The sequence below is a fragment of the Heptranchias perlo genome, unplaced genomic scaffold (assembly GCF_035084215.1).
Source record: "Heptranchias perlo isolate sHepPer1 unplaced genomic scaffold, sHepPer1.hap1 HAP1_SCAFFOLD_44, whole genome shotgun sequence".
NCBI lineage: Eukaryota > Metazoa > Chordata > Chondrichthyes > Hexanchiformes > Hexanchidae > Heptranchias > Heptranchias perlo.
In genome coordinates, this window is record NW_027139453.1 from 3,231,386 (window position 1) to 3,285,107 (window position 53,722).

General features: G+C 44.3%; 1 non-coding gene across 1 annotated transcript; it reads left to right on the forward strand.

The window, feature by feature from the left end:
- Positions 1-17,262: 17,262 nt before the first annotated feature.
- On the forward strand, positions 17,263-17,345 carry trnal-cag (transfer RNA leucine (anticodon CAG)). The gene has a single exon. It is a non-coding gene; the product is annotated as a tRNA-Leu (tRNA).
- Positions 17,346-53,722: the final 36,377 nt, after the last annotated feature.

The window sequence follows — 53,722 nt, forward strand, 5'->3', positions numbered from 1 at the left end:
GTTTACAGGAAGTTCGTGCGTGCGTGTCAGTATTTACAAGATGCTCCTGAGTGAGTGCCAGTATTAACAGAATGCTCCTGAGTGAGTGTCAATATTTACAGGACGATCCTGATTGAGTGTCAGTATTTACAGGATGATCCTGAGTGCTTGTCGTTATTTATCAGATGTTCCTGTTTGATTGTCGGTAATTGCAGGATGTTCCTCGGTGAGTGTCAGTATTTAGAGGATGTTCCTCGGTGAGTGTCAGTATTTACAGGATGTTCCTCGGTGAGTGTCAGTATTTACAGGATGTTCCTCGGTGAGTGTCAGTATTGAGAGGATGTTCCTCGGTGAGTGTCAGTATTTACAGGATGTTCCTCGGTGAGTGTCAGTATTTAGAGGATGTTCCTCGGTGAGTGTCAGTATTTAGAGGATGTTCCTCGGTGAGTGTCAGTATTTCGAGGATGTTCCCCGGTGAGTGTCAGTATTTACAGGATGTTCCTCGGTGAGTGTCAGTATTAACAGGATGTTCCTCGGTGAGTGTCAGTATTTAGAGGATGTTCCTCGGTGAGTGTCAGTATTTAGAGGATGTTCCTCGGTGAGTGTCAGTATTAACAGGATGTTCCTCGGTGAGTGTCAGTATTTAGAGGATGTTCCTCGGTGAGTGTCAGTATTTAGAGGATGTTCCTCGGTGAGTGTCAGTATTAACAGGATGTTCCTCGGTGAGTGTCAGTATTTAGAGGATGTTCCTCGGTGAGTGTCAGTATTTACAGGATGTTCCTCGGTGAGTGTCAGTATTTAGAGGATGTTCCCCGGTGAGTGTCAGTATTTAGAGGATGTTCCTCGGTGAGTGTCAGTATTTAGAGGATGTTCCTCGGTGAGTGTCAGTATTTACAGGATGTTCCCCGGTGAGTGTCAGTATTAACAGGATGTTCCTCGGTGAGTGTCAGTATTTAGAGGATGTTCCTCGGTGAGTGTCAGTATTTCGAGGATGTTCCTCGGTGAGTGTCAGTATTAACAGGATGTTCCTCGGTGAGTGTCAGTATTTACAGGATGTTCCCCGGTGAGTGTCAGTATTTACAGGATGTTCCTCGGTGAGTGTCAGTATTTAGAGGATGTTCCTCGGTGAGTGTCAGTATTTACAGGATGTTCCCCGGTGAGTGTCAGTATTTAGAGGATGTTCCTCGGTGAGTGTCAGTATTAACAGGATGTTCCTCGGTGAGTGTCAGTATTTAGAGGATGTTCCTCGGTGAGTGTCAGTATTTAGAGGATGTTCCTCGGTGAGTGTCAGTATTTAGAGGATGTTCCTCGGTGAGTGTCAGTATTTACAGGATGTTCCTCGGTGAGTGTCAGTATTTAGAGGATGTTCCTCGGTGAGTGTCAGTATTTAGAGGATGTTCCTCGGTGAGTGTCAGTATTTAGAGGATGTTCCTCGGTGAGTGTCAGTATTTAGAGGATGTTCCTCGGTGAGTGTCAGTATTTAGAGGATGTTCCTCGGTGAGTGTCAGTATTAACAGGATGTTCCTCGGTGAGTGTCAGTATTTAGAGGATGTTCCTCGGTGAGTGTCAGTATTTAGAGGATGTTCCTCGGTGAGTGTCAGTATTTACAGGATGTTCCTCGGTGAGTGTCAGTATTTAGAGGATGTTCCTCGGTGAGTGTCAGTATTTAGAGGATGTTCCTCGGTGAGTGTCAGTATTTAGAGGATGTTCCTCGGTGAGTGTCAGTATTTACAGGATGTTCCTCGGTGAGTGTCAGTATTTAGAGGATGTTCCTCGGTGAGTGTCAGTATTTAGAGGATGTTCCTCGGTGAGTGTCAGTATTTAGAGGATGTTCCTCGGTGAGTGTCAGTATTTACAGGATGTTCCCCGGTGAGTGTCAGTATTTAGAGGATGTTCCTCGGTGAGTGTCAGTATTAACAGGATGTTCCTCGGTGAGTGTCAGTATTTAGAGGATGTTCCTCGGTGAGTGTCAGTATTTAGAGGATGTTCCTCGGTGAGTGTCAGTATTTAGAGGATGTTCCTCGGTGAGTGTCAGTATTTACAGGATGTTCCTCGGTGAGTGTCAGTATTTAGAGGATGTTCCTCGGTGAGTGTCAGTATTTAGAGGATGTTCCTCGGTGAGTGTCAGTATTTAGAGGATGTTCCTCGGTGAGTGTCAGTATTTAGAGGATGTTCCTCGGTGAGTGTCAGTATTTAGAGGATGTTCCCCGGTGAGTGTCAGTATTTAGAGGATGTTCCTCGGTGAGTGTCAGTATTTAGAGGATGTTCCTCGGTGAGTGTCAGTATTTACAGGATGTTCCCCGGTGAGTGTCAGTATTAACAGGATGTTCCTCGGTGAGTGTCAGTATTTAGAGGATGTTCCTCGGTGAGTGTCAGTATTTCGAGGATGTTCCTCGGTGAGTGTCAGTATTAACAGGATGTTCCTCGGTGAGTGTCAGTATTTACAGGATGTTCCCCGGTGAGTGTCAGTATTTACAGGATGTTCCTCGGTGAGTGTCAGTATTTAGAGGATGTTCCTCGGTGAGTGTCAGTATTTACAGGATGTTCCCCGGTGAGTGTCAGTATTTAGAGGATGTTCCTCGGTGAGTGTCAGTATTAACAGGATGTTCCTCGGTGAGTGTCAGTATTTAGAGGATGTTCCTCGGTGAGTGTCAGTATTTAGAGGATGTTCCTCGGTGAGTGTCAGTATTTAGAGGATGTTCCTCGGTGAGTGTCAGTATTTACAGGATGTTCCTCGGTGAGTGTCAGTATTTAGAGGATGTTCCTCGGTGAGTGTCAGTATTTAGAGGATGTTCCTCGGTGAGTGTCAGTATTTAGAGGATGTTCCTCGGTGAGTGTCAGTATTTAGAGGATGTTCCTCGGTGAGTGTCAGTATTTAGAGGATGTTCCTCGGTGAGTGTCAGTATTAACAGGATGTTCCTCGGTGAGTGTCAGTATTTCAAGAATGTTCCTGAGTGAGTGTCAGTATTTACAGGATGTTCCTGGGTGAGTGTCGGAATTTACATGATGTAGCAGGTGAGTGTCAATAATTACAGGATGTTCCTGCGTGATGTTTTATTTACACGATCTACATGGTGAGTGTTATTTTTTACAGGATGTTCCTGGGTGAGTGTCAGTATTTACAGAATGTTCCTGGGTGAGTGTCAGTATTTACAGAATGTTCCTGGGTGGGTGACAGTATTTGCATGGTCTTCCTGCGTGATGTTTTATTTACAGGATGTACCAGGTGAGTGTCAGTATTTAGAGAATGTTCCTGGGCGATTGTCAGTATTTACAGGATATTCTTGAGTGAGTGTCATTATTTACGGGATATTCCTGAGTGAATGTCACTATTTGCAGGATGTGCCTGAGTGAGTATCAGTATTTGCAGGATGTGCCTGAGTGAGTGTCAGTATTTACAGGATATTCCTGAGTGAGTGTCAGTATTTACAGGATATTCCTGAGTGAATGTCACTATTTGCAGGATATTCCTTAGTGAGTGTCAGTATTTACAGGGTATTCCTGAATTAGTGTCAGTATTTACGGAATATTCTTGTGTGAGTGACAGTATTGATTGGATGTTGCTGAGTGAATGTCACTATTTACAGGATATTCCTGAGTGAGTGTCAGTTTTTACAGGATTTTTCTGAGTGAGTGTCAGTCAGTATTTACAGGATGTTCCTGACTGAGTGTCTTTATTTACACGATGTCCCTGAGTTAGTGACAATATTTACAGGAAGGTCCTGAGTGTGTGTCCGTAATTACAGGATGTTCCTGAGTGTGTGTCAGTATTTTCAGGAAGATCCCGCTTGAGTGTCAGTATTTACAGGATGATCCGAAATGAGTGTCAGTATTGACAGGTTGTTGCTGAATTCGTGTCAGTATTTACATGATGTTCATCGGCGAGATTCCTTCTTTACACGATGTTCCCGAGTGAGTGTCATTATGTACGGAACGATCCTGAGTGAGTGTCAGTATTTACAGTTCGTTCCTGGGTGAGTGTCAATATTTACAGGATGTTCTTGAGTGAACTTCAGTATTTACAGATTATTCTTGAATGAATGTCTTTATTGATAGGATGTTCCTGAGTGAGTTTCATTATTTACACGATGTTCCAGAGTGATTGTCAGTATTTACAGGATGTTCCTGAGTGAGTGTCAGTATTTGCAGGTTGTTCTTCCATGAGTGTCAGTATTGATAGAATGTTCCTCAGTGATTTTCAGTATTTACAGGATGTTGCTGAGTGAATGTCAGTATTTACAGGATGTTCCTGTTTCATTGTCATTATTTACAGGATGTTCCTGGGTGAGTGTCAGTATTTTCATGATGTCCCTGAGTGTGTGTCACTGTTGACAGAATGTTCCTGGTTGAATGTTTGTATTCACAGCATAGCCCTGGGTGAGTGTCAGTATTTACAGGATGTTCCTTGGTGAGTGTCAGTATTTACAGAATGCTGCTGGTTGAATGTCAGTTTATACAGTATATTCCGAGGTGACTCACATTATTTACAGAATGTGCCTCGTTGACTGTCTGTATTTACAGCAGGGTCCCGGGTGAGTGTCAGTGCTTAAAGAATGTTCCTGGGTGAGTGTCAGTATTTTGGCGATGATCCTGGGTGAGTGTCATTATTTGCAGGATGTTCCTGTTTTAGTGTCAGTATTTGCAGGAATTTCCTGTTCGACTGTCAGTATTTACAGTATGTTCCTAGCTGAGTGTCAGTATTTACAGAATGTTACTGTGTGAGCGCCAGTCTTGATAGATTCTTCCAAGGTGAATGTCAATATTTAGAACATCTTCCTGGGTGAGTTTCAGTTTTTTTCAGGATTTTCCTGGATGAGTGTAATAATTTTCAGGCTGATCTTGGTGAGTGTCAATATTTACAGAATGTTCCTCGGTGAATGTCAGTATTGACACGATGTTACTCGGTGAGTGTCAGTAATGATAGATTGTTCCGAGGTGAGTGTCAGTAATTGGACGAAGTTCCTGGGTCAGTTTCAGGATTTACAGGATGTTCCAAGCTGAGTGTCAGTAATTATAGATTGCTCATAGGTGGGTGTCAGTATTTAGACGATGATCCTGGGTCAGTGTCAGTATTTACAGGATGTTACTCGGTGAGTGTCAGTATTTACATGATGTTACCAGGTGAGTGTCAGTATTTATAGATTGTTCCTAGTTGAGTGTCAGTATTTATAGATTGTAACTAGGTGAGCGTCAGTATTTGGACGATGTTCCTGGGTGAGTTACAGTTTTTTCAGGATGTTCTCGGTGAGTGTAAGTATTTGCTGCCTGTTCCGAGGTGAGTGTCAGTATTTACAGGATGGTCCTCGCTTAGTGTCAGTATTTCAAGAATGTTCCTGTTTGAGTGTCAGTATTTAGAGGATGTTCCTTTGTGAGTGTCAGTATTTCCAGGATGTTCCTGAGTGAGTGTCATTATTTATAGGATATTCCTAGCTGAGTATCATTATTTTCACAATTTTCCTCAGTGAGTGTCAGTATTTACAGGATGTTCCTGGTGAAGTAACAGTATTTATGGAATGTTCCGAGGTGAGTGTCAGTATTAAAGGATGTTCCTGGTTGAGTATCTGTATTTATAGGATGTTCCTAGGTAAGTGTCAGTATTTCCAGAATGTTCCTGGTTGCGTGTCGGTATTTACTGGATGTTCCTGCTTGAGTGTCAGTATGTACAGGATGTTCCTTGTTGAGTGTCAGTATTTACAGGTTGTTTCTAAATTTGTGTCAGTATTTGCTGGATCTTTCTATTTGTGTGTCAGCAATTATACGTTATTCTCAAGTGATTCTCACTCTTTACTTGATGTTCCTTTGTGCGTGTCAGTACTTGTGGGATGCATATTTTTTTTTTGTATTCCCGTTAGTTTAAAATCTGAGAAGTTATCTAATCGACGTGTTTAAAGTCACAAATGGATTGAATCGGGTAGATACCTAAAAATGTTTCCATTCTGGTGGAATTCAAAAGTAGAGGGCAAATTATTCCATTTCGGAGCGAAATCAGGAGGCACTTTTTGACCCAAGTGGAAACCTTGAACACTCTTCGCCAAATGGATGTGTGTATTGGGTAAATTCACATTTTCGAGACTGAAATCGATAGTTTTGTGTTTATTAACAAATTATATGGATCAAAAGGGCGGTAAAAGGAGTTGAGATGTAGAGCAGCCATGATCTTATTGGATGGTGAACAGATTCCAGCGGCTCAATGGCCCACTCCTGGTCCTTTGTTCTAGATTCGCATTGACTTATTGTTATAGAACCTGTACTTACCAACGCACTCGGGCTTTGCCTGAATGGGCACGCACCCTGGTAACCCTGTAAATATTGACTCACCCACCCATGAAACACTGACGCATTCTGGCGTCTGCCTGAATATGGACACGCTCTGGTACTGTTTCGTTCGGCCTCAGCTGGAGTATTGTGCCCAATTCTGGGAACCATACTTTAGAAAGTTCGTCAAAGAAAGAGTGCAGAGGCCATTGGCTAAAATGACAGCAGGGATAAAGGGTTTCATTATGCGGAGAGACGAGGGAAGCTGGGATTTTTCACTTAGAGCAGAAAAACCATGCGGAGATTTAATAAAGATGTTCAAAATAATGAGGGGTTTTGAGAGAGTAAACAAGTAGAAACTGTATCCACTGGCAGGAGGGTCGGTAACTAAAGGAACGGATTTATGAAAATTGGCAAAGGAAGCAGGGGGAGATGGGGAGAATTTTTTTTCATGCAGCGAGTTGTTATGATCTGGAATGTATTGTCTGAAAGGTGGTGGAAGAATATTTAACAGTAGCTTTCAAAAGGTAATTGGATATATACTTGAAAAGGCAACATTTTCAGGGCTATAGGGAAAGGGCAGGGGAGTGGGACTAACTGGGTAACTCTTTCAAAGAGCCGGCACGGGTACGGTGGACCGAGTTTCCTCCTTGTCTTTTCGATGATTCTTTTACTGTTTGAAATATTGACACTATCCACCGACCCTTTTCTAGACTGACACGGTCTGGAGACTGAATGAAAAGATCAACATTATTGGGGATTTAGTGACTGTACCAATTGTTCAGAGGGCTTCAGGGACTATACCACATTAACACGGGATCCAGAGACTGTAGGAATATTGAAAGTTGGATTAATGGATGTCCTGAATGTTTATAGGGCCGCTTAGAATCTGTGGCCGTATCTACAAGTGTTAAAGGGACGGTACGATGTTAACAAGTGGGTCCACAGATTATGACAATATTTACTTTGGAATCACGGATTGTGTTAATATTTACACTTGAGTCAAAGGCTCCACCAATATTTACAGGGGGATCTGTTTCATTGGAAACCTATTGTCTTTCATGTGTAATTTAATCCCGTTCTTTTATTTACTTCTCAATCCACTCCTGATTCGAGCAGAAATCTCTGTTTGTTTCTCTATTCCCCAGTCCAATCACTATTATTATATTTAAACTCTGTCTCCAGTGGAAAGCCGTATCACAAGTATAATAATCAGGTCCATCACTGGATGCAATAATAAAGGAGCAAATTTCACCCCGAACTCCATCAAACTGCTGCTTTTGCTCCCAGCCTGATGTATCATTTCCCTGTTTATTTCCCTTCCTTACAGTTAACTTAGTGACGATTGTGATCCTGTCCCGAGGAAAGTGCGGCCTCTCCAAATGTGTCACTCGCTACCTGGTGGCCATGGCAGCGGCGGATCTATTGGTCGTTATCATCGATCTGATTTTGAGGCAGATTCCCATTACTTATTACGAACAATTACTTTTACTCTATAACATCCCGGTGTGTAATATCCACGCTGTCCTGCTTTATGCAGCCACAGACTGTTCTGTCTGGTTCACCGTCACTTTCACCTTTGATCGATTTGTCGCCATTTGTTGCCAGAAACTGAAAACTAAATATTGCACCGAGAAAACGGCGGCTGTGGTTCTGGGAACAGTGACTGCGCTGAGCTGTTTAAAGGACATCACCTGGTACTTTATGTTATCGCGTTGGTATACTCTTGGCAACGTCCCCTGGTTTTGTACTGTCGAGGGCAGTGTTAACGATTGGCGGGTATGGGGAGCAATCGAAATTCTTCATTATATTCTAACCCCGGGGTTCCCATATCTACTGATTCTGCTGCTCAATGTTTTAACCGTGAAACACATTGTAGTGGCCAACAGAACCCGCAGGAGACTCCGGGACCACAGCAGTGAAGAGAGTCCCGGTGACCCAGAAATTAGGAGTCGACGGAAGTCCATTATTTTACTGTTCCTCATCTCGGGGAATTTCATTCTGTTATGGGCGATGTTTACGTTGTATTCTGTATGGATGCGGGTGTTGGGTTTCACAGATCGGAATGTAATTCCGCCTATCTTTTTCATGGAACTGGGATTCATGCTCCAGCTCCTGAGTTGCTGCACAAACACTTGTATTTATGCTGTGATCCAGACTAAATTCAGAGAGCAGTTGAAAAATATGTTGAAATATCCATTTTCCCTAATTGTTAAAACCATTAAATGATGAGAAGAACGGAAGAATTCCCAGCATCAGAACTCAATCCTCTTTCATATTCTGTCCGACCCGCTCCGCCCCCGGGGTCTGTGCTATAGAGATATTGGGGTCAATCGGCTATGACACTGAACCAGTCCAAAATGCGATCATCGGTTCCCAATTTGAATGGAGGTTTGGGGACGATCACAACCTCTGAGCTCCCTGCAGTGCTTCTTGAATGGGGCCGGGAATTTCACTACTGCTTCCTGTCGAGACATTGTGGGACTGGCCAATCGTTGGAAGATGCTTTAAATTATTGAAATAAATTGTCAATTAAACGTTCAGTAACACGACGGAAGACTCCTTTGAATATTTGCAAACTTAATTGGACAACAAGTGAACATTTACACAGTCAAGAAACACCCGGTAATCATCAACAGTCGCACAGAATGGCTCTTTAGGTATTTACCTTCTCACAGGAACACCCTGTAAACATTAACATTCACAGAAACCACCTGTCAACATGAACAGTCTCACAGAAACACCCTGTGAACATTAACCGATTCACAGAAACAGGTTGTAAATAATAACATACGCACAGAAAGACACTGTAAATATTAATAGAATCATAGAAACACTTTAAACTTTAACAGACTCACCAAAATACACTGTAAACATTAACAGACTGTCAGAAACATTGTAAACATTAACAGATTCAAGGAAACACCCTGTAAACATTGAAAAGTCTCACAAATACACGCAGCAAGCCCTGAAATACTGAAATCTTTCCATACTAACATATTTCCAGTCACTTCCTGTCAGCAAGGAATCACTCCCTGAGACCGCCAGGATGAGTTAATAAAATAACATAAGCATCCTATAAATATTACAGTTGATGAACAAACACCCTGTACCAACCAAAACACTGCCAGAGAATTCCAGTAAACAATAACATACTGCCAATGATTCATGAATATTAACACACCGATAGATTACAGACCTTAATATTAACACTCTCACTGAGACACTCTGTACTTCATAACCCCCGCCAGAGACACCATGTGACCTGTAAAAGACTCCCACTGATCTCAGGAATATTAACACCCTGACAGAGATATAGGTGAATATTAACAACAATAATTAGCATTTATACAACGCCTTTAACGTAGTGAAACATCCCAGGGCGTTTCACAGGACCGATTATCAAACAAAATTTGAGTCCGAGCCGCCTAAGGAAATATGAGGACAAGTGACCAAAAGCATCGGTAAAGAGGTAGGTTTTAAGGAGCGTCTTAAATGGGGAACGGACGGGTGAGAGGCACAGAGGTTTAGCGAGGGCATTTCAGAGGTCAGGCAGCTGAAGGCATGGCCGCCAATGGTGGGGCGATGAAAAGCGTGGGAAGGCAAGTGGCCAGAATTGGAGGGGCGCAGAGATTTCGAAGCGTTGTAGGTCAGCGAGCACATCGGGTTGATGTGAGAACGGGACTTGATTCGAGTGAGAATTTGCGCAGCAGAGTTTTGGATAAGCTCAAGTTTGAAGAGGGTTCAAGGTTGGAGACCGGCCGGGAGAGCATTGAAGTAGTTGAGTCTGGAGGTAACAAAGGCATGGATGAGGGTTTCAGCAGCAGATGAGCTGAGGCAAAGGGTAGAGACGGGCGATGTTGCAGAGTTGCAAGTAGGCGGTCTTGGTGACGGAGAGGATATGGGGTCAGAAGTTCATCTCAGAGTCAAATAAGGCGCTAAGGTTGTGAACGATGTAGTTCAGCCTCACACATTGGCCAGGGAGATGGATGGAGTCGGTGTCTAGGGAATGGAGTTATTGGCAGGGTCCGAAGACAATGGCTTCGGTATTTGCAACGTTTAATCGGAGGAAATTTCTGTTCATCTAATACTGGATGATGGAGAAGCGGCCTGACAAATCAGAGGCAGTGGAGGGGTCGGGAGAGATGGTGGGGATGTGGAGATGGGTCTCGTCAGCAGCCTGAACTGGTTCCTCCCGTACTGAGCAGTATTACTATTGCAACAACACATCATCAGTGGTGTGAAACTAACCTGTCTCACGACCGTCTGATCGGAGCTAACGTTTAATATTAGTGTGTGAACAATCCAGCGCTGGGTGAAGTCAACATCACAATGATAGGAACAGCCGACATCGAAGAATCAAAAAGCGACATCCCCACGAGCGCTGGATCGCCACAGGCCGTCTGGAACCTGACGTTGTGTTTTCGGATGATGTCGGCGAGGGGCAGCATGTCGAGGACAAATAGGCGGGGGCCAAGTGGAGATCATTGAGGGATTTCAGAGGTAAAGGTGTGGGAGCGGGAAGAGAAGCCATTGCAGTTGATTCTCTGACTACAACTGGAGAGATGGGAATGGACCAGGCGAGGGCAGTCCCACCTCGACAAAGAGTCAGCGGAAAGAGCGAACCAAAGTCAGAGGGGGAGAGGGAGACACACAGGATCGCCCGTCTGCTCCTTCCAGCCACCTGAACACATTCCCGACCTCATAACCCCCATCCCACTCTCTCAAGAGTACACGGTAGCACGGTACACGGTAGCAGAAAATTACAAAGAAACATTTGTAGATCAAGTGAGTGGGCAAAACTGTGGCAGATGGACTTCAAAGCAATTAAGTGTGAGGTCATCCATTTTGGACCAAAAAAGGGTCGTTCCGAGGATTTGTTTAAATGGCTATCGTTCCCTTGAGAATAGAAGATTCTAATTGTAATCGAAGATCTGATAAAAGTGTTTAAGATTATCGAGAGGAAGTGTTTCCTCTGGTGGGGGAGTGCACAACAACGGGAATAATATTAAAATTAGAGCCGGGCCGTTCAGGGGTGAAGTCAGATAAAACTTCTTCACACAAAGGGCAGTGTAAATGTGAAACTCTGGACCCCAAAAGCTGTTGAGGCTGGGGATCCATTGAAAACTCCAGAACTGAGATTTATAGACTTTTGTTAGGCACGGGTGTTATGAGTTATGGAACCAATGCGGGTAGATGGAGTTAAGATTCAGATCAGTCATGATCTAATTGATCGAAACAGACTCGAGGGGTTGAATGGTCTACTCTTGTTCCTATGTTCCCTATGTTCCTACGTTCACATGTAACTATGTTCCAATGGAGGAGCGGTGGAAATGATTATCCTCGGGGTCGGTGCTGGGCCCACATCTCCACTCCGTATATGTAGACTATTTGGATTTGGGAATCGGGAGCACAATCCGAACATTTGCTGATGAAACAAAATTCGGAGTTTTGACAACCAGTAACGAAAATTTAAATGAGTTCAAGAAGACAGTGATGGTTTGGACTGAAATGGATTGACAGGTGGCAGATGCCGTTTAATGTGGAGAAGTATGAAACGCATTGAATAATGGTGCGGCAACATCTCGAATTATAAATTTCCATCTTCGTGTTAAAATCCTTCCAGGGCCTCGTCGCTCCCTATCTCTGTATCCTCCTTCAGCCCTATATCACCCACCCTCCTCCGGCCCCCGCCCGAGAACTCTGCACTCCTCCAATTCTTGCCCCTTGTGCATTCCCGATTTTCATCGCTCCACCATTGGCGGCCGTGCCTTCATTTGCCTGGGCCGAGGTTTAGGGAATTCCCTCCCTAAACCTCTCCGCCTCTCTACCTCTGTCTGCTCCTTCAAGACGTTCCTTAAAATCTACCTCTTTGACCAAGCTTTTAGTTAACTGTCCTAATGCCTCCTTATGTGGCTCAGTGTCTAATTGTGTTTGATAATGTTCCTGTGATGCGACTTGGGAAGTTGTGCTATTTTAAATGCGGTCGATAAATGCAAGCTGTGGTCGATTACAGATAAAAATCATAGACTTACAGAATGGTTACAGCACCGAAGGAGGCCATTCGGCCCATCGTGCCTGTGCCTGCTCTTTGTAAGAGCAATCCCTTTAGTCCCATTCCCCTTCTCTTTCCTAGTAACCCGGCTATTTTTTACCGTTCAAGTATTTATCCAATTCCTTTTTGAAAGCCACGATTGAATTTGCTTCCACCGCCCTTTCAGACAGGACGTTCCAGATCATAACTACTCGCTGTGTAAAAAAGTTTTTCCTCATGTCGCCTTTGGTTCTTTTGCCAATCACCTTAAACCTGTTCCCTCTGGTTCTCGACCCTTCCGCTAATGGGAACAATTTATCTTTATTTATTTCATCTAAACCCTTCATGATTTTGAACACTTACCATCTCCTTTCAACCTTCTCTGCTCTAAGGAGAACAACCCCAGCTTCTCCAGTCTATCCACGTAACTGAAGTCCCTCATCTCTGGAACCATTCCAGTAAATCGTTTCTGCACCCTTTCGAAAGCCTTCGCATCGTTCAAAAAACGTGGTGCCCAGGATTGGAATGTGACCGAACCAGTGTTTTATAAAGGTTGAAAATCACTTCCTTGCTGTTGTACTCTCTGCCTCTATTTATAAAGCCCAGGATCCTGTATGCTTTTTTAACCGCGTTCTCAACCTATTCTGCCACCTTCAAAGATTTGTGCGCATATACCTTTGTATATGCTGAAATGTGCTGAAGATTTCCCTGGATTCGTTAACAGTGCACATTCTCACATACATTAGATAATAGACTTTCATACAGACTTTCAAGCCTTTTCATTTGTTGATCACACCCTGCCGGAGGGAGGAGCACGTTGGTACATCCGGGTTTGTTTGAAAGACTGTGCTTGCGCGGGGAGCAAAGGGCCAAATGGCCGAGGGGACCTGTTTGTTCCCCGAGTCCATCACAGCCTCAGACTGACGAAAGCAAGGGGAGGTTAGTGATGAAATGGGCGAAGAAGTAGTTACTGAGTCGATTTTGAAGGTAGGAGGGTCAGTTAGCAAGGTCACTTTTCCCAGTTCTGCCACTTCCTTTGCTATTTACAAACCGTTTGTTTATTTAATGTTTAAATCAGTAGAGCCTAAATTAAACTTGTCTCTTCTCTCCGCTTATACTGAATGGCCCGCCGTGTGTTCTTGTATTGTATATTTTTGTTTAAAGCTCGGTTTTACGATAAATCGATGGATGTCAAAACCTGCCCTGGATGGAGGTCGGGTTGATTTTCTGGAAGGGGCAAATCTCACAGTGCAGGAAAATGGACCTCCAGCCGAATGCACAGAAATAACTCCGTAAGTGAATAAAAGTGACAAAGTCTCGAGTGTGTTTTGAACGGCCCTCTACAGAAGTAATCGTGACCTAAACACTGCGCTTTCGGCCGCTCGACCACCGTAATCACAGGATTACTGAAGACTGCCTTCCTGACTGAAATCTGTGCGTGAGAGTTCGTCCTGAATCGGTCCTCTTCCGTGTGTAAAGGCCCGGCAGGCGGTTGGCAGACACGGTTCGGAATGGGACTCGCTTCACTCCGGCATCAGCGGTTGGTTTAGAAACTGCTCTGTCTGCTGCTGTTATCGGCCTCCCACACTCTGGGTGCTCCGCGGAGGTCGGTCCTGATTTATTTCTTCTGGATCCGGCTCCAACTCTTTACTGTTGACGGGAGCGCGTCTGGTACCAAATGAGTCAGAACCGTGTGCAAATCACGACCCGAGTACATCGACTCGGGGACTGGCGATTAGTTTTATATTGGGTCATTGTTTAAGGTTTGGGCTGTTCAAATTTTGTGTAATAGTAATTATCATAATTATTTCCAGCTCCTCCTGCTCACTGGTGCTCGGTGCTTCACCCTGTGAGATACCCTCAGTCTCACTATATACATCCTCTCGAGAGGGTGCATCTGGGCTGGTGATGGAAACAGTGAATCGGGTGCAGCAATAGAGGCTTCGGAGTTACCAAGCTTAATGACGTATCCTTACTTCTTTAAATGGTGGGAGACCTTACAATTAACAACAGCATATATTTATATAGCGCCTTTAACATAATAAAATGTCCCAAGGAGCTTCACAGGAGAGTAATCAGGTAAAAATTGACACAGATCCCCAAAAGGAGATATTCGGACAGGTGAACTAAAAAATAGTCAAAAAAGTTCGGTTTGAAGGAGCGTCATAAAGGAGGAGAGAGAGGCGGAGGGGTTTAAGTCGGGTATTCCAGAGATATGGGCCCAGGCAGTTGAAGGCAAGACCGCCAATGGTGGAGCGTTTAAAATCAGGGGTTCACAGGAGGCCATAATATGAGGAACGCAGTGATCTCGGAGGGTTGGAAGGCTGAGGGTGGTTACAGCGATAGGGAAAGGCGAGGCCACGGAGGGACCTGAACACAAGGATGAGAATTTTAAAATCGAGCTTTGACCGACCGGGAGCCAAAGTAGGTCAGCGAGCACATGGGTGATGGACAGTTTAAAAGCTAAGCACCGTGTGCAGGATTGGAGGGACACGGCGACTCGGGATAATTGGCCTGGGGCAGTGAGAATATCTCTTGAGCATTCAGATATTCAGTAGCTGAAAGTGGCAGGGAGATGAGATCTGTGTGTCAATTTATCCTGGCATCTGCAAAATCCATCGTCTCTCAATGACCAATATCTTTCTTCACCTCTCCCTGCTTTCCTGGTAAGCGTTTTATTTTCCGTCGTTGTATTTGCTTCGAACATCTATTTCCCCCGGCATCTGGAGGAGCAGAGGAAGATGGAGGAAAATAACAGACAGAAGCAGAAGGAGATGGCAGGTGAACCTGGCAGAAAATGTGAGTGTCACTTGCTTCAAATGAGGCCTGAGAGGCCGGCGTTGCCTTGTACCTTTCCAAGGAGATGCGTTGATCAGGTAGCTGGGTTTTGTAAATGGAAACAGTTACACCAGCAGCTTGTGATACTATTTCCCCTCACTGTCCATTTCATGTTCATGCCTCCCGGCACTTGGAGCTTTCATTCTCTGAACACGTATTTCGTGTTCTGACAGTAAAAGCCAGCTTGTCTGGCGCGAAAGTGACCTAAATTTCAAAGGAACAATTCGGAAAATCAGCGTTGGTCGGCTTGAAAGCAGTAAAATTGCAGCAGGTTCCCTGGTGGCGAGGATTCGGATGCAGGTCGGGTCGGTTTTCTGGAAGGAACATATTAACAAGACTGAAAAATGACCTCCAGCCGAATGCACCAACAATTGATCCGTCTTTGTAAAGGTCTGAACGTCAGGATTGGGATTCAACCCCACGACTCCACGCGACCTGATACGCAGACGCCTGAGACTCCTGACTACTGGGTGCAGTGGTCAGATTCTCTCATTTCCACATTAAAACCGCTCCGCCGCCCTATCCCTGTAGCCCTGCATTTTTTTTCCTTTCACGTACTTTCCAGTTCCCTTTTGATGACCATGATTGAATCTGCCTCCAACACTCCCTCGGGCAGCGCATTCCAGGTCCTCACCACTGGCCGGTGAAAAACGTTTTTTCTCATGTCACCTTTTGTTCTTTTGCCAATCACCTTAAATCTATGTCCTCTGGTTATTGATCCTTCTGCCAATGGGAACAGTTTATCTCTATCTACTCTGTCTAGCCCTTTCATGATTTTGAACACCTCTATCAAATCTCCTCGCATCTGTCACTGTTCCAAGGAGAACAACCCCAGCTTCTCCAGTCTATCCACATAACTAACGTCCCTCATCCCTGGAATCATTCTAGTAAATCACTTCTGCACCCTCTCTAACGCCTTCACATCCTTCCGAAAGTGCGATGCCCAGAACTTGACACAATACTCCAGATGTGGCCGAAAAAGCGTTTAATAAAGTTTCTTCATGATTTCCTTATTTTTGTAATTTATGCCTATATTTATACAGCCCAGGAACACGTGTGCTGTTTAAACCGCTTTCTTATCCTCCCTGCCACCTTCAATGATTTGTGCACATAAATCCCCAGATCTCTCTGTTCCTGTGCCGCTTTTAGAATTGTGCCCCGTAATTTATATTACCTCTCCTCGTTCTTCATACCGAAAAGCATGACTTCGCATTTTTTTGCGTTAAATTTCACCTGCCACGTGTCCTCCTATTCCACCAGCCTGTCTATATCCTCTTGAAGTTGATCACTTTCCTCCTCACTGTTTAATACACTTCCAAGTTTCACTGTTTATCTGACAGTACAACACTAACCGATGAATTAAATACTTATTGATTAACTCTCTGCACTCTTCCTTTATAAGGAAAAGTTCAGGAAGTGAGTTGGCATCTTTGGAGAAAGAAACTGAGTTAACGTTTCAGATCGAAGACCTTTCGTCAAAAGTCTTGACGAATTTTCAATTTAATTTTAGATTTGCAGCAACCGCAGTATTTTGCTATCAAGAACCGAGATTGGCTTCACGGAAATCAGAATTCTTCATGACAGACAAGGTCCGAAGGGAGGATTCACTGGTTGCAGGAGAGCTGGCTCGCTGTGACATGGATATTTCTGCAGTGAGCGACACCAGACTCTTTCCTTTCTTCCACAATGAATGTCGCTCCCTTAATTTTATTCACATTCCAACAGGTTTCTGTGGATTTCTGAGCGATCATTGAAGGATCCCGCAGCGCTGCCTCCGTTAATAACAACAGTTCCAAGCCGCATTTCGAATGCAGCAACAAACCCATCAGTTTCTCGCTGCTCCACAGCTCCCGGAGTGAGTGAGGCCGCGATAGGTGCAATATTCAGACCGCCTGTCCGGCCTCGCTTATGTAATCACCCGCTGCCGAAGGAAAGCACCGAATCCAGTCTCAGTCCGCGCGTTACTGCCCCTCCCCAGGAAAAAAATATATCACGGCGCGACCAAACCTCCCCATACACCGAGATCAGTCACAGGAAAATCCAGGAAGCTTGCACCCTGGTCACTCGGTCTCCCACCAAGATTTACCGAGAAACAGAGTGAAAATGTCATTGGCCCACTGCGCGAAAACCAGTATCAGCAACACAGATCTTTCGGAGTCAGAATGGCCGAGCGGTCTAAGGCGCTGCGTTCAGGTCGCAGTCTCTCCTCGAGGCGTGGGTTCAAATCCCACTTCTGACATTTAGTCCTTCACAAGCATGAAACTGTTGTTTGGGCTGGAGTTGATTTTTACGAGGGGTTTTGATAGAGTTGTGAAGAAGAAATTGTTTCCACTGGCAGGAAGGTCGGTAACCAGAGGAAACAGATTAAAGATAATTGGCGAAAGAACCAGAGAGGGGAGGTGAGGAGAAATTCCGTTTCCGCAGCGAGCTGTTCTGATCTGGAATGCACTGCACGAAAGGGTGGAGGAAGCAGATTCAATTGTGACTTTCAAAAAGGGAATTGGATAAATACTGGAAGGGCAAAAACTTGCAGGGCTATTGTGAATGAGCAGGGGAGTGGGGCCAATTGGAGAGCCGACATCGCCATGATGAGCTGAATGGCCTTCACCTGTGCTGAAAGATTCAACGAACGGTGAGGTGTAAAACTCCCTGCTACCAGAAGATGGCACCCTTGCCTAAAACATTCCCGCTCACCCCCGAGGACTGTTGGAATCATAGATTCAGAGAATGGTTACAGCGCGGAAGGAAACTCGTCGGCCCGTCGAGTCCGTGCCGGCTCTCTGCAAGAACAATTCAGCTCGTCCCACTCCCCCGCTCTATACCCATAGCCCTGTTCTTTATTTTCCCTTCAAGTACTTATCTCATTCCCTTTTGAAGGCCACGGTTGAATCTGCCTCCACCACCCCCTCAGGAGGGTGATCATTCCTGTTCACAACCACTCACTGTGTAAAAAAGTTTTTTCTCATGTCGTCTTTGTTTTTTTTGACAATCACCTTCAATCTATGTCACCTGGTTCATGACCCCCCCCCCCCCCCCCACGCTAGTGGGAAGTTAACCTCTACCTACTCTGTTCAGACTCTTCATGATTTTGAACCCCTTTATCAAATCTCCTCTCAACATTCTCTGCTCTAAGGAGAACAACCCCAGTTTCTCCAGTCGATGCACGCATCCGAATCCCTCTTCCCTGGAATCACTCTAGCAAATCTCTTCTGTACCCTCTCTAAGGCCGTCACATCTTTCCTAAAGTGCGATGCCCAGAACTGAAGACAATCCTCCTGTTGTGGCCGAACCAGTGTTTTATAAAGTTTCATCATATTCTCCTTGCTTTTGAACTCTATGCTTCTATTTATAAAGCGCAGGATCCTGTTTGCTTTCTTAACCGATTTCTCAACCTGCCCTGCCATCTTCAACGATCTGTGCACATACACCTCCAGATCTCACTGTTCGGTGAAATGCAGCCAAGTTTGACCGTCCACATTTAATAATAACTTTGGTAACATCAGTGATTCACTTAATATTGAACTTTCCTGTCTCCCTCCACCCACCCGCTGCAGGTACTGACTGTCGCTGAGGGACGGCCTCCACAAAGATAGGACGCCTTCTTGGCCATTCACCCCAAGGTCCTTATCTTGTGTGTCAGAAAGGAGACTCGGTGTTAGCACCGACCGCACCTTCCACCAGGGGGCATTGCTGACCTGGAGTGATCGAGTGAGAGGGGGCGAGAGAGGGGGAGAGAGAAAGACAGATGGAGGGAGAGAGACAGAGACAGAGCGAAAGAGAGAGAGAGAGAGACGGAGAGAGAGACAGAGAGGGAGAGAAAGAGAGAGACGGAAAGAGAAAACCCGACAGAGAGACAGAGAGGGGGATAGAGACTGAGAGAGAAATAATGAGAGAGCCAGATCGAGGGTGAGGAAGACACAGAAAGGGAAAGACAAACACACACGCACACATGGAGACAGAGAGACAGAGATAGAGACAGAGAGTCAGAGATAGAGATAGATTGGGAGACAGATACAGAGAGGGAGAGATACAGATAGAGTGACAGATAGACACAGTGAGACAGAGGCCGTAGATGGAGAGAACGAGAGAGGAAAGACAGAGAGAGAGAGACAGAGAGAGAGAAGGGCACACACGCAGAGAGTGACAGAGACATAGAGTGAGAAAAAGAATGAGAGAGAGGGGGAGACAGAGAGAGAGAGAGAGAGAGATCGATAGAGACAGAGTCTTATAGAGGGACAGAGACATCGAGAGAGACAGAGTTAGAGGACACAGAGAGAGACGGGGTGAGAGAGACAGAGAGGGAGACAAGGAGTTGTACAAAGAGATTGAGAAAGGGTGAGGCAGAGAGATAGAGAGAGACAGAGAGAGGTAGAAAGGGACAGAGAGAGAGGAATCAAATCTATAATGATGAACAAAAACAAAGAGAGAGAGTGAGAGAAAGGCAGATAGAGAGACAGCGAGCGAGATATATATATATATAGAGAAATAGATAGCGAGAGATAACGAGAAAGGGAGCGTGAGACAGAGTAGAGAGTGGGAAGAGGGGGAGTCAGTGAGAGAGAGAATGACAAGTGGGGAGACAGAGAGAGAGAGAGAACCACATCGGGAACGATATGGAGAGACAGAGGAAGAGCGTGTGGGAAAGAAAAATAGAGACAAAGATAGACAATGAGCGAATAACATAGAAACATAGAAAATAGGATCAAGGGTAGGCCATTCGGACCTGCGGGCTTGCGCCACCATTCAAAATGATCATGGCTGATCAATTAACTCAGTACCCTTTTCCCGCTTTTTCCCCAAATCCCTTGATCCTTTTAGCTTTAAGACATATATCTATCTCCTTCTTGAATATATTTAATGAATTGGCTTCCACTACCTCCTGTGGTAGAGAATTCCACAGGTTAACCACGGACTGAGTGAAGAAATTTCTCCTCATCTCGGTTCTAAATGGAAAACTCCATATCTTGAGGCTGTGACCCATGGTTCTGGACTCCCCAGCCATCGGGATTATTCTCCCTGCATCTAGTCTGTCGAGTCCTGTTAGAATTTTATATGTTTCGATGAGATCACCTCTCATTCTTCTAAAATCTCGTGAATTCAGGCTTAGTCGACGCAATCTCTCACGCGTCAATCCTGCCATCCCAGGAATCAGTCGTTGCACTTCCTCCATGGCAAGGACATCCTTCCTCAGATAAGGAGACCAAAACTGCACACAATGCTCCAGATGTGGCCTCAGCAAGGCCCTGTATAACTGCAGTAAGACATCCCTGGTCCTGTATTCAAATCCTCTTGCAATGAAGGCCGACATACTATTTGACTTCCTAACTGCTTGCTGCACCTGAATGCTCGCTTTCAGCAAATGGTGTAGAAGGTCACCCAGGTCTCGTTGCACCTCCACTTTTCCCAATCTATCACCATTCAGGTAATAATCTGCTTTTCTGTTTTTATAAGGAGCTATGAACCTGTACTCCGAGATCTCTTTGTTCTATAACTCTCCCCAACCCCCTACCATTAACGGAGCAGGTTTTGGCCCGATTCGATCTACCAAAATGCATCACCTCACATTTATCTAAATTAAACTCCATCTGCCATTCATCGGCCCACTGGCCCAATTTATCAAGATCCCGTTGCAATCCTAGATAACCTTCTTCACTGTCCACAATGCCACCAATCTTGGTGTCATCTGCAAACTTACTAACCATACCTCCTAAATTCTCATCAAAATCACTAATATAAATAACAAATAAAAGCGGACCCAGAACCGATCCCTGAGGCACACCGCTGGTCACAGGCCTCCAGTCCGAAAAACAACCCTCCACAACCACCCTCTGTCTCCTGTCGTCAATCCAATTTTGTATTAAATTGGCTACCTCACCTTGGATCCCGTGAGATATAACCTTATGTAACAACCTACCATGCGGTACCTTGTCAAAGGCTTTGCTAAAGTCCATGTAGACCACGTCTACTGAACAGCCCTCATCTATCTTCTTGGTTATCCCTTCAAAAAACTCAATCAAATTCGTGAGACATGATTTTCCACTCACAAAACCATGCTGACTGTTCCTAATCAGTCCCTGCCTCTCCAAATGCCTGCAGATCCTGTCTCTCAGAATACCCTCTAACAACTTACCCACTACAGATGTCAGGCTCACCGGTCTGTAGTTCCCAGGCTTTTCACTGCCGCCCTTCTTAAACAAAGGCACAACATTTGCTACCCTCCAATCTTCAGGCACCTCACCTGTAGCTGTCGATGATTCAAATATCTCTGCTAGGAGACTCGCAATTTCCTCCCTAACCTCCCATAACGTCCTGGGATACATTTCATCTGGTCCCGGAGATTTATCTACCGTGATGCGCGTTAAGACTTCCAGCACCTCCCTCTCTGTAATATGTGCACTCCTCAAGACATCACCATTTATTTCCCCAAGTTGCCTAACATCCATGCCTTTCTCAACCGTAAATACCGATGTGAAATATTCATTTAGGATCTCACCCATCTCTTGTGGTTCCGCACATAGATGACCTTGTTGAAGCTTAAGAGGCCCTACTCTCTCCCTAGTTACTCTTTTGCCCTTTATGTATTTGTAGAATATCTTTGGATTCTCCTTTGCCTTATCTGCCAACGCAATCTCATGTCCCCTTTTTGCCCTCCTGATGTCCCTCTTAACTCTACTCCGGCAATCTCTATACTCTTGAAGGGATCCACTTGATCCCAGCTGCCTATGCATGTCATATGCCTCCATCTTCTTTTTGACTAGGGCCTCAATCTTGTCTTGCCACCTACAAAGATTTCTATATGTTCACACCCTGGTCGCTCCAGCCCTGCACCCACTTAATGTATATTGCCTCGCCTTATTCTCCCTTTCAAAATGCATCACTTCACACTGAAATGTTAGCTGCGTGAATTTATAAATATTTACAGGTTGTTTCTTTGAGTTTGTCCCTGTCTATATGATAGTTGTGTGAATCTATAAATAGTGACAGGTTGTTTCTCTGTGTTTGTCCATGTCTATATGATAGTTGTGTGAATCTATAAATATTGACAGGTGGTTTATCTGAGTGTGTTCTTGTCTATATGATAGTTGTGTGAATCTATAAATAGTGACAGGTTGTTTCTCTGCGTTCGTCCCTGTCTATATGATAGTTGTGTGATTGTACAAATATTGACAGGTTGTTTCTCTGATTGTGTTTTTCTCTCTTTGATAGTTGTTTGAGTTTATACATAGAATCACAGAATCATAGAAGTTACAACATGGAAACTGGCCCTTCGGCCCAACATGTCCATGTCGCTCAGTTTATACCACTAAGCTAGTCCCAATTGCCTGCACTTGGCCCATATCCCTCAATACCCATCTTACCCATGTAACTGTCCAAATGCTTTTTAAAAGACAAAATTGTACCCGCCTCTACTACTGCTTCTGGCAGCGCGTTCCAGACACTCGCCACACTTTGAGAGAAAAAATTGCCCCTTTGGACCCTTTTGTATCTCTCCCCTCTCACATTAAATCTATGTCCCCTCGTGATAGACTCCCCTACCTTTGGGAAAAAATTTTGACTATCTACCTTATCTGTGCCCCTCATTATTTTATAGACTTCTATAAGATCACCCCTTAACCAACTACTCTACAGGGAAAAAAGTCCCAGTCTATCTAACCTCTCCCGATAAGTCAAACGATCAAGTCCCGGTAGCATCCGAGTAAATCTTTTCTGCACTCTTTCTAGTTTAATAATATCCTTTCTATAATAGGGTGACCAGAACTGTACACAGTATTCCAAGTGCGGCCTTACTAATGTCTTGTACAGCTTCAACAAGACATCCCAACTCCTGTATTCAATGTTCTGACCAATGAAACCAAGCATGCCGAATGCCTTCTTGACCTCCCTATCCACATGTGACTCCATTTTCAAGGAGCTACGAACCTTTACTCCTTGATCTCTTTGTTCTATAACTCTCCCCAACGCCCTACCATTAACGGAGTAGGTCCTGGCCCGATTCGATCTACCAAAATGCATCACCTCACATTTATCTAAATTAAACTCCATCTGCCATTCATCGGCACACTGGCCCAATTTGTCAAGATCCCGTTGCAATCCTAGATAAACTTCTTCACTGTCCACAATGCCACCAATCTTGGTGACATCTGCAAACTTACTAACCATACCTCCTAAATTCTCATCCAAATCATTAATATAAATAACAAATAAAAGCGGACCCAGCACCGATCCCTGAGGCACACCGCTGGTCACAGGCCTCCAGTCCGAAAAACAACCCTCCACAACCACCCTCTGTCTCCTGTCGTCAATCCAATTTTGTATTAAATTGGCTCCCTCACATTGGATCCCGTGAGATATAACCTTATGTAACAACCTATCATGCGGTACCTTGTCAAAGGCTTTGCTAAAGTCCATGTCGACCACGTCTACTGCACAGACCTCATCTATCTTCTTGGTTACCCCTTCAAAAAACTCAATCAAATTCGTGAGACATGATTTTCCACTCACAAAACCATGCTGACTGTTCCTAATCAGTCCCTGCCTCTCCAAATGCCTGTAGATCCTGTCTCTCAGAATACCCTCTAACAACTTACCCACTACAGATGTCAGGCTCACCGGTCTGTAGTTCCCAGGCTTTTCCCTGCCGCCCTTCTTAAACAAAGGCACAACATTTTCTACCCTCCAATCTTCAGGCACCTCACCTGTAGCTGTCGATGATTCAAATATCTCTGCTAGGAGACTCGCAATTTCCTCCCTAACCTCCCATAACGTCCTGGGATACATTTCATCTGGTCCCGGAGATTTATCTACCGTGATGCGCGTTAAGACTTCCAGCACCTCCCTCTCTGTAATATGTGCACTCCTCAAGACATCACCATTTATTTCCCCAAGTTGCCTAACATCCATGCCTTTCTCAACCGTAAATACCGATGTGAAATATTCATTTAGGATCTCACCCATCTCTTGTGGTTCCGCACATAGATGACCTTGTTGAAGCTTAAGAAGCCCTACTCTCTCCCTAGTTACTCTTTTGCCCTTTATGTATTTGTAGAATCTCTTTGGATTCTCCTTTGCCTTATCTGCCAAAGCAATCTCATGTCCCCTTTTTGCCCTCCTGATGTCCCTCTTAACTCTACTCCGGCAATCTCTATACTCTTGAAGGGATGCACTTGATCCCAGCTGCCTATGCATGTCATATGCCTCCATCTTCTTTTTGACTAGGGCCTCAATCTTGTCTTGCCACCTACAAAGATTTCTATATGTTCACACCCTGGTCGCTCCAGTCCTGCACCCACTTAATTTATATTGCCTCGCCTTATTCTCCCTTTCAAAATGCATCACTTCACACTTAAATGTTAGCTGCGTGAATTTATCAATATTTACAGGTTGTTTCTTTGAGTTTTTCCCTGTCTATATGATAGTTGTCTGAATCTATAAATAGTGACAGGTTGTTTCTCTGTGTTTGTCCATGTCTATATGATAGTTGTGTGAATCTATAAATATTGACAGGTGGTTTATCTGAGTGTGTTCTTGTCTATACGATAGTTGTGTGAATCTATAAATAGTGACAGGTTGTTTCTCTGCGTGCGTCCCTGTCTATATGATAGATGTGTGATTGTACAAATATTGACAGGTTGTTTCTCTGATTGTGTTTTTCTCTCTTTGATCGTTGTTTGAGTTTATACATAGAATCACAGAATCATAGAAGTTACAACATGGAAACTGGCCCTTCGGCCCAACATGTCCATGTCGCTCAGTTTATACCACTAAGCTAGTCCCAATTGCCTGCACTTGGCCCATATCCCTCTATACCCATCTTACCCATGTAACTGTCCAAATGCTTTTTAAAAGACAAAATTGTACCCGCCTCTACTACTGCCTCTGGCAGCTCGTTCAAGACACTCGCCACCCTTTGAGTGAAAAAATTGCCCCTTTGGACCCTTTTGTATCTCTCCCCTCTCAACTTAAATCTATGTCCCCTCGTGATAGACTCCCCTACCTTTGGGAAAAGATTTTGACTATCTACCTTATCTGTGCCCCTCATTATTTTATAGACTTCTATAAGATCACCCCTTAACCTCCTACTCTCCAGGGAAAAATGTCCCAGTCCATCTAACCTCTCCCGATAAGTCAAACGATCAAGTCCCGGTAGCATCCGAGTAAATCTTTTCTGCACTCTTTCTAGTTAAATAATATCGTTTCTATAATCGGGTGACCAGAACTGTACACAGTATTCCAAGTGTGGCCTTACTAATGTCTTTTACAGCTTCAACAAGACATCCCAACTCCTGTATTCAATGTTCTGACCAATGAAGCCAAGCATGCCGAATGCCTTCTTGACCACCCTATCCACCTGTGACTCCACTTTCAAGGACCTATGAACCTTTACTCCTAGATCTCTTTGTTCTATAACTCTCCCCAACGCCCTACCATTAACGGAGTAGGTCCTGGCCCGATTCGATCTACCAAAATGCATCACCTCACATTTATCTAAATTAAACTCCATCTGCCATTCATCGGCACACTGGCCCAATTTATCAAGATCCCGTTGCAATCCTAGATAAACTTCTTCACTGTCCACAATGCCACCAATATTGGTGTCATCTGCAAACTTACTAACCATGCCTCCTAAATTCTCATCCAAATCATTAATATAAATAACAAATAACAGCGGACCAGGCACCGATCCCTGAGGCACACCGCTGGACACAGGCCATATTTACAGGGTCTTTCTATGAGACTGTTAAAGTTTACAGTTTTATTCTGCGAGACTGCAAAAGCTTCGAATTGGTTTCATGGAGTGTTCAGGTGTTTCCAGGGTATTTATCTCATTTGTTAATATTTGATACGTTTTCCTTTGATTCCATGGTGTCAATCTCTTGCTCCATTTATTTTTCCATCCCCTCTGTAAGCACCATAATATGCTTGGCTGGGTAAAGTCACTCCTTAGAAACACGTTGTTGTTGTCTTGTTCTGGTTTAAGGCCTGAGTCGGGAGCAGTTCATCGTTCCATCGCCGGGGTCCGTGCTTGGTAAGATTCTGCTAGTTTAGGAAAAGTTATTTATCGTGAAATTTGTACCCTGATGGCTTGGGATGGAATAAAACAGAGAACCACGTTCTGCGATCCAGCTTTTTTCCGGCAGTCATTCCTATCTTTTCTCTGTTGTTATCTCGAATTTTACCTCCGCTTTAGCTCAATACAGGAGGAGGAACTCCGCTCTATCTGTTTTCTGCTCGGTATTTTATGGGCAGATGAAATATTTCGTATTCGCTTATATTCAATTTAAAAATGTGGATTATCTGTTAAGCTATGTTCTAATGTAGAAAAGTGTTATGCTGACAACAAGTCTGTTTGTTAAATGACTGTGATTAATGCCAGTTTCAATGACGCTTAATTAGGTGACTTGGGGATTTCTCCCTGCTTTAAATAAAGAGCTCTCTTCAACGTGTCAACTTATACAGTCAGTTCATAGCTTTCAGCAAAAAAGCCATCAGCCACTCTCACAGAATTAAAATAATGGATTTGCCGAACGATTTTAAATACCTTTTCCATCAAATTCGGATACTAAAAGTATTTAAGGATATGCAGAAGATTTACTATCCCCTCCTCGCTGCTGCTGGTGTTCCTCGTAAGTTTCTACGTCCAGTTATTAATTCAATAAACCATGTTTAACTGTAATATTATTCTTGCTGTTTACCTTGCGATATTCAGTTCTTAATGGCATTCTGTTTTTTCACATTTTCTGTCTTTGTTAATGCATCGATTGATAAACAAAAATACTGGCATATTTTTGCTTCTATTGGTGTGGCGGGTAAATCTCTATATCCAGTTGTGAATTCTGAAAATTATGCTTAACTGTGTTTCTCTCCTTGTCATTTCCCAATCTATCCAGGCTTCTGTCGGCTATTGATTCTGTACTTGATACGGTGTTACCAAGATTCAAATATTCTATATCCAACTCCAGCAATGATGTTGGAAGAGTCTATTTTTTGAACAACTTTCAGTCTGCTATCTACATTGCACATTTCTAACAGATCAGACGAATGTGCTCATGGTTTCCGACACTTTCCACGTTCTGCTCTCGATGGTTACTAACACAGAGTCACAGGAACAAATCCTGGCACATCACAAACACGTCTTTAAATGTCTGAAAATATCCGCTCATGGTTCAATTCCAGTCATAGTATCATAATAGGCACATCACCGGAGGAGGACTTTCGGTCCATCGTGCATGTGCTGGCTCTTCAAAAGAGTTATCCAAATAGTATCATTCCCCTGCTCTTTCCACATAGCGCTGTATTTTTTCCCTTCAAGTGTTTATCGAAAACCCTTTTTGAAAGTTACTGTTGAATTGCCTTCAGCCATCCTTTCAAGGAGTGAATCACAGATCATTACAACTCGCTGGGTGAAAAAATGTTTCCTCATGTCGCCTCTGGTTGTTCTACCGATCACCTTAAATCTGTGTCCTCTGGTTACCGATAAGGAAACAATTTTTCCTTTTTGACTCTTCCAAATGCGTTGATGATTTTGAACAGTCGGTGTCTCCTTTCCTAACATCTCCAGTTCTTTATTAGTGTCAAGGTTTCTGCCGGTTAGAATATGATTACAATTGTAATTTACATTCTCACAAAATGTTCATTCAGTTACATTGCTATATATTTATTTCCCATCTTTGTTTTGAAATTACAGTTGAAACCTACGCCCGTCTGGCACAGTTGAGTGAATCTCTCAGTGAGACCCAGAGTGACCCTCTATTTTCTTCTTCTGTACTTTCGGATAAGCGATCTCAGCTGATGGGAACTGAAGTACTGAGGATAAGCAATAAAGTTGACATTTCCTCGTCTATTTTTCTATTCACGATTTCCAAACAATGGTGAAAAAAGTATCAGGACAAACCTCTCCCAATTATATTCGGATATTTTACAAAATCAATCACCGACCACATTGCCTATTGGATAATTCGTCTGATTTCGATACTAATCAATGCAATTAATGGAACATTGCATGGTAAATGATATCACACTATTTGAAGTCACAGCCCATCCTTACTCATGTTATTGTGATGTTATTTGGAAAATCTTCCTTTCACTGAGCTGCAATTTGTGTATTTCAACAAAAATGGAGAAAACTCAATCTTTAAAAAACTTTTTACGCCTAGTTATCTTTACAACTGCAGTCCACTTGTATTTATTATCTTAAAATTTACATGAGTGCATTTTAAATACAATTACTTTTAATGATTGCATGTCAAGGTTGCATTTTCTGCAGTTTACTGTTGCTTTCATTTCAGTTCTCAATATAATGTAACCGCATTAATATTCTAACCAGGAGCAGGAATCCAAGTGGCATTTTCTCCTTCCCTAATACAGGGCACAGAAGCGAATCGCACCGCTCCAAACGTTGACTGATCCGGAGACACGAAGGATTCCTGAGAGGTTCTGGTGTTTCAGTCCCTGTGACCTCGGGTGGTGTTTTTATCTGCTGGGCTGCAGGCAGCTGTCATTTAATCTCTCATTGATCTTACACCTGTTACTTTCATCATGTATTTATTCCCATTTATTTATGATTCCACCGATTATTTTTACAATAAAGTCTCTCGTCAGCTCCAAAGGTAATGGAATTAGATTCTATTATTGAATGTTAGTAATGAGTTGCAGATTCCACTCAGAACTCCATCACACAGCCTGATGCATAATTTCCCTGTTAATTTCCCTTCTTTACAGTGAACTTAGTGACGATTGTGATCCTGTCTCGGAGAAAGTGCGGTCTCTCCAAATGTGTCACTCGCTGCCTGGTGTCCATGGCAGCGGCGGATCTATTGATCATTATCATCGATCTGATATTGAGGCAGATTCCGATTGTTTATTCCGAACAATTTATTTTTCTATTGTACATCCCCGTGTGTAATATCCACGCCGTCCTGCTTTATGCAGCCACAGACTGTTCTGTCTGGTTCACGGTCACTTTCACCTTGGATCGATTTGTGGCCATTTGTTGCCAAAAGCTGAAAACTAAATATTGTACCGAGAAAACGGCGGCTGTGGTTCTAGGAACAGTGACTGTGCTGAGCTTTTTAAAGGACATCACCTGGTACTTTATGTATACGAGTAAATATAAACTTGATAATGATCCCTGGTTTTGCTTCCTTACGCCCGAAGTTACTGATTCACAATTGTGGACAGCAATCGAACTCCTTCATTATATTCTCACCCCGTTTGTCCCGTTTGTTCTGATTCTGCTGCTCAATGCTTTAATCGTAAAAATCATTTTAGTGGCAAACAAAGCCCGCAGGAGACTCCGGGGCCACGGCACGGGGGAAAGTACGAGTGACCCAGAGATGGTGAGCCGAAGGAAATCCATCATTTTACTGTTTGTTATCTCGGGGAATTTCATCCTGTTATGGGCAATGCTGATGATGCAATCTGTATGGAACCGTGTGCATTATGTTCTTGGTGTTTTTTCAGCTCTTCCTAGATTTGTACAAGAAACAGGATTTATGCTGCAACTTTTTAGTTGTAGCACAAACATTTTATTTATGCAGTGACCCAGACTAAATTCAGAGACCAGTTGAAAAATGTGGTGAATTATCCCTTCACTATAATTGTTAAATTCATTAAATAACGGGACGAGACGCAGGATTATTTGAATAAAACTCAACTCTATTTAATATTGTGTCCAATCCACTCTACCCCGGTTTCATCCCAGAGTGGCCAATGATCTGGAGAGAGGGAGTCTCAAATTTAAACCAGGCCATTAGAAAAACCTGTCTGCGCACAATCTAAGGTGACTTGACGGAGGAACGAGTACGAGTACACTCCCAGAGTTCGTCCAGTAAACACTTACATTCCCAGTAGTCGTCTAGTAAACACTTACATTCCCAGAGTTCGTCTCGTAAACACTTATATTCCCAGGGATCGTCGAGTAAACACTTACATTCCCTGTGATCGTCCAGTAAACACTAACATTCCCAGTGGTCGTCCAGTGAACGCTTACATTCCCAGTGATTGTCCAGTAAACACTTACATTCCCAGGGATTGTCGAGTAAACACTTTCATTCCCAGGGATTGTCCAGTAAACACTTACATTCCCAGAGATTGTCCAGTAAACACTTACATTCCCAGGGATTGTCCAGTAAACACTTACATTCCCAGAGTTATTCCAGTAAACACATACAATCCCAGAGATCGTCCTGTAGACACTTACATTCTCAGAGATCATGCAGTGAATAATTGCATTCCCAGAGACAATCCAGTCAACACTTACATTCCCGGGGACCATCCAGTAAACACCTACATTCCCAGGGGCCCTCTGATAAACACTTCCATTCCCAGTGATCATCCGTTAAACACTTACTTTCCCAGGGAGAATCCGTTAAACACTTAAATTCCCAGGGAGAATCCGTTAAACACTTACATTGCCAGCGACCAACCGGCAAATATTTCAATTCCCGCAGACCACCCGATAAACACCTGCATTTGCAGCGAGCATGTGATAAAACATTTTTATTCCCAGGGATTTTCCGGTAAACACGTCAGTTTCCAGGGACTATCCGATTAACTGTAACATTCCAAGGGGCCATCCATTAATCACTTAAATGCCTAGAGATCATCCAGTAAAGGCTTACATTCCCAGTGACCATCCGGTAATCACGAACCGTCCCACGCACCATCCGATAAATACTTGCATTCACAGTGAGCATGCGATAAACACTTGTATTCCCAGTGATTTTCCGGTAAACACGTCAATTCCCGGAGATCATCCGATAAACTCTTATATTCCGAGGGACCATCCAATAAACTTACATTGCCAGTGACTATCCAGTAAACACTTACATTCCCAGTGATCATAAAGTAATCGCTAACATTCCCAGTGACCATACGATAATCACTAATATTCCCAGGGAGCATCTGGTATTCACTTAAATTCTCAGGGACCATCTGGTAATCATTAACAATCTCAGGGAGCATCTGGTAAACACTTCAAATCCCAGGGACCATCCGGTAAACACTTCAAGGGACCAGAAACCATCAGGTAAAAAACCTGACATTCCCGGGAATCATCCAGTAAACACTTACATTTCCGCGGACCATCCAGCAAACAGTTATATTCCAAAGGACCATCCTCTAAACACTTACATTCCCAAGGATCATCCTGTAAACATTTAGATTACGAGCGACCATCCAGTAAACAATTGCATTCCCGTTGATCATCCGGTTAACCCTTAAATTCCCAGAGACCATTCGGTAAACACATTCCTTCCCAGAGACCATTCGGTAAACACATCCCTTCCCAGAGGCCATTCGGTAAACACATCCCTTCCCAGAGGCCATTCGGTAAACACATCCATTCCCAGAGACCATACGGTAAACACATTCCTTCCCAGAGACCATACAGTAAATAATTACATTTACAGGGACCATCCAATAAACACTTATGATCCGAGGGACAAGCCGGCAAACACCTAAATTCCACGGGACCATCCGAGAAACACTTTCATTCCCAAGGACGATCCGTTAAACATTTAAATTTCCAGGGACCAGCCGGCAAACTCTTACATTCTAAGGGACCATCCCATAAACAATTACCTTCCCGGGGACCATCCTGCAAACATTTACATTTCCAGGGACAATCCGTGCATCACTTGCATTTCCAAAAGGCATAGGGTAAATATTTAGGATTCACAAAACCTTCCGGTAAACACGAACATTCCAAGGGGCCATCGGTAAACACTTACATTCCGAGGGGCCAGCCAGTAAACACTTAACATCCAAGGGACCATCCAGTAAAAACTTGGATTGCCAGCCACCATCCGGTCAGCACTTACATTCCCAGCGGCCATCCGGTAAACACTGCCATTCCCATGGACCACCCGGTCAACACTTATATTCCTAGGGACCGTCCGGTAAACACTTACATTCCTAGTCACCGTCCGGTAAATATTTACATTCCGAGGGACCATTCGGTAAAAAAAATGACAATTCCCAGGGACCACCCGTAAACACTCAAATTCTCATGCACATTCCGGTAAACACTTAAGTTTCCAGGTACCATCTGGTAAACACATTCTCAGGGGCACCCTGTGAACATTTACATTCCCAGGAACCATCCGGCGCCGACAAACCTTGAACCTGCTCTTGCTCCCGCCCCATTCACACACTGGTCACCGGCACCTACAGTCCCGGGATCTCCCCTACCTCCCTCCCCATTAACACACTGGTCACCGGCACCTACAGTCCCGGGATCTCCCCCACCTGACGCCCCAATAACACACTGGTCACCGGCACCTACAGTCCTGGGATCTCCCCCACCTGACGCCCCAATAACACACTGGTCACCTGCACCAACAGTCCCGGGATCGCCTTTACCTCCCGCCCCATTAACACTTTGGTCACCTGCACCAACAGTCCCGGTATCCCCTTTACCTCCCGCCCCATTAACACACTGGTCACCGGCACTTACAATCCTGGGCCCTCCTCTACTTCCCGCCCTATTAACACACTGGTCACCGGCACTTACAATCCTGGGCCATCCTCTACCTCACGCTCCATCAACACACTGGTCACCGGCACTTCATTTCTTTTATTTCCCTGTTTATTTTGTTTCCTTGTACTTTCTCCAATATGATCAAACATTTGATGCAATTAGTAGCCTCGTATTATTTACAACTTATAACTGCATGAGATGCAAACATTCACAAACGCTGTAAATTGAGTTCATAGATAGCATCAGGTTATAAATGTTTCATTGATTGCTGGATACACAGTCTTTGCAGCACCGCGGCCTGATGGAGAGAGGATCAGACACTCTATGACACAGGACTGACTCTGCTCTTAGAAAATCTTCAGATCTTCACATTGGTCACCGGTATCGACAGTCTCGGGAACTCCTCGACCTCAAGCCCCATTAACACACTGCTTAACGGCACCTGCAGTCCCGCGACCTCCTCTCCCTCCCGCCCCATTAACACACTGGTCACCGGCATCTAGAGTCCAGGGATATCCTCTACCCCTCGCGTAATTAACGCAATGAACACTGGCACCTTCATCGTGTCATATTATCATGGTAGGTAAATCACAGGAGGAGGCCATTCGGCCCATCGTGCCTGTGCCGGCTCTTTGAAAGAGCTTTCCAATTAGTCCCATTCCCTGCTCTTTCCCCATAGCCCTGATTTTTTTTCCTTTTAAGTATTTATCCAATTATCTTTTGAAAGTTATAATTGAATCTGTTACCACCACCCTTTCAGGCAGCGCATTCCAGATAATTACAACTCGCTGCGTATCAAAGTAGTATATTTTTATGTCACAGCACAGAAGTAGGCCATTCAGCCCATCCTACCTGTGCCGGCTCTTTGAAAGTGCTATCCAATTAGTCCCATTGCGCTGGTCTTTCCCCGCAGCACTGTATTTTTCCCCATCAATTATTTTCCAATTTCCTTGAGAAATATTCGATTGAATCTGCTCCCAACAATCGTTCAGCCAAAGCATTCCATGCCATAACAACTCTCTGCTTTAAAAAAGTTTCCTCATGTCGCCTCTGTTTCTTTTGTCAATTAATTTAAAACTGTATCCTCTGGTTTCAAATCCTTCTGTCACTGCAAACAATTTCCGCTTATTTATTCTATCAAAAACTTTCATGACTTTGAACACCTTTAACAAATCAGTGCTTACTTTTCCAATGCCAATTAATGCTTTCCAGGGTTATTGTATTCAATTTTTTGAACAGGCGTGTAACATTTGCAATTCTCCATTCCTCTGGCACCGCCCCCATATCTAAGGAGGATTTGAATATTGTCGCCAGAGCCTCCGCAATTTCTACCCTTACTTCCATCAGTAAATTGGGATGCATTCCATCTGGACCGGGTGACTGTTCTACTTTGAGTACTGCCATCCTTTTAATTACCTCCTCTTGATCTATTTTTAGCCTGTGCAATGTCATTCCTACCTCCTGCTTCACTGCTACAATGGCAGCATCCCCTTATCCAGTTAAGACCGATGCGAAGAATTCATTTAGTACCTCAGACATACCTTCTGCCCACACAGGAAAACCTCATTTTTGTCTCTAATCGGCCCCACCCTTCCATTACCTATCCTTTCACTATTAATATGTTCATAAAATACGTTTGTATTCATTTTTAATATCGCCAATAATCTATTATCACATTCTTATTTGCTCCACTTATTCTACTTTTCATATTCAGTTTGGTTCTCTACTGTGTTATGAACCGTACACGTGTCATAAACCTCCTTTATCTGTTTCATTTTAATCTCCACATCTTTAGTCTTCCAGAGTGCTCTCGCTTTCGAAGCCCTTCCTTTCCCCCGTGGGAATGTGTCAACACTGTACCTGAACTATCTCATCGCTGAAGGCCTCCCATTGTTCAATTGCTGTTTTGCCTCCCAATTCATGATTCCAATTCACCAAGGATTTTCAAAAAGGAATTGGATAAATACTTAAATGGAAAATATTTAGGGCTACAGGGAAAGAGCGGGGGAATGGAACTAACTGTACTCCGCTTATTAGAGCAGGTACAGGTTAGATTGGCCAAATGACCCGTCCTCTGCTGAAACCATTATAAAATTCTATAAGGCAAGGTCTCTATTTAACTGAATGAAATTAGCCATCCTCCAGTTAAGTATTTTTATGCTTGGTTGATCCATGTCCTATTCAATAACGATTGTAAACCTAATAATATTGTGATCATTGTTCCCCAGATGCTCCCCCAATGATACATGCTCCACCTGCCTACTTCATTCCGCAGAACTAGGTCCACGACTGCTTCCTTCCTCATTAGGCTGGAAACACACTGATCAAGAAATTGTATACATTTCAGGAATTCCTCCCCTGTTTGCCCTTTACACTGTTACTGTCCCAGACTATATTCGGGATAATTCAAGAACCGCATTATCACTACTCTATAGTTCTTCCATCTTTAAGTTATTAGCCTGCCCATTTGCTCCTCTATCTCCTTCCCGCTATTTGTTAGCCTGTAATATATACCCATGAGTGAAATAGCTCCTCTTGTCTCCCTTAATTCTAAACAAACAGATTATTTCGTTCAACCCGCACTACATCATCCCTTTCCAGTGCTAAAATACTTTATTTGATCAAAAGTGCCACTGACCCCATCCTTTCTTTCCTTCCCTATATTTCCAGAATAGCGTGTAGCCTAGAATATTAAGTACTTAATCCTACTCGTCCTTGAGCCAGGTTTCTGCGATTACCACTGTATCATAGTCCATGAGGCGACATGTGCATGGAGTTCACCAACCTTATTTTCCACGCTACCAGTAATTACACACACTCACTCCAAACACATCGTAGACTGCCTCATCACTTTGGCTCACTGCTTGATTCCTCCTATTTCTGTACTACTCTTTACTCTACTGATGTTTGTCTCTCCCAGTCCTCTGTGCACCTTGTTACTCCTCGCCAATGTTTCGTTCTGGTGCCCACCCACTGCCAAATTATTTAAAACCCTCCCCGACAGCACCAGTTAAACTCCACGCAAGGAAATCTTTTCCAGCTCTATCGAGGCGCAAACCGTCCAGCTTGTTCAGATCTCTCCTGCCCCAGAACTGATCTCAATGTCCCAGGAACCTGACGCCATCCCTCCAGCACCATTGCTCCAGCCACGCATTTACCTGACTTATCTATGTGTAATTTAGTGCAAAATGTCTATAAATTAAAATCGCTTATCTAAAATTTCAGAGAACAAATATAACTTCAAGCAGTGGATGAATCATTTAAAACCATGTATTTATTGAAGCAGTTTTTACTTATTTAAAGTGACATTCTTGTGATCGAAAGCAGCCATTTTTATACACGATATTGATAATTTAAACCAGCTTGTGGCAATCGATATCTATCATCTCATTTGAAATCACTTGTTCCAGTGTTTCTTATTCTTTATATGCCCATGTTCAAGGTAACGGGACACTGACCAGTTCAATGGGAGTAAGGAGAGAATGGATGTTTTTAAAATGGACATTTATTCTTCACTCCCTCCAATTAAATCCTGCTCTTTCACCGATCTCAGTTGGTCGCTCCATCGCCTCTGAGTCAGTGGGTCGTGGATTCGTTCTCCACTCCAGATGCTTAAGCCAACAATCTAGGTCGCCAATGCCGAGGGGGTGCTGCACTGTCGTCGGTGCCGTCTTTCGGATGAGACGTTAAACTGAGGCCCCCTCTGCCCTCACAGGTGGATGTAAATGATCCCACGGCCACTGTTGGAAGAAGAGCATGGGAGTTCTTCGCGGCGTCCTGGCCAACATTTATCCCTCAACTAACATCAATAAAACAGATTACCTGATCATTCTCCTATTGCTGTTTATTTGACCTTGCTGTGCGCAAATTGGCTGCCACGTTTCCTACATTAGAACAGTGACTATATTCATTGGCTGTGAAGCGCTTTGGGACTTCCCGAGGCCCTGAAAGGCGCTAGATAAACGCAAGTTCTTTCCTTCTGTTGCCTGAAGACTGCGTGTGATCTTTCCTCCGAACTTGTTCAACAGTCTCTCACGGGAATATCTCCCGATTCTCTCCACTTCATATACTTGGGATAATGGCAAGGTACTCACATTGGCAGGATATGAATGGTGGTGTCCCACAGGGATCTGAGGTCGGACCACAAATATTCACTGTGTTTATTAACGACTTAGATGTCGGGGTAGGGAGCCACATAGGCAAATTTGTCGATGACATAATGATAGGCAGCATTTTAAAAGTGTAGATAGAAGCATAGAATTACAGAGAAATATTAATAAATTAAGTAAATGGGCAAAACTGTGGCAAATGGATCGCAATGTAGGTTACTGTGAGTTCATCCATTTTGAACTTAAAAGGATAGATCAAAGTACTTTCTATATGGTGGAAAGCTCGAACGAGTGGAGGTCCAAAGAGACTTAGGGGTCCATGTACATAGATCATTAAAATGTCATGGGAAGGTCCGGAAAGTAATCAGAAAGGCTAATGGAATGCCAGCCTTGATTCTAGAGGACTAGAATACAGGGGGTACAAGTTATGCTACAGCTATACAAAGCCCTGGTTAGACTACAGCTGGAGATCTGTCTTCAGTGCTGGACACCTCACCTTAGGAAGGATATAATGGCCTCGGAGGGAGTGCAGCGTAGAATTACTAGAATGATAACTGGACTCGAAGGGTTAAATTACGAGTAGAGATTATACAAACTAGGGTTGTATTCCTTGGAATTTCGAAAATTACGGGGTGATTTGATCGAAATTTTCAAGATGTTAAGGGTAACTGATAGGATAGATAGAGAGGAACTATTTCCGCTGGTTGGGAATCTGGGACTTGGGGACAGAGCCTAAAAATTAGAGCCAGGACTTTTAGGAGTGAAGTTAAGGAAACACTTCTACACGCAAAGAGTGGTATAAGTATTGAACTCTCTTTAGCAAACGGCAGTTGATGTTTGTTCAATTGTTGATTTTAAATCTGAGATTGATAGATTTTTGTTAACCAAAGTTATTAAGTGATTTGGGGCTTAGGCGAGTATATGGAATTAGGTCACAGGTCAGCCATGATTTCATTAAATGACGGAAAAGGCTAGAGGGGGTAAAAGGCCTACTCCTGTTCCTATAATCCTTCGAAACGAAGAGAGGTGATCCCAGGTTTCGGTCTGTCCTCATCCAGCAGAGAGAGCTGGTCTTCCGCTGAACGTTCCTAACAGAAGTTGTCTCTACATTTCAAACACTGTCAATATTGGATTCACGGACAGGGCATACTGAAAAGGAGACTTTGTTGTTTCTCACCTTCTGAATCCAGGACTTTGGCTTTTTGTTGGATCCTCCACAGTGAACTGGATATGGTTGTAAAACAATGTTAGGCAACACCTTTATAAACCGCTGGGTTAGGCCTCGGCTGGAGCATTGTGTCCAATTCTTGGGCACTGCAAATTAGGAAGGCCTTCGAGAGGATGCAGAGGAGATTTACTGGTATAGGTCCAGGGATGAGGGAGTTCAGTTACGTGGGGAGACTGGAGAATCTAGAATTGTTCTCCTTGGAGCAGAAAGGCATAAGGAGAGATCGTCGAGAATAGATCCAGGGATAGGGGACTTCAAGTGGCAAGAAGGTCGGTAAGCAGAGGAGACAGATTTAAGATAATTAACCAAAGAACCAGAGTGTGGAGATGAGGAGAATTCTCGTTTGTTGGCGAGTTGTTCTGATCTGGAAAACACTGCATGAAAAGGTGGAGGAAGCAGATTCAATTGTGACTTTTCAACTGGAATTAGATAAATAATTGAAGCGCTAAAATTTGCCGTGCTATGGGGAAAGAAAAGTGGAGCAGGTCTAATTGGATTGCACTTTCAAAGAGCCAGCACCAGCAGGAAGTGCCGAGTAGCCCTCTCCTGTGACGGAAGATTCAACGAACGCTGAGGTGTAATACTTCCTGCTACCAGAGGATGTCACCTTTGTCTAAAACATTCCCGCTCCCCCCAGAGGCCTGTTGGTGAAATCCAGCTAAGTTTAACCCTCCACATTTAACACGAACTCTGGTAACATTAGTGATTCACATGATTTTGAACTTTCCTTTCTCCCTCCTCCCACCCCCACAGGTACTGACTGTCCTTGAGGGACGGGCTCCACAATGACAGGGTGCCTCATTGGCACGTCACCCCAAGGGCCTTATCTCCTGTGAGAGAATGGACGCTGCGTGTCAGCACCTACTGCACCTTCCAGCAGGGGACCCTGCTGACCAGGAGTGACAGAGAGATCGAGGGGGGAGAGAGGGAGAGTGAGGGTGAGAGGGAGAGAGAGAGGCAGATAGAGAGAGAGACTAACGGAGAGAGGGACAGATAGGGAGATATATAGAGAGATGGGGAGAGGGAGAAAGAGAGAGTGAAAGGGAGAGAAAGACAGAGAGAGTGAATGAAACACAGTGAGCGAGAGATAGAGAGACAGTGAGAGAGACAGATTGCAGGGGAAGAGAGAGGGAGATAGAGGGTGAGAAAGGGACAGAGAGAGAAAGACCCACACACACACATACAAGGAGTCAGATAGAGAGAGACATAGAGATGGGGAGACAGAGAGAAAGAGAGAGAGACAGGAGGGAGAGAGTTTTTTTTATTTTATTCGTTCACGGGATGTGGGCGTCGCTGGCAAGGCCGGCATTTATTGCCCATCCCTAATTGCCCTTGAGAAGGTGGTGGTCAGCCGCCTTCTTGAACCGCTGCAGTCCGTGTGGTGACGGTTCTCCCACAGTGCTGTTAGGAAGGGAGTTCCAGGATTTTGACCCAGCGACAATGAAGGAACGGCGATATATGTCCAAGTCGGGATGGTGTGTGACTTGGAGGGGAACGTGCAGGTGGTGTTGTTCCCATGCGCCTGCTGCCCTTGTCCTTCTAGGTGGTAGAGGTCGCGGGTTTGGGTGGTGCTGTCGAAGAAGCCTTGGCGAGTTGCTGCAGTGCATCCTGTGGATGGTGCACACTGCAGCCACAGTGCGCCGGTGGTGAAGGGAGTGAATGTTTAGGGTGGTGGATGGGGTGCCAATCAAGCGGGCTGCTTTATCTTGGATGGTGTCGAGCTTCTTGAGTGTTGTTGGAGCTGCACTCATCCAGGCAAGTGGAGAGTATTCCATCACACTCCTGACTTGTGCCTTGGAGATGGGGGAAAGGCTTTGGGGAGTCAGGAGGTGAGTCACTCGCCGCAGAATACCCAGCCGCTGACCTGCTCTGGTCGCCACAGTATTTATATGGCTGGTCCAGTTAAGTTTCTGGTCAATGGTGACCCCCAGGATGTTGATGGTGGGGGATTCGGCGATGGTAATGCCGTTGAATGTCAAGGGGAGGTGGTTAGACTCTCTCTTGTTGGAGATGGTCATTGCCTGGCACTTATCTGGGAGAGAGAGGGTGAGTAAGAAAGAGGGGGAGAGAAAGATACGCACACAAACGGCGTCAGAGAGAGAAAAGAGACAGAGGGAGACCTAGAGATGTGGAGGCAGAGAGAGAGAGACAGACAGACAGAGACAGAGAAAAACAGATACAAAGAGGGAGAGGGAGAGAGTCAGAGAAAAAGGGACCGAGAGAAAACGTGACAGAGAGTGATAGACAGAGAGCGAAATATAGAGAGACAGATAGAGAGAGGCCGGAGAGGGAGATAGCGGGAAACGGAAAACAAGAGAGTGAGAGAGAGAGAGGGAGATCTGGAGAAACAGAGCGAGACAGAGAGAGAGGGAGCCTGACAGAGAGAGAGACTGAGGGAGTGAGACGCAGGGAGAGAGACAAGGAGTGGGACAGAAAGAGAGAAAGAGAGAGACAGAAACAAATACAGAGGGGCAGAGAGAGGGAGAGACAGTGAGGGAGGAAAAAATCTGTAATGATCAACAGAAATAAAAAGAGAGAGTGAAAGGGAGAGAGAAACACACACACACACACACACACACACACACACAGAGGGAGATATATAGCGAGAGAAAGAGAGACGGAGAGCGATAGACAAAGCAGAGAGGGGGCAGAGGATTGTTCAGGGCAGATAGAAAGACAAGGTGAAGAGACAGGGAGAGAGACAGAGACAGAGAAAGAGAGATGGAGACAGAGAGTGAGGTTGAGAAAGAGAGATACAGAAAGCAAGAGAGAGAGAGAGACAGAGAGAGATCCGGAAAGAGAGAGGAGTTATAGAGGCACAGAAATAAACAGAGAGAAAGTAACAGACAGCGAGAGTGACAGGGAGAGGCGCAGACACATATAAAGAGAGACAGAGAGAGTGTAACAGAATCACTGTGAAAGGGGGAGAGACCGAGTCAAAGAGAGACAGTGCGAAGTGAGGAAACAACTCTGTAATATTCAACAGAAACAAAAAGAGAGGGGGAGAGAGAGACATATGGTGAGAGAGGCACAGGGAGAGAGAGAGAGAGAGCAGAGAGGGGGACAGGAAGACAGTGAGAGAGAAAGTCAATAGGGGGAGACAGAGAGATATTCAGAACGGGAGTTAAAGAGAGAATAGAGATGGAGACAAAGTGCGTGGAGGGGGAGATAGACACAACAGACACAGAAAGACAGACAGATCGATAGATAGGGATAGGGATAGAGTTGAGGTTGAGGCATGAATGAGAAAGTAAAATAAATACACAGAGGTAAAGCCAGGGAGAGAGTGAAATACAAAGATAGAGAGAGTGGAGAGAGAGAGAGTGGAAGAAACACAGAAAGGAGGGAGAGAAAGTAAGAAAAAATGGAGGGAAAGAGGGATAGTGAGAGCGAGAGTTGGAGATAGAGAAAAGAGGGAGAGACAGAGAGCATAGAAAAAGAAAGAGACGGAGACAAGAGGGAGAAAGAGAGATAGAGAAAAACGAGAGAGAGAGAGAAACAGAGATCGGGGCAGAGAAAGAGAGAGAGGCGGGGCAGAGAGAGTGGGACCAACAAAGTGAAACAGAGACAGAGAGATAAATATGAACAGAGAGAGCGAGAGAGAGAGAGAGGCAGAGGGAGAGACAAGGAGATAAAGGGGGTGACAGAGGGAGCGACAAGGAGAGAGACAGAGAGAGAACGAGAGAGAGACAGAATGACACAGAGAGACAGGAAGAGTGTGTGAGACAGAAAAATAGAGACAGAGAGAGATAATGAGCGAGAGGAAGAGAGAGTGAGAGAGGGACAGACAGAGAGAGGGAGAGAGAGAAACAGAGATTAACAAGGAGAGACAGAGAGAGAGAGACGGTTGTGAAAGAGTGAGGAAGAAAACTAGATGGACAAACAGATAGAGAGACGATGACATAGAATGAAAGAGAGTGAGTCAGAGAAACATTTAGAGATCTGTGTCTATATCTGTTTGTAAGGGGTGTGCTATCAGTCCCCGATCAGACTGTGTCTGCTTAAAAGGAGTGTGTGTAACATGAGCAAGAAACATCTCTAATCTCTGCAGATATGTGTGAAATAGACCTGAAATATCTCTACTCATTGCAAAAATGTGCAACATAGACATGGAATATCTGTAATCTTCGCAATAAAGTGTAACATTTGCCTGGAACAACTGCCCTCCATAGAACAATGTAAATCACAGACGTGAAACATCTGTAGTCGCTGCAACAATGTGTAACCTTGGCTTGATGTGGAGATGCCGGTGATGGACTGGGGTTGACAATTGTAAACAATTTTACAACACTAAGTGAAAGTCCAACAAATTTATTTTAAATTCCACAAGCTTTCGGAGGCTTCCTCCTTCCTCAGGTGAGTGGTGTGGAAATGACATTTTCGAATCCTTCGCATTTGAAAATCACAGGACAATGCCTGGTGATTACTGCCCGTTGCCAAGGCAATCACAGTCAGCAGACAGAGAGGTGTCACCTAAAAGGCCACCGAATATACAAACCCCCACCCCCCAAAAAAAAGAGGGAGAGAGAGAAGGAAGACAGTCAATGACCCGTTATATTAAAAACAGATAACATTTGTTCGCTGGTGGGGTTACGTGTAGTGTGAAATGAACCCAAGATCCCGGTTGAAGCCGTCCACATGGGTGCGGAACTTGGCTATCAATTTCTGCTCGACGATTTTGCGTTGTCGTGTGTCTCGAAGGCCGCCTTGGAGTACGCTTACCCGAAGGTCGGTGGCTGAATGTCCATGACTGCTGAAGTGTTCCCCGACAGGGAGAGAACCCTCCTGTTTGGCGATTGTTGCGCGGTGTCCGTTCATCCTTTGTCGCAGTGTCTGCATGGTCTCGCCAATGTGCCATGCTCTGGGGCATCCTTTCCTGCATCGTATGAGGTAGACAATGTTGGCCGAGTCACAGGAGTATGAACCGTGCACCTGGTGGGTGGTGTCCTCTCGTGTGATGGTGGTATCTGTGTCGATGATCTGGCATGTCTTGCAGAGGTTACCGTGGCAGGGTTGTGTGGTGTCGTGGACGCTGTTCTCCTGAAAGCTGGGTAATTTGCTGCGAACGATGGTCTGTTTGAGGTTGGGTGGCTGTTTAAAGGCGAGTAGTGGAGGTGTGGGGATGGCCATAGCGAGGTGTTCGTTATCATTGATGACATGTTGAAGGCTGCGGAGAAAATGGCGTAGTTTCTCCGCTCCGGGGAAGTACTGGACGACAAAGGGTACTCTGTTGGTTGCGTCCCGTGTTAGTCTTCTGAGGAGATCTCCGCGATTTTTCGCTGTGGCCCGTCAGAACTGTCGATCGATGAGTCGAGCATCATATCCCGTTCTTACTAGGGCGTCTTTCAGCGTCTGTAGGTGTCCATCGCGTTCCTCCTCGTCTGAGCAGACCCTGTGTATTCGCAGGGCCTGTCCATAGGGGATGGCCTCTTTGACGTGGTTAGGGTGGAAGCTGGAAAAGTGGAGCAACGTGAGGTTGTCCGTGGGCTTGCGGTAGAGTGAGGTGCTGAGGTGCCCGTCTTTGATGGAGATTCGTGTGTCCAAGAAAGAAACTGATTCTGAGGAGTAGTCCATGGTGAGCTTGATGGTGGGATGGAACTTGTTGATGTTATCGTGTAGTCTCTTTAGTGATTCCTCACCGTGGGTCCAGAGAAAGAAAATATCGTCGATGTATCTGCTGTATTGCGTTGGTTGGACGTCCTGTGCAGTGAAGAAGTCGTGCTCGAACTTGTGCATGAAAATGTTGGCGTATTGGGGTGCGAATTTGTTCCCCATGGCTGTTCCGTGTGTTTGGGTAAAGAACTGGTTATTGAAGGTGAAGACATTGTGATCCAGAATGAAGCGGATGAGTTGTAGGATGGCGTCTGGAGATTGGCTGTTGTTGGTGTTGAGTATTGATGCTGTCGCAGCGATGCCGTCATCGTGGGGGATACTGGTGTAGAGTGCCGAGACGTCCATCGTGGTGAGAAGTGTTCCTGGTTCAACAGGTCCGTGGGTACTGAGTTTTTGTAGAAAGTCTGTAGTGTCGCGACAGAAGCTGGGGGTTCCCTGCACGATGGGTTTCAGGATGCCCCGATGTATCCAGAGAGGTTCTCACACAGGGTTCCGTTGCCTGATACGATAGGGCGTCCGGGTGTGTTGGCTTTGTGTATCATTGGGAGGCAGTGGAAGTCTCCCACGGGGGGAGCACGTGGGATGAGAGCGCGCAGGATGTTTTGAAGGTCTGGATCGAAGGTCTTGATCAGTTTGTTGAGCTGATGGGTGTGTTCTTTGGTCGGGTCTGTGGGTAACCGTCTGTAGTGTTCCTGGTTGTCCAGTTGTCGGTATGCTTCTTTGCAATAGTCCGTTCTGTTCTGTATGACGATGGCTCCTTTTTCCGCTGGTTTGATGACGATGTTGCGGTTGGTCTTTAGAGCTTTGATGGCGTTGCGTTGTGCTCGGGTGACATTCTGGACTGTCTTCCGAGTGTGGCTGATGAATCTGGTATAGACGCAATTCCTGACAGCTTGAGCATACATGTCAAGCTGAGGGCAGCGACCCTCTGGAGGAGTCCAGTGAGACTCCTTCCTCTTCGGTTGCTGTACCGCGGATCCCTCTGTCTGCTGTTCCGGATCGTTGATTGTCTCATTGGGTTCGCTGCTGAAATCTTGGGGTTTGTGTTAGAATTACCGGAGCCTCATTCTCCTGATGAATTCCTCTGTGTCTGCCGCGAGACTAGTGGGGTCGATTTTGGAAGTGGGGTAGATATTGAGCCCTCGGCTGAGAACTTCGATTTCGTCTGGTTGAAGGGTGTGGTCGGACAAATTGACGATATACTTCCCTGTGGTTGCAACCGTGGTACCAGGGGAAGCTTGGTCGATGCTGGTGGTGATGCCGGGTTTCTCAAGCTTCCTGCTCTTGGTTTTTATGTAGGCAGCGTAGTTCCGTTGCCTCGTCTGTTTGGCGGTATATCGTAGCTGGTCTGCTGTGTCCTGAGTAAAGGTTGAGTTTATGAACTCCATCTTAGTTTCGAGGTTGCGGCGTCCGCTGTGGAGTTGGTGTACGAGATGGTTGCGGAGTGTGCAAGAGGTACGACGGCAGAGTCTCTCAGTGTAATCCGAGTTGTATGTGGGCTTGAGTGGGTTCGTGATCTGTAGCCCTTTCGGGATCTTGTCTGCTTTCTTGCAGCTCTGTAAAAACTTGATGTCTGTGTCTAAATGCGCGATCTTCTTGGATATCCTTTCCACTGTGAGCCGGCAGTTTGTGGTGTCGATGGTAGCCATGATGTGGAGATGCCGGTGATGGACTGGGGTTGACAATTGTAAACAATTTTACAACACCAAGTTATAGTCCAACAAATTTCTTTTAAATTCCACAAGCTTTCGGAGGCTTCCTCCTTCCTCAGGTGAGTGGTGTGGAAATGAAATTTTCGAATCCTTCGCATTTGAAAATCACAGAACAATGCCTGGTGATTACTGCCCGTTGCCAAGGCAATGACAGTGAGCAGACAGAGAGGTGTCACCTAAAAGGCCACCGAATATACAAACCCCCCCCCAAAAAAAGAGAGAGAGAGAAGGAAGACAGTCAATGACCCGTTATATTAAAAACTGTTTCAACCTCGGCTTGAAACAGTTCCAATCTCTATAATAATACATATCATAGACCTGGAACATCTCCAATCTCTACAACAATGTGTAACATAGGCCTGGAGCTTCTCAAATCGCTAAAACAATGTTTAACATAAGCCTGAAGCATCCCTAATCTCGAAAACAATGTGTAACATAGACCTGGAGCAACTCTAATCTCAACAACAATGTGTAACATAGGCTTGGAGCTTCTCAAATCGCTAAAACAATGTTTAACATAGGCCTGAAGCATCACTAATCTCTAAAACAATGTGTAACATATGCCTGGAGCTTCTCTAATCTCTACCACAATGTTTAACCTAGCCCTGGAGTTTATTTAATCTCTACAATAATGTGTAACGTGGGGCTGGTGCATCTCTAATCTCGACAACAATGTATCGCATGGACCTGTGGCATCTCTAATCTCGACAACAATGTGTGACATAGGCCTTAAGCATTTGCAATTTGTACAACTTCTAACAATGTCCTGAAACCACTTTAATCATTAAAATAATGTGTAACACCGGCCTGAAACATCTCTATTCTCAACAACAAAGCCCTACAACACAGAGAAGTTATCATCCCACGTGATACACTGTTACAAAGATCACAGATGTTTCAGGCCTATGCTCCAGGTTGTTGTAGAGATCACAGATGTTTCAGACATATGTTAAATATTTTTGTAGAGATAAGCGATGTTCCAGGCCTGTGTGACATGTTGTTGCAAAGATTGCATTATTTTCAAGCTTGTTTTATACATGGTTGCAACGATGACAGATGTTTCAGGCCCACGTCGAATCGTATATTCACAGAATGGTTACAGCTCAGAAGGAGGCCATTGAGCATATGTCGGCTCTCTGGAAGCACAATCCAGTTAACCTCACTACCCGCCCTTTCCGCGTAGCCCTGCAGATGTTTCCCTTCAAGCACTTGTCCAATACCCTTTGCAAAGCCAAGATTGAATCTGCCTCCACCAATCTTTCAGGGATTCCATTTCAGATCATAACCGCTCGCGAAAAAAATGTCCTCATTTCGCCTTTAGTTCTTTTGCCAATCACCAAAAATCTGTGTCCATTGCTTCTCGACCTTTTCGCCATTGGGAAGAGTTTCTCTATATCCACTCTGCCTAGCCCCCTCATGATTTTGTACACCTCTATCAAATCTCCTCTCAATCTTCTGTGCTCTAAGGAGAACAATCCCAGTTTCTTCAGTCAATCCACATAACTGAAGTCCCTCATCCCTGGAACAATTCCAGTAAATAGTTTCCACATCCTCTCTCAGACTTTCACATCCTTCCGAATGTGCAGTGCCTAGAACGGGACACAATACACCAGTAATGGCTGAACCAGTGTTTCATAAAGGTTGGTCATAACCTCCTTGCTTTTGTACTCCATGCCCATATTTATAATACTGAGGATCCCTTTCGTTTTTTAACCGCCTTCTCAGCCTGACCTGCCACCTTCAACGACCTGTGCACATAATCCCCCAGGTCTCTCTATTGCTGCACCCCATTTGCAATTGTAACCTTTCGATAATATTGCCTCTCCTCGTTCTTCCGACAGTGGTGCAAATTTTTGCAATTGATAGCAATATTTCAGGCCTATGTTACACATTGATTCAAAGATTATAGATGTTTCAGACCTGCATTTCACATTGATTCAAAGATTATTGAGGTTTCAGACCTGCGTTACACATTGATTCAAAGATTACAGATGTTTCAAACCTATGTTACATATTGATGCAAAGATTACAGATGTTTTAGACCTACCTTGCACATTCATTCAAAGATTAGAGAGGTTTAATACCTGTGTTACATATTGTTGCAAAGAATACAGATGATTCAGGCCTATGTTACAGATCGTTGTGGAGATCAAAGATGTTTCGAGCCGAAGTTATACATTGTTGTAGAGATTAGCGATGTTTCAGATTGATGTTACACATTGTTGCAGAGATTAGAGATGTTCCAGCCCTATGTTATGAACTGTTGCCGAGATTAGAGGTGTTTCGGGTCTATTTTATACATTGTTGCAGTATTTATTGGTGTTTCAGGACAATGTTGCACGTTGTTATGGTGATTGCAGATACCACAGGCCTATTAGTACACATTGTTGTCGAGATGACATGTGTTTCAGGTCCATGTTATTCATTATTGCAAAGATTGCCGATACTTCAGGCAAATGTTACAGTTTGTTGTACAGATTGGTGATGTTTCATCCCTAGGTTTTAAATTGTTGCAGAGATGGGCAAAGTTTTAGGCCTATGTTACAAGTTGTTTTAGAGATTAGAGATGTTTCAGTCCTATGTTAGACATCGTTGGAGCAACTGCAGATGTTTCCGTCCCTTGTTAAACATTTATGTAGTCCTTACAGATGTTTCACGCCTATGTTGAACATTGTTGTAAAGATTATTGATGTTTCATCGGAACATCGGAACAGGTGTAGGCCATTCAGCCCCTCGTGCATGCTCCGCCATTTGATAAGATCATGACTGATCTGTGATCTAACTCCATATACCTGCCTTTGGCCCATATCCCTTAATACCTTTGGTTGCAAAAAGCTATCTATGCTGCACATTTTCGCAACAATTACAGATTTTTCAGGCTTATGTTACAAATTGTTGCAGGTAAGAGGTGTTTAAGGGCTATTTTATATATTGTGCAGATATTAGAGAAGATTCCAGCCAATGTTGTACATTATTGTTGAGATTGGCGTTGTTGCACAGAATAAAGACTTTTCTGGCTTACGCAACACATTGTTATTGAGAATAGAGATGCTTTCGGCCTTTTTTATACATTGATGTAAAGATTAGAGATGTTCCCGGTCTATGTTACACATTTTTGTATTTATTAGAAATGTTTCACTTCGATGTTACACGTTGTTTTATACATTAGAGATGTTTCAGGCCTGTGTTACACATTGTTGTGTACATGAGAGATGATTCAGGCCAATGGTACACATTGTTGTATACATTAGAGATGTGTCAGGCCTTTGTTACACATTGTTGTATAGATGAGAGATTATTCAGGCCTATGTTACACATTGTTGTATATAATAGAGAGGATTCAGGCCCATGTTACACATTGTTGTATACATTAGAAATGATTCAGGCCTAAGTTACACATTTTTGTATACATTAGAGATGATTCAGGCCTATGTTACACATTTCTGTATGCATTATAGATGATTCAGGCCCATGTTACACATTGTTGTTTAAATTAGAGCTGATTCAGGCCAAAGTTACACATTTTTGTATATATTAGAGATGATTCAGGCCCACGTTACACATTGTTGTTTATATTAGAGCTGCTTCAGGCCTATGTTACACAATGTTGTATGCATTCGAGATGTTTCAGGCCCAATTTACACATTATTGTTTACAATAGAGATGATGTAGGCGGATATTGCACATTGTTTTATACATTAGAGATATTTCAGGCGTATGTTACACATTTTTGGATATATTATAGATGATTCAGGCCTGTGTTACACATTGTTGTATACATTAGAGATGATTCAGGCCTCTGTTACACATTGTTGTATACATTAGAGATGATTCAGGCCTATGTTGCACATTGTTGTATACATTAGAGATGATTCAGGCCTATGTTACACATTGCTGTGTAATTAGAGATGTTTCAGGCCTATGTTACATATTGTTGTTAAAATAAGTGATTTTTCAGGCCTACGTTACCCATTTTTGTTTACATTAGAGATGTTTCAGGCCTGTGTTATAACATTGTTGTATACATTAGAGATGTTTCAGACCTATGTAACCCATTGTTGTATATATTAGTGATAATTCAGGCCTATGTTACACATTGTTGTTTACATTAGAAATGTTTCAGGCCTATGTTACATATTTCTGCTTACATTAGAGATGTTTCAGCCCTACTTTACCGATTGTTGAATATATTAGAACATTTCCAGGCCGATGTTGCACATTGTTGCAGAGGTTAGAGCTGTTTCGTTCCAGTGCCAGCTCTGTGAAAGACCTATCCAATTAGTCCCATTCCCCTGCTCTTTCGCCATAGCCTTGTAATTTTCCCTTGAAGTGTTCCCTTTGTTGATCTTTGTATCTTTCTCATTCGCCAGGATCTGTGCCATTTTTTGTCTTTTTGTATGCCCTTTCCTTATGTCTTATACTTTCCCTTACCTCTTTAGTTGTCCATGGCTGTTTTTTTTTGCCAAGTAGAGTTCTTGCCCCTCAGCGGTATAAACCGATTCTGTATCACGTTAAATGTTTCTTTAAACATTTCCCACTGATCATCAGTCGTTTTACCCATTAACAGATTTGCTCAGTTTACTGTGGACAGTCTCTGTCTCATCCCATTGAAGTCGGCCTTGCCCGAGTCTAGAATCTTAGCAGCTGATTCGCTTTTTTCCGTTTCAAACACTGCATTGAACTCGATCATGTTATGATCACTATTGGATAGATGTTCACGCACAGTTAAGCCGTTAACTAAACCTGGTTCATTACTCATTACCAAATCTAGTATGGCTTGCCCCCTTGTTGCCTCTAGGACATACTGCTGTAGAAAACTATCCCGGACACACTCAAGAAATTCACTACGTTTCTGACAGTTGCTAGTCTGCTTTTCCCAATCTATGTGAAGGTTGAAGTCCCCCATTAAGACCACAATGCCTTTCTTACAAGCTTGTCGAATCTCTGCACTTCAGAGCTGCTGCCAGGGCTCCGAAATACAACTCCCACTATAGTCTTAGATCCTTTCCTATTTCTCAATTCAACGCATAAGGTCTCTGTTGGCTGCTTACCTCTCGTTATATCCCCCTTTATCATTGAAGTGATTTCATCTCTAATCATTAAGGCTACTCCTCCCCCTCTTCAATTTACCCTATCTCTCCTGTAGACCTAATAACCTTGTATAATTAGTTCCCATTCCTGACCATCCTGCAGCCAAGTCTCAGTAATATCTACAATGTCATACCCTCCAATTTGAATTTGAACCTGTAGTTCATTTAATTTATTCCTTATACTCCGTGCATTTGTGTATAGAAATCTTAGTTGGGCCACACACCCTAGCCTGACCTTCATCTTTGATGCTGGGTTAATCGCCTTACGCCATCTAGTTTTTATTTTATCTGTCGTGCCGAAAGTACACTTTCTTTCCGCTGCTCTACGCTATTCCCTTTCACTTGTTCTTGAACAACTGTTTGTACTATTTGAATAGTAAATTTCCCCTGGGTCTTCCCCTCTCTTGCTGCTCTCAAATTTATACACTTCTGACTCCCCGCTCAGGTTCCCACCCCCCTGCCACTCTAATTTAAACCTTTCCCAACAGCACTAGCAAACACCCAGGCGGGGACATTGGTCCCGGTCCTGCTCGGGTGTAATCCGTCCAGTTTGTACAGGTCCCACCTTCCTCAGAACCGGTCCCAATGCCCCAGGAATCTAAATCCCTCCTTCCTACACCATCCCTGCAGCCCCGCATTCATCCTGTCTATTCTCCTGTTCCTATACTCACTAGCACTTGGCACTGGTAGTAATCCTGAGATCATTACCTTTGACGTCCTGCTTTTCAATTTATCTCCTAACTCATTAAATTCACCTTGCAGGACCTCATCGCTTTTTTACCTATGTCGTTGGTACCAATATGGAGCATGACTAATGGCTGTTCACCCTCCCCCTCCAGAATGCCCTGCATCCGCTCCGTGACATCCTTGACCCTAGCACCAGGGAGGCAACATACCATTCTGGAATCACGTTTGCGGCAGCAGAATCGCCTATCTGTTCCCCTTACAATTGAATCCCCGATCACTATAGCCCTGCCACTCTTCTTCCTCCCCTCCTGTGCAGCGGAGCTACCCGTGGTGCCCCGAACTTGGCTCTTGCTGCGTTCCCCTGATAAGCCATCTCCCCCAACAGTATCCAAAGCAGAATATCTATTTGAGAGGGAGATGGCCCGAGAGAACTCCTGCTCTACCTGCCTAGTCCTTTTACTCTGCCTGGCGGTCACCCATTTCCTTTCTGCCTGCGTAATCTTTACCTGCGTTGTGACCACCTCACTGAACGTGCTATCCACGATAGTCTCAGCATCGCGGATGCTCCACAGTGAATCCACCCGCAGCTCGAGCTCCGAAATACGGTTAGCCAGTAGTTGCAGCTGGACACACTTCCTGCACACATGGTCGCCAGATACACTGGTCGTGTCCATGACTTCCCACATAGTGCAGGAGGAGCATATCACGTGTGCGAGCTGTCCTGCCATGATTGCCTTAGACTCTCAGACTCTCCTCCCGCCCTAGTTTTCTCCTGTTATACTGTGCTCACCTCTCGGACTCTCCTGCCTCACCTGTGACGTCGCACAGTAGTTTTCTCTTGTTGCAGGTCTGCTGCTGCTTTTATTCCCCAATCTCAGTCTTCAACGCTCAGGTCCACTGCCGCTCTGTGGAAAACGTGAGGAAAAGCAAGGCAAAGCAGCACCTCCTTCCCCCACTTCACCGAACTCCCACACTTACCAAACTCTCAGCAGTTCACTGTGTTGTCCGCATACCGTTCTGTCGCACTGACAGGCCCCTGTATTTCTACAGTTTGTGACTCAGATGAGTCAGGCCTGCCCCACCTTCAGGTTACAGTTTAATCCAGCTAACCAATTAATTTCCGACAGCAGCTCTCTCTGCTGAAGCCTGGCAAAAACTTAAAAATGTAAACTTTAAAATTGAACTTAAACAGTTGAAAGCAATATGCACTAGATTTTAAAGAGATTAACCCTTAAACTCCCACACATACCAAACTCTCTGCAGTTCAATATGTTGTCCGCACACCGTCCTGTCGCACTGATAGGCCACAGTATTTCTACAGTTTGTGACTCAGATGAGTCAGGCCTGCCCCACCTTCAGGTACCAGTTTAACCGAGCTCACCAATTAAATTCCTACAGCAGCTCTCTCTGCTGAAGCCTGAAAGAAAGTCGAAAAATTTAACTTCAAAATTGAACTTAAACAGTTGATAGCAATTGAACTTAAACAGTTGAAAGCATTCTGCACTAGATTTTAACGAGATTTTCCCGAAAACTCCCACACTTACCAAACTCTCAGCAGTTCACTGTGTTTACCGCACACCGTCCTGTCGCACTGATTGACCTGATTGAATTTTTTGAAGAGGTGACTAAAGTAATGGACATGGGAATGTCAATGGATGTTATTTATATGGACTTCCAGAAGGCATTTGATAAGTTCCACGAAAGAGATTGTTTGCTAAGTTTGAAGCCCATGGAATCGAGGGAAAAGTACGGACATGGTGAGGAAATTGGCTGAGCGAAAGGCGACAGAGAGTAGGGATAATGGGGAGGCACTCTCATTAGCAGGATATGACTCGTGGAGTCCAGCAGGGATCTGTCTTGGGGCCTCAATTATTCACAATATTTATTAACGACTTAGATGAAGGCATAGAATGTCTCGTATCTGAGTTTGCAATGACACAAAGATTGGTGGCATTGTAAGCAGTGTAGATGAAAACATAAAATTACAAAGGGATATTGATAGATTAGGTGAATGGGCAAAACTGTGGCAAATGGAATTCAATGTAGACAAATGTGAGGTCATCCACTTTGGATCAAAAAAGGATAGAACAGGGTACTTTCTGAATGGTAAAAAGTTGAAAAATGTGAATATCCAAAGGGACTTAGTGGTTCAGGTATATAGATCATTGAAGTGTCATGAACGGGTGCAGAAAATAATCAAGAAGGCGAATGGAATGCTGGCCTTTAAATCTAGAGGACTCGAGTACAAGGAGGCAGAAGTTATGCTGCAGGTATACAATACCCTTGTTAGACCGCACCTGGCGTACGATGAGCAGTTCTTGGCACCGCACCTTCGGAAGGACATATTGGCCTTGGAGGGAGTGCAGCGTAGGTTTACGAGAATGATACCCGGACTTCAAGGGTTAAGTTAAGAGGAGAGATTACACAAATTGGGGTTGTATTCTCCAGAGTTTCGAAGGTTAAGGGGTGATCTGATCGAAGTTTATAAGATATTAAGGGGAACGGATAGGGTGGATAGAGACAAATTATTTCCGCTGGTTGGGGATTCTAGGAGTCGGAGGCACAGTCTAAAAAATAGAGCCAGACCTTTCAAGAGCGAGATTAGAAAAAAATTCTGCACACAAAGTGTGGTAGAAGTTTGGAACTCTCTTCCGCAAACGGCAATTGATACTAGCTCAATTGCTAAATTCAAATGTGA